This window comes from Lygodium microphyllum, chromosome 10 (assembly GCF_053477565.2).
Source record: "Lygodium microphyllum isolate KBCC chromosome 10, Lygodium_microphyllum_v1.1.10, whole genome shotgun sequence".
In the NCBI taxonomy this organism is placed as follows: domain Eukaryota; kingdom Viridiplantae; phylum Streptophyta; class Polypodiopsida; order Schizaeales; family Lygodiaceae; genus Lygodium; species Lygodium microphyllum.
Genome location: NC_141144.1, coordinates 29,055,272 through 29,127,360, shown reverse-complemented (window position 1 = coordinate 29,127,360; position 72,089 = coordinate 29,055,272). Strand labels below are relative to the sequence as shown.

The 72,089-nt window shown below is 40.4% G+C and overlaps 1 protein-coding gene and 1 pseudogene across 6 annotated transcripts; both read left to right on the top strand.

The window, feature by feature from the left end:
* The first annotated feature begins 13,832 nt into the window (after nucleotides 1-13,832).
* Nucleotides 13,833-62,587, top strand: LOC148029834 (dephospho-CoA kinase-like). 6 transcript variants are annotated; one of them, XM_087686145.1, is made up of 4 exons: nucleotides 13,833-13,981; nucleotides 26,296-26,426; nucleotides 47,712-47,857; nucleotides 60,984-62,576. In XM_087686145.1, the coding sequence occupies exons 2-4, from the start codon at nucleotides 26,319-26,321 to the stop codon at nucleotides 61,417-61,419; spliced, it is 690 nt and encodes a 229-aa protein (XP_087542271.1). In that variant the 5' UTR covers nucleotides 13,833-13,981; nucleotides 26,296-26,318; the 3' UTR covers nucleotides 61,420-62,576. The 6 variants fall into 6 exon arrangements, with proteins under 6 accessions (XP_087542271.1, XP_087542269.1, XP_087542270.1 ...); XM_087686143.1 differs by having other exon boundaries at nucleotides 13,868-14,339; nucleotides 60,984-62,577; XM_087686144.1 differs by lacking the exon at nucleotides 13,833-13,981 and adding an exon at nucleotides 14,400-14,593 and having other exon boundaries at nucleotides 60,984-62,577.
* On the top strand, nucleotides 48,166-56,393 carry LOC148029835 (chloroplast envelope quinone oxidoreductase homolog pseudogene; annotated as a pseudogene).
* Nucleotides 62,588-72,089: the final 9,502 nt, after the last annotated feature.

Genomic DNA, 72,089 nt, shown 5'->3' with positions numbered 1-72,089 from the left:
CCCAATAGATTGCCCTTCTACTGGGTGCTACTACTAAAGCACGAACGATCATCCCACCAAAGCTTGCCGACTTCTACCTTCGCTCCACACCCCCTCGATGTATATGCGTCTTCCACTAGGCACTCCTTGTGCCACCTCTTCTTTTTGGGCCACAGAGATCGTTCTGCATCGGTATTGGAGTATTATGCTCAAGGCAATAAGTCGCAACCAATGTGCACTAAGTCCTTTCAAGCACACGGAGGCTCTAAGACCTTACGAAGTGATAAGCCCTCTTGGAGACCACCCCGCTGGGTGGAGGTTTCTCCCCACCTACTTTCGGGTACAGTGGCTTCCACACCCCACATCTCCTCGACAGTCCACTCTCCTAAGAGCCTGCGACTGTTCCCCATCCTTGGCTCATCTTGAGCCTCCTCATTCCCCACTCTCTTCCACTCAGGTTTGAGAGGCCATTTTTGGGTGTTTTCTTGTTTCTTTTTCCGAGCCCCAGATGCCTTCTTTGGCATGACCGGCAGCCCTTTCTTCGTCATTAGATGCTTCGCAGTCCGTGAGTCATGAGTGGTTGGATTCCCTCTCTCTCTCAGACTGGGATTTAGAGGCGGATTTTCTTACTTCGAGGGGGCTCCTACTTCTACTCCTTCTGATTTAGAGAGGGAGCCTATGTGCCTTCACACACCACCACCTTTTACTTTCAAGGAGTGGCTCTTCTTTGAGCAGTCATTTCCTCTACTCATACCTAGGATCTAGAGGATCCACCTAGATCGGGGCCCTTGGGTCTTCAACAACGACTTGATAGCTAGGCCTTCGTATTCTTTCTAGCATGGAGTCACGAAGCTAGTGGCTTCTCTCTCGAGGTTGCGTTTCGGGTTCTACAGCTCATGTGTCTTGACTATCTTCAAAGGTTTCTTGTTAAGTGGTATTCTCAGATTACAGGGTGGATCTTCTTCGTTCCTTGGTTAGCATGGAGCGAACTCTCAAGATTGAGTACAGGCATATGCTTATGGTTCTTGGTACCACACAAAGTCCAACATTCCTTCTATGCATTGTATGTTTTCATCATCTTTGTACTAGTGCGCTGGGCAAGTGAACAATTTCTCCACGAGGAACATTGTCCAAGTGGCACCTGTTAGATGAGCATTCTTCAGCATGTAGCATTCCATCTCTACCTCACTTTTCTCTTGTTTTTCTTTTTGGACCTGAGAGGGGGTGTTGAGAGATCCTTCACCTGTAGTTTTGTGTTTTGTGTTTTGCGTTTAGGGTTTCATAGTGGATAGCCCCAAATAGGGGTTGGGTGCCCACAATTGAGCGCTACCCTAGATAGTCGGTGCTCTCCCTCTGGGCGCTAATCTAGATAGTGCCTATTTATAGGTTGCCTTTGTCACTCATATTTCACGGCTGATTCATTCAGTCAGTCATCTCTTCTCTCCAGCCTCTCCACTACCCTCACACCCCTTCAGGAGAACATTGCGGTTCGTGGTTCATGGCTGTCCTCATCATCTTCTTTGTGCTACGGCACCCTTGTTCCCTTGTATCACATTTACTTCATGATTTCGATCTTCAACATTCCATTAATCGGTGTTCCTTTTCTTCTCTTCTTAGTGTTTACCGAGTTCACTCCGTGTTTCTCGCCACAAACCCTATTGTCTCGCTGGTACATCGTCTTTTGACATAGATGATTGTGGAGAGGTTGGCGATGGCAGTTGGAGGCCAAACGCAGCCTAGAGGGAGATGCCAGACTGTGGGTGACAGCTGGAAGAAGGCGCCAGGTCACTGCAAGGTTGGAGGGGTTGCCACGTGTGAGTTGACTCATGGTTGCAATCTACAAAAACGAGATGGACTGAATGGAGGGCGGCATACCTATTTAGAGAAAGTTTGGGTCCTCCCAAGTGGGGTTGTGCTTATGGGACACAGACACTCTCTAGGAACACATTTTTGTTTAAAGAAGAAGTTTGATTCATTAATTAAGTACGTTTTGGGACTGTTTAAGTAAAGCTATGCATTTTTAGCTCAACACCCCCTCTTAGGCCCAACAACGGTGCCACGAGAATGAAGGCCAGCCAAGCCTTTTTCTTTATCTTTTACCCCAAGGCGTCCCACCCCAAAGCAGCTAGAGCATCGGACAAAGGACGCACGCCGGGTGTCGAGTGGCCTACTAAGACTATAGAGGTGATGGTTATTTTACCAAGGGAGTCCAAATGATCACCCTAGAGAGTACAGGGTATCGGACAAAGGGGTGCACGTCGGTTGCCCAATGGCCTACCAAGCCCTACAAAGGCGGATGGAATAAACTATGGACTTTTTCTTTTGTTTTTTTTTGTTTTTTTTTTTTTGGGAGGGCTTTGTAGGTGTGAGGACCCCCTCTCAACTTGGATGTAGATGCCGAAGAAGGAAGAGAAGCTGGATCTCGGTCTTCGTGTGATGCAGAGAACCATAAGGAATGGAAGAAGATGATGAAGATGAAGTGGACGAAGCACCACTTTGGAAGAGCAAAGTAGAAGTCACCGCCATGATAGCATTGAGAGAGATGTTGCAGATCTGTCTCAGGAGGGGAAACCTCCATGCTGGCGTAGTGTGGAATGTGGATCCATGGGTAGGGATGGGTTGACTAGGCATGGGTATGGTAGCCATATGAGTAGCCCATGGTGGAGGTGGGATGGGAACATGTGGAGCAGAAGATGGAAATCCCTATGTAAGTGGGATGATGTCCATAAGCCGAGGATGGAATCCCCTGCGTCTAAGTGGTCATGTGAGAGGTGAATCTGGGGGTAGTGGGGGGGATGCCCATCACAACCGTCCTAGGTGCTATCGGTGAGCTCATTTGCAGAAAGGTGAGAGGCATTGTGTTAAAGGGTGGCATTTTCCTTAACAAAGTACCATGGTGCAAAGAGGTAGAGAATGGGGTAGAGAAGGAGAATGTGCTAGGAGCGGAGATTTAAGATCCAACCCTTAAGTGTGTGTGAAGTGGATGTGGGGTGTAATTCGAGATTTTGAAAGGATGAAGAGAGATGATCAAGGGTGGAGGTAGAAGAGGGTGGGATGGGAGGGAAGTGAGAAGCGTATTACATGCTCAAATGAAACAAAAGCTGCAGATGTATTTGAATTCTGTCTGCTTCTTGTGAGCCCCCTCTATTAAAGTTCACATATGCAAAGCCATCCGGATCTTGTACCGCAAAAGAAGAAACATGCGAGGGTTTCGATTCATTCAACTCAAAAGGGTCGTACGAACCTAACATTGGACTTGGCAGAAATGATGAAGATGGATTGCCAGACACTCAAATGCCATATATCCTCCATGATCAGAGGGGTGGCCAGCCTCACCAAGTAGTCTGAATGTGGTAGCAAAGCTTGTAGGAGGGGTGTAAACATTACTGTACTTGTTGCGATAGTACTTCTCAAAGTCCTCCTCTGTCATGTTAGTGAAATCTAGAATAGGAGTAGAAAAAGAAGATGAAGGTGAAAGTGGAGTGTTGTCCACCTCATTGAGTCCATAATGCCGTCTCAGGGCCTCTAGTGATGGAGAAGTTTGATAGGACATCGTAGGAATTGGAGAAGGTGTGTGGGACATTGTGATTCTGTTACGAGTCATATTGTGTGCCTCGCATAAAGACTAGCTCTCTACAATATCTGCAGGATACTTTTTACAAGAGCACTGGCTTTGATTCTATGTGAAGAAAACTGCTAGGGTTTGCATTGAGGAAACACAGAGTGTACGGCCACGATAGAAACACAAAGAGATAGACACAGACATAGAAAGCAAAACTCAAAACTCAAACATAGAAACTCAAACACAAACAAAAGAAGGGAGAGAAGAACACAACTTTGAAGTAAATGAATATTGCAAATGAATGTAAGAGTGTACAGATACTCAAGGGGAGAGCAATGCGTCGGAGAATGACATCCACCAAAGATGGATCCAATGTCTGTGACCACGAGTCGAACTGTGAAGAGAGAGAAATTTGCAAAATACTGATACCAGGAGACAAAGGCTATAGCTGTAGAAGGGTGTGGTGATGTTAGGCGGCTCCTAATGAGTGCAAACGCAAGCAAGAAGATTTCGCCAGATAGAGGAGGAGCAGCTACATTGTCGCCAGGCTGATGGAGGCCCAAACGCAAGCAGTTGGATGGTGTGGAGACTGATGCCTAGCGCATGAAGATCAAACTAAGCACTAGATGACGGCGGAGAGGCTGGTGATGGCAGTTGGAGACCAAATGCAGCCTGGAAGGAGATGCCAGATAGTGGGCGATAGTTGGAAGAAGACACCAGGGCATTGCAAGGCTGGAGGGGCTGCCACGTGTGAGTTGACTGATGACTGTAATCTGCAAAAATGAGATGGACTGAATGAAGGGCAGCATATCTATTTATAGAAAGTTTGGGTCCTCCCAAGTGGGGTTGTGCTTATGGGACATATAACTCTCTAGGAACACATTTCTATTTAAAGAACAAGTTTGATTCATTAATTAAGTACGTTTTGGGGCTGTTTAAGTAAAGTTAATGCATTTTTAGCTCAACAAAAGCCACCTGGACACTCTTTACTAAAAAATCTTTAGGTTGCCTTTGGATAGGCCCTTGATATATTGGTGCTATACTCCTAAGGACAATCTCTCTAAGCTATCATATCTCAAGGAGAAAGGGCTAACATTGCTGATTAATGTAATCCATGACCTAACCCCATCTTTGAAGAAATAATGAAAGCACCTTTGAATTTGATAATAGGCCAAATGATGATGGGCATAGTACTCTGTCTTTGGCTCTAGTTGACAAATCAAGAATGTGTGCACCTTAGGAGGTGTGGATCTATATCTAACAATCTCAATCTATTTTGTGTGAAGAGTCGTGTAGCTAGCCCATAACACATCCTATGAAACAAATGAACATTCGTATATCTCGTGTGAACAATAAAGCCATGATCTGTAGTGTGGAGGAGATGCATTAGATAGAAAGCCATCTCTGTCCCTTACTTGTATACTGGTGTCAACCATGTCTTCCTAGTATCCAACTAAATAAGGTATTATCTCATGATCTTGCTAATCTTTGAGTGGTACAAAATGAGAGATATTGCATCAAAGGAGTACTAAAAGGGTGGCATTCTCTCCATGCGAAAGGCATGTAACTCAAACCAATATAACATCTAAGTACATATGGAGTATCTTGTGCATTCATCAACTACTATGAAGAGTCGAGAGCGATCCATACATATCTATGTTTGGATTGTTGCCACAAGCTATTGATGAAAGATATTGATCTAGTGAGAGTCTCTATCACAATTAACGTAACCCTGACTCAACTACGATGATCTCATGTGGGATCAAAGCCTTGCATCTGATCATTCAAGAATCATGGACACCAAGGGCCTTTCCAACAATCTCCATCCATCATATGTGCAACTAGATTGACTATAGTGCGGAAGTCTAGACCCCCATAACAGTACTCCACGTTAACTTTTCACCAATAGTGATATTTACTAGATGTGAAACGATATCATATGATTGGCCAATAGTGATATTTACCAGATGCAAAAGGATATGATTGTATGAGAGTAGGAATACATTGATATAAAAAATTAGGAGCATTCTAAGTCAAAAAATTAGTTATTTTATGCATGTCCTCATTGCTAAGTTTATCGAGTATACTAGATATGCTCAAAAACCACCTTCCTTTATGCATTGCTTGCTCCTCATTTAGCAACTCCATTGTAGCCTCTAATATAAATTTAACCTTGGCTACTACAAAGGGTGAAAACTCCCTTGGTTTTAAAGCTTGTCTTGTCAATCCATTCTAGACTTTGGAGATACCAAAAATACACATTATCTTTAGATGATCACTTTCATCTTGCATTCCAAGTTTGGCTAAGATCCTATCCACAAATCTCTGGCTAGACATCCATCCTAGAATGTATGTTAGGGTTTCTTTACTTTTACATATACAATTCCCATTTGAGAGAACTCCCCTTTGTAGTAGCTATCTTTGCTCTTAAAATAGCGTTTCCATAATTACTCTTCAAACAAATATCCTTTCCTTAAGGGGCTCGAGCAATTCCTCTTTAAAATTGTAGAAAATAAACACTTCGAAATTTGAATTTCCCAAGCCACAAATCAAGTGCAAGATAGGAGATATCCCTACGTGTTAGAAAAATTTGGACCAAAATTTGCCATCACGAAAAAATTTCAACACACTCAAAATGGCCTAAAAACCATTTCCCAACATTATTTACAAACGTGTCATAGAAAAGTTCACTATGGCTTTATTAGGACATATCACAATAATACCATTTTATTCAATGATTAGGGTTTTGTTGTGGACAATCCCTTTAGCTTGCGGTTGTGACCTGAAGTTTGGATCAAAACCCTTGAGAACTATTTTGGTGCAGCCGAACTAAGTGCATCTAACATGGTAATGATTGCCAAGCTAAAGTTGGTAGGTGTTACCATGTTGTTTCATTGCAACTCTTACTACTCAACATCTTTCTAATCATCCCCGTATTCAACAATACTACAATCTCCTTGCTCTCGAGCTTAAGACTTGGGCAAATATTGAAGTGTAGTCTCTTGAATGTTCTAGATGACTAGCATGGAGAGAATGTTCTGGGTGATTGACGTGGTTAATGGTCTAGTATAAGACTACCTTCCATACTAGTTTGTAGCTTCTAGGTTGATTCTGCCTCTTGCTTGTCTCTACAAATAAGGTTGCACTATTGATGCCTCCAGGGTGTAACTCTACTAACCCGATGCTGAACTATGAATTTTCCTTGTCTACCAAAAACCCAAACTAAAGGTGGTGTTACGAAATGACTGATGTGAAAGCAAACCAGAGAGACAGTAGGGCTTGTAAGGAGGAACATAGTGTGTACGACAAACACTGAGAGAGAAGAGAAACTCAAAAAACACAAAAGAAGAAGAAAATGAAGCACTGAATCATGCTAAGTGAATAAGCTGATATAGCAGAGCCAAAGCTCTAAAGGTAACTGCACTGTCATCTCTGATCAGGCGGCAATACCCAAAGGAACCCTACACTGTAGAGGGAGCGAAATGCAGTCCTTCAGGCAGCAGGGTATGGAATGTAATGCAGAAGACGAAGGACAGATGTCGAGGGAATAAAATGCAGTCCTCTGGGGTTGTCGGAGTGGAGGAAGATGTTCATTAGCTCTAGTTGGTCTCTGCTGAATGCTTGACAAGAGGGCAGCCAGCTGAAGGCTGAAATGCAGCATGAGGAAACCTTGTTGATGCAAAATGCATTCTCCAGTATGTTGAGGAGTGTCAGATGGAACTGACATGAAGTCGGGAAGGTGCTAGTTGCCAAAGGCAAGCAGCAAGATTGACGCCAAGTGAAAGAGGAGTTGCAAGGTTTCAAAATGCAAGCACTAGCTGCTTGTGGTGTTGACGCTAGTAGCAGAAGAGGCTCCAAATTTGTCAAATGCAGATGCCAAGATGACGCCAAATGTGGAAGAGGTGACGCTAGATGCTGGAGATCCTCTTGGAATGCAAATGCAAGTCTGTAGCCGGACACCAGATGGAGAGGAGTTGACACGAGGTAGAGTAGACGACAAAACACCAAGTGGAGATGGTGGATGGTGACCATGAACTGCAATACAGTAGGGTATGGAATGTAATGCAGAAGATGAAGGACAGATGTCGAGGGAGTAAAATGCAGTCCTCTGGGGTTGTTGGAGTGGAGGAAGATGTTCATTAGCTATAGTTGGTCTTTGTTGAATGCTTGACAAGAGGGCGGCCAGCTGAAGGCTGAAATGCAGCATGAGGAAACCCTCTTGATGCAAAATGCATTCTCCAGTATGTTGAGGAGTGTCAGATGGAATTGACATGAAGTCAGGAAGGTGCTAGTTGCCAAAGGCAAGCGGCAAGATTGACGCCAGGTGGAAGAGGAGTTGCAAGGTTGCAAAGTGCAAGCACTAGCTGCTTGTGGTGTTGACGCTAGTAGTAGAAGAGGCTCCAAATTTGTCAAATGCAGATGCCAAGATAACGCCAAATGTGGAAGAGGTGACGCTAGATGCTGGAGATTCTCTTGGAATGCAAATGCAAGTTTGTAGCCGGACACCAGATGGAGAGGAGTTGACACGAGGTAGAGTAGACGACAAAACACCAAGTGGAGATGGTGGATGGTGACCATGAACTGCAATGTCCTCTAGAGGGGTATGAGCAACAATGGGAAGGAGAGAAAAATGTGGGACCTATGATAACGCAATTTATATTTTTACAGGTAAAGCACCCTTTGAGATCATATATGAAAAATCACTTTTATTACCTATTCTTAAAATAAAGAACAAGATATTTCATATTGATGAGTTCGTGTATGATATAGATACAACTTTTGCCCACGATAGATGAGCTATCCAAAAATCTCAACAAAAACAAAAGAAAGCAGCAGATTAGCATCAAAGGTACTTGGTTTTACAAGAAGGAGATTGGGTGTGGTTGAAATTTGACAAAGCTCATCTAAGAAGCTCTAACAAACCTTCGTCCCAAGTCATTAAGCTCACAGTAAGATAATACGCGCCTCGCAACGTGTTGGTGGTGGGCGACTGGTGAATAGAAGGGCCAAGTCTCGGCAGGCACTCTCAGGTCTATCGCTTTCATCTCACAGCAGGCATGGCAGGTCATCATCTTCCCGAATGCCCACCACCACCATGAACGCTCTCGTGAAGTCTCCATGGAATCTGCAGCAGCTGTCTCTCCGCTCCTCAAGTTGGCCTTGCTTCAGCTCACCCATGGCATTCCGCTCAATCATAATCATGAGAGAGAGAGAAAGAGACGTATTGTTGGCCAGAGCTGATGACCCAGGAGTTCGAACTGGATGCGACAGGCCCCGTGTTGATGGAGAATCCATTACTGCTCACTTTCCCCGCAAACAACAGTACACATGCAGCTTCTTGAGCCTCATCTGCAGAGATGAAGCTTAACAATGATGTTCCGAACGGCCATTTCAAGATGGACTGGCAGAACTATATCTGAACATGGTTCAATCAGCCTACTCGCAAGAATAGTGAGCCTCTCTGGCCTGAAGTGCACTCTCAGATTTTGAATTACAACTCGAAGATCAGAACTGACCGTGGATTTACTTTGAAGGAATTTAAATCTACAATCTTCATCCTTGTAGACAATGTTCTTTCGCCTACTGTTACAATTATGTCAGCTATCTATGAGGTATACAAAGATGAGGATGGCTTTCTTTATGTTACATACAGTGGAAAGAACACCTTTGGTATGCTGAAACCGTACATATGAAGAACATACAGTGATGGGGGTGTTCGCAGGACATTGGAGTCATAACATAACAGCATATTCTTGAATTCTTATCATCACCCATAAGTCCAAAACTTAACAAGGGAAAATTGCAAAGGCTAGAACAACATGGAAGATGGACCATTTCAAGTCATTGAAAACATTATTGATGCTTGTTACAAGTTACTACTTCTAGGGCATTGGAGAATTCACAATGCTTTTCATATCTTTTCATATCTATCTTTTAAAGCCTTATGAAGGGCATCTACCATTGGAATTTGTAATATAGGATTCAGTTGAAGTAAATAAATATGAAGAGATATTTGAATCAGAATAAATAGTTTTTCATTTGATTAGGAAACAAGAAAGAGATATTTCTAGAAAGTTCCTTTTGAAATTTAAAAATTACTTCCATTTAGATTCTAAATAGATGTCAGAAGAGTATTTTAAAGACTATCCAGAAATACTTGCAACTTATGGAGAGGTTGTAGAACAAGAATTACTTGAAGCAACGTTTTTAGGATAAGATGGATTTCAAGAGGGAGGGATGTAACCAACCTTTTGTATATCAACTATTACCAAGATGTGTTGGCTCATTGATTCAAATTAATTTGATGCTCATATACATTGAAAGGTGATATGTATATTATTTGAATATTTCAAACAAAAGTTAATGTTTATCTTTTTATACAAGGGTGGCCAATAGCCAAAATGCATTATAATTAGATTTGGGTCAAGAGTGGTTTTAAAAAGTGAAACCAAATTCACTTGGACATGTGTCATTTTGAAGAGATAAGTGTTGCTACACTTGTCATTTTGCTCAATACTTGTCATTTTCAACAAACACTTGTCATTTATAGCCTCTACTTTTTACTTTTGAGTACCCAGGTCGCAAGTGTTGAGCTAAAAATGCATTAGCCTGACTTAAACAGACTGTCAGTTGTTGCGTTATGCATGGTTCTTCGATCAATTCCACAACACATCCTTGATAGAGGGGGGCTCTCGTTGCATCTTCTCAGAAGGGGCGGCTGGGCAAGGGTAAACAAACTTCAAATCAAAATCAAAATCAAAACAAGGCTAATTAGCTCCCTAAACTATGTAAATTATCCAAAGTTTTATTAAATGGTGTGTGGTCCTAGAGAGTCTCTATGTCCCATAAGCCAAAACCTAATTTCTGAGGATCCACTCATCTATAAATAGATAGGTTGCCCACCATTCAAATTTATCCCTTGTCTTGTAGGTTTTAGCCCTCAACTCTCCCTCGAGTGGCTGTCCAGCCCATCGCCATTGTTGCCATGTCATTACCAATCCCTGGCACCCTATCAACTATGGCCACCTTGCTGTCCAGCCACTTCTAGTACATGCTGTAGCTGGCGTTTACAGCAGTGTGGACCCAATTAGCACAATATCTGAAGCTTCTCCCATATTGCTGAAGCTGTCTTGTAGGAGGTGATGGCTGGTAGAACTTCTTTAGAAATACATGGTAAAAGAGCAGAATATGCACATGTATCATTAGAGTCCGATGTAAGTACAACTTCCTCATGGTTGACCTACTTCCAATCATATAGAAGATGAGTGGGAGGTTGAGGATGCTCAATAGCTCTAGAAACCATGTACCATAATCGCTTAGGCAAAAAGCATACTTTCGTAACAGCACTACAAGCTAAGTAATCAAGGTGGTGAAGTTTGTCTTTAGTAGAACAGCAGGGAGGAACCATTTGGAGAGGATAGGAAGAGAAGATAAAGAATAGAGAGAGATTATAGCCAGGACTGCATGGATATTGAGTTCACATGCAGTGTAAACAGAAGCTGATCAGTAAACGATGGCAAATTCTAAGATAATCAAGGTAAAAATAGCCAGAAAACAATATTTGAAGGCTGAAAACATTTTGCAGTCTACACAAGCCTTAAATGCTGAAAATGCAGACAAACAAGCATGAATTACAGGCATCGACATTAAATTAATGCAGAAAATAAAAAAACACTGACTTCAGAGGCAGAAAATCAGGCTGATTTGCAGTAGGAAGAGGGTGCTTGGGCTCAGACAGTAGGAGACTGATCAGCAGCACATAGGTGTGATGGCAGACTGTTCACAGCAGAAAACAACACCTAAAGCCCAAACATAGACATTTGATACCATGTCAGAAGTGGATGTAGCGATGGAAGCGTAGGAGATTTCTATGATAGACTGCACAATACAAGAGAAAAGAGAGAATAGAAGAACAAATAAACCCTGCAAAGAGAGAACTCAAAGATATACTTGAGAAATGGAATCCATATATCAAACATGAGATAACGGTGAATAGTAGTGAGTCATTGGTTGCGTGGGCATTGCCACCGGCTTGCTCTCTCCAATAGGATGTGCATTGGGAATTTGGAAGTGATGAATAACCTAAGGAGGAGGGAGCTCCAAATAAATAGGCATAAAATAATGCCATAAAAAGATTGGTTGGCTAGCATCACGCACGAGTTGGGTAGCAACAAATGGATAAAACTATTAGAAAGATGACAACAAAAATACCCCAAAATATCTACAATACCTAGCCCACAATGGTATATACCGAAACTCACTTATTATTTGACTAAACTGGTAGCAATTGTTTAGTATTTGTTCTCTCTATTTCTTGAAATATGTGTGGATGTTGAGCATGCTATGTTGTTTGGGGTATTTACATGTTAGCTCTATGTGTGGCTTGTTGAGGATATGTGTGGGATGTTGTTTACCCATTTGATAAGCTTTATAGATGTCCTTGGCTAGTTCTAGGTATGGAAAACCTTTAACAATTAGACAACATGACAACTCGTAAAGAGAGATATATCCAAGGTGTCTAAAGTAAAAGTACTAGTAATGGTCATCGTTTGTAGGCTCCCTAGTAATAGCTAGGGTGAAGCCGATGGAATTCAGAGCCCTTAGAAGTCAATTGGAGGGGAAAATGTACCATCATATAGAGACCATTAACATGTGTCTTGCCATGAGTAGTTGCTAAACGAGTCTTGGCATCAAGTACCTCAATTGCGGTTGCTGTAAAAAACTCCAAATGGCAAAGTTGCTAGACGGAAAAGAGATTTACCCCAAGCTAGGGGACATAGTAAACATCATCCAACTAAGCGAGATTAGGGTTGTGACAAGATGCTCTAAATACAAAAACACAATACCAATTGTACGACAAAGCACAAACTGATAACGTAGAACACAGTTAAGGCTCGGGTAACTCAGAGACAATGTACACAAATAATAATGAAATGAACGGGTGCTGAATATAGAATGCTCATGCAACAAGCACATTGTGCAGAGAGTGAATACTGTACCACAAACTCTTATATCTCGAGGATTAGGGTAGGGGCAATGAGCTGGAGAGTGTATTGTACTCCGAACGGATCTTGAAACGCAGCAAGGCAGCCCCTCGATGTCGACCACCAGTAAATGTAGCCAAGGAAGGCTAGATTTGATGCAGATGGTAGTTCAAGAGGGAGAAAGACTAAAAACGGAGGTGAGGAGAGAGAAAGACTACAAACGTGGGTGAGGAGAGAGAAAACAGCAAAACGCAGCTTGTTTAGGTTGGGCGATAGCTTAAGGAGAGAGAAAATTGCCAAAAGCAGCAAGCAAGGGCTGGGCGACAGCCTTTAAGAGAAGGTGATAGTTGAGGAGAGAGAAAACAATGTAGGCAGCAGCACTAGATAGCAAATGCAGGCTGGTTGATAACGTGGCAGGTAGGCGACAATGGGGAAGCTAGCAGCGGCAATTAGTAGGCTGAAATAAGCTCCGAACAGTGTGTGGTAGGCTGGAGACAGGTACTAGTTTGTTGTAGACAGCAATGGCCAGCTTGGACCACGATATCCTCCGCGTCTAGGTGTGGGCAGCAAGTTGAAAGACCTAAAATTTGCAAAAACGAGATCGAGGAAGAGTGGTGGCCTGCATGCCTATTTAGAGAAAGTTTAAGGCACCCAAATTAGGGTTTTGCATGTGGGACGCAATAACTCTTTACGGTCGTGTTTCTTTTTGAAATAAAAGGTTTTTTCATTAATTATGCATGTTTTTGGGTTGTTTAAGTCAAGCTAATGCATTTTTCGCTTATCAAGGGTGTTTGTCAATATCAAACTTGACGTGACCAAGACTTTGGACTTGGTTGAGGAGTTATTCGTGCATTTGACATTCTCGACTGCAAGGGCTCAGAATGGGTCATCAAGTAGGGACACATGATAAGTAGCTCTATTGCCCACAATCCAAGTAGTTGTAGAGTCACAAAGTTGTGTAGGGTAGGCCTCTATGGTTGTATCATCAGTGGGCGAATGTGGATCGAGCTCTCAACCTCTAATATCTCTATGGAGACAAGGTGGACTTGAGGAAAAAAGTTGATTGAAGGTCATGTAGACTAGTTTGACATGCACTCTGGAGTTGAGAATGGAGTAGGTTGTGATGACAAACCAGTGGCAGTGTGATTTTGAGATCTCCATTGTTAGAAGTGGATGCTGTTGGGATATAAATGGGATATAAAGGCCCAGTAACCTCTGTGTATAGTATACGCACATTGTACTTGTTAATGCACCCTTTACGTGCCCTAAGTATAAATACATTTTATTCTTTGTGTACCAACATATTGGTGGTACACTCTTATCGTCTCGTACTTCCACTCTGCTCACACTCTCTCAAATCGTCACACTCACTCATTCACTCCTGCTCGAGTTGCGTCCCTATCGCTTCCAACAACTGATATCAGGGCCAAGACTTTGCACGCTTCCCAAGATTTAGGTGACGATTGCTAGGCTTGTAGTTTTGCTGCAGTTGATTGTTCAACGGGACAACAGGCACAGTCAACAGAGTCGTAGCATGAAACAGGTAGTGCCAGCAGGCACACGATGTAGGTAGTTGCGACGACCTGCAGGGCGCACGCGGGCACGACGGCAGAAGATCACGGGTGCAGGCGAAGCAACCAAGCGTGTTGGTCGTGGGCAAAACGGGCAGTGGCATGTGGAAGGGGCCAGGTAGCAACTGACGCGAGCGGACTGTGACGGCCAATCGTCGAGTCATCGGCAGATAGGCCACACGACCCAGGCCACGCGACCTGCTTGAAGGGTCAACAGATCCCCCCATGCCCCCGCCCCCGCCCGTTAGTTTCTTTGGTTTTAAAAATCAAAATTTTCTCTAATCTTCTCATTACCATTTGCCATTGATGGGAGTTCACACGCCAGAAGCACATATCACAGATTTGTGAGGATTCGAGTTAGAAATTTAGGGCTTTTTCCAGATTTGACATAATTCATGCCTGTCAATGACTTTTGAGTCAGAAATTGCAGACATCGCAAGCGGTGACCGCAATTGAATTGGAGATTTTGCCAATTTTGTTGAACTTTGCATTTTTGGGTAAAATTTCCTGACATTGGATTCTAGAAATTTGGGGCTTTTCATGTATTGGCAAAGCTTTACTCAGCTAGGTCAGATTGACTGACATTCATGTAATTTTGGACTTGAAATTTTGGGGATTTGTGCAGAATTTGGTAAATTTCTGCATCTTTTGCTCGTGCAGTGGTTGGTTAATGTACAAACAGCAGAGATTTACTTCTGGTTGAGAAAGAACAGCAGTGCATTTTGCTTGTTAAGCTTGTGCTTTTGCAGATTAGTGCATTTACTATTGTGTAGTGCATTTACTATTGTGTTCGTGATAAAATGGCTGAAACTTCTTCTAGTTTAGACATCAAGAGTTTGATGGAGATCAAACGGTTTGATGGTCATGTCTTTGACCTTCGGAAAGACCGTATGTAGGGCATTTTGTTCCTAAAGGATTGTGAGGATGATTTGCAGGAAGATAAAACCGCACTAATTTCTGATGCAGATTGGGCCAAAGTGAATAAAAAGGTTGTGGCTTACATAAAGATGGGTGTCACTGATGACATTTTGACAGACATTAAGGGTTTAGACACAGGTTATGCAATATGGGAGAAGCTGAAAACTACTTATGAGATCACCACACCTGTTAATCAGGTGCATTTAATATGCAAGTTGGTGAATATGCGACTGGATGAGTCAAAGCTTACAGTTGAGCAATTGAGTGCATTTACAGGGATTCTAAATCAGCTCAAAGATGCAAACTTGGACTTTGATGATAAGTTGAGGGGGATCTTTTTGATCATGACACTGCCGGACTTATGGGAAACCTTGGTGTTTTCACTCAGCAATAACCCCAATCTCTCATATGATGGGGTGAGGGGTTCTATCTTGCATGAAGAAATTAGACGTATGTCTAGTGGAGAAGGCAGCAACTCAACTTATAATGTAAGAGGCAGGGCTGAAAAGAAAAATGCAACTGCAGGGCAGAGAAATAGGAGCAAGAGCAAAGGAAATGATAAGAGTGACATTACTTGCTATCACTGTGGTGGGAAGGGCCACAAGAAACCTGATTGCAGGTATTATAAGAAGGAACAAGAGAGAAAGAAAAATGTAGGAGATAAAAAGGAGGAAGAAGAAAAGACAGATGCATCGGAGACAACCAAAGGCAAAGTGAAGGACGATGTGGCCTCTAGCGTGGTCATAGAAGAGCTTTCATATACAGAGGCTGATGTATTATGTGCAGTTGATTATGATGCCCTTGTATGTCACATGCAGGATGTGGAGATTACCAAGGTTGATGTGATTGATGCACTCTTGTTAGTCGATGATGGTGTCACTCAGACTTGGATTGTAGACTCTGGTGCCTCTTTCCATGTAACTCCTTGCTTGGAGTGTTTTGCTATGTTCAATGCAGGCAGTTATGGAAAGGTGTACGTTGGAAATAACCATGCTTGCAGCATTGGTGGGATTGGCACCGTACACTTGTCTTTAGACAATGGTCAAGAGCTTGTGTTGAAAGATGTCAAATATGGTCCTGGCAGTAAAAAGAGTTTACTATATGTTGGACAGCTTGACTTGCATGGCTACACCACATTGTTTGGTGGTGGTTTGTGGAAAGTAAAAAAGGGTTCCATGCTGATTGCAAAAGGAACCAAGAAGGGCACATTATATTGTTTACACTGTAAAGCCTTGAATGGCAAGTTTCTTGCAGTTGCTGAAATTTGAAGCCACTTGGAGTTAAAGCATAAGAGATTAGGCCATATGAGCCAAAAAGGACTTGATGTCCTTACCTCTATGAAGAGGGTTGATGGAAAAGGCTCTAAACTTGATTTTTGTAATGACTGTCTGTTTGGAAAGCAAATAATATTCTGGTGTCTCTCGTAAGTCTAATGTCTTGGACTTAGTGCATTCATTCTGATGTATGTAGTATGCTTGTGAAATCATTGGGTGGTGCTGCATATTTTATCTCCTTTATTTTTTGATTGTTCCAAGAAGATTTGGGTGTACTTGCTGAAAAAGAAAAGCGAAGTGTTTGCTGTTTTTAAAACTTTTCAAGCATTTGTGACCACTTAGACAGGTAGAAAGCTGAAATGCTTGAGAATTGATAATGGGGGTGAGTTCACATCGACTGAATTCAAGTCATTTTGTGACTTACATGGTATTAAGAGGGAGCTTACAGCCCCTTACAGCCCTTCTTCAAATGGGTTGGTTGAAAGATATAACAAGACTTTATGTGAAAGTGTGCGGTGCATGCTATCCACTGCTAATCTCCCTCATGCATTTTTGGGAGAGGCACTCAAAACCGCGGTTCACATTTGCAACTGCTCTAGTTGCCAAATGTTCTGCACAAAAGGAAGGATTGACTTCCAAGAGGTCTTCTCAACTGTTGTGAAGATGACCACTTTACGTGTGCTTTTTGCTTATTGCTGTTTTGGATTTAGAGCGGTATCAAATGGATGTAAAAACAGCTTTCTTGCATGGTGACATTGATGAGGAAATCTACATGAAACAACTCGAGGGCTTTGTAGTTCTTGGAAAACAGCACATGGTGTGTAAGCTAAAACGCAGCCTGTATGTACTGAAGCAAGCACCACGGCAGTGGTACAAAAAGTTTGATACTTTTATGCTATCTCATGAGTTTATATGCAGCCATGCAAATCATTGCTTGTACATGAAAAAGGATACAGATGGCAGCCCCATCATACTTGTTTTGTATGTGGATGATATATTACTAGCTGGGAAAAGAAAGACTAGCTTGGATGCTCTCAAAAATCAGCTGAAATGATTTGGGGAATGCAGAGCATATTTTGGGCATGAGGATTCGTAGAGATAGAATGCAAAAATTGTTGTTTTTATCTCAAGAAAAGTAGATTGGAAAGGTACTGAACGAATTTAACATGGCTGAAGCTAAGCCTTTTGGGGTACCCTTACCTCCTTATCTCAAGCTTAGCAAAGCCAACAGCCTGAAAGATGACATGGAAGCAAATGCTATGAAGGGAGTTCCTTATGAATTAGCTTGTGGCTCTCTTATGTATGCTATGGTTGCTACTCGTCCAGACATTGCTCATGCAAATTAAAACACAAGATAACCTTACAGATGTTCTCACTAAAAGTCTAAGCAAAGCTCAACACGAGCATCGCATTCGACTAGTGGGAGTTGGTTAGCTAGAGGTTTATATCGGACCTTTAAGTGGGAGGTTGTTGGGATATAAATGGGATATAAAGGCCCGGTAACCTCCGTGTATAGTACACGCACATTGTACATGTGAACGCACCCTTTATGTGCCCTAAGTATAAATACATTTTATTCTTTGTGTACCAACATATTGTTGGTACACTCTTATCGTCTCATACTTCCACTTTGCTCACACTCTCTCAAGTCGTCACACTCACTCGTTCACTCTTGCTCGCGTTGCGTCCCTATTGCTTCCAACAGATGCAACAATGGAAAGCATAAAAGAATGCTGAAATGAACTCGTGAACACAACATAGAAGAGAAAGGAAAGAGAAAACACAAGAACATTGCAAAGGAGAACTTAAAGATGCTTGTTTGTTTGAGTTTACTCCTTGTGGCATTTGTGTGTGCGGCCTCTTGGGCTCTTGAAGGCTGGGCAATAGGATTTTCATCCTCTATCCATCTTATCTTGGTTGATTCTTTCCGGTTTTTGCAAATTTTGTGATCCATTATTCTCAACATTGCCAGTAAACTTTGTATAATGCAATTTGTGTTGTGCTTTGGCTGTACTCTCTCTCTCCTCTTCTTTTCTTTATTTTCTCTTCCTATCCTCTCCAAATGGTTCCCCCCTATTGTTCTATTGATGACAAAATTCATGCCCTTGATTGCCTAACATGGAGTGCTGTTATGAAAGCATGGTTTGTGTAGAAGCGGTTATGGAATGTTGTTTTTGGAGCTATTAAGCCTCCTAGGTACCCCACTCTTCTTCTAGCTGATTTCGATGAGGCAACCATGAGGAAGTTGTGCTCACATGTGATTTTGACGATGCTTGTACATATTTTACTATTCTTCACTATATCTCTAAAGAGGTTCTTTTGACGGTTACCTCTTGTAGGATTGCTGCAGCGATATGGGTGAAGCTTCAGATATTATACGAGACCCCCTTGACTATGTGTGTAGTAACCCTCTATGGACAACTTCAACAGATGAAGTTCGAATCGAAGGATACTATTCGATCATTTTTGCGTCGTGTTACACAAGGACAGGATTAGCTTTGTCACATGCAGTCTGCCCTTCCAAAGGCTCATCTTGTGGAGATTGTGCTGTATAAGCTTCCTTTGGAGTTTGATGGGCGATACGAGTGAGCTTTACATATATCTCCTCAATGTTGCTTGAGCATGAGGTGTCTTTGTGGTTACAAGGGAGGCTTCTATCTTAGTATGGTGGCTCCAATGAGGCATTTACAACTTCAGAGAGGGGTGATAGGAAGAAGAAGTCGAAGGCCTAATCTTATCAATGTGGTAAGAAGGGACATTTGTGAAAGGATTGCAAAGAGTTAGCACCTCTAGGGAAGGAGAAGGAGAAGAAGAAGAAGAATCAGGATACGGAATCCTTTGCGGAGTCATCCACCTCCTTTGACTCTTACTCATATCCTCCAGCCATGGCCACTTCCAAGGTGCGGAAGGGGTCATCTTCTTTAGATCATAGGAAGGGCTTGGAAAGTGTAAGTGATGCAATCATCTCTCATGACTCTCCAGTGCTAGAGAGGGAGAGTGAGAGGATGGTGAGGTGGGGTAGGTGAGCCTCATCTATACAGGCATACAAGTGCACATGTTCCAAAGAGAGACTTCCTTGACTAATTGACCAAAGTTTGGCAAGTTTTGAAATCTTGGAGTTGGGTTTGATTTCCAAGTTCATGAGGGGCTATTACTTGAAAGAGAGCGGGTGTGGCTCCTAGTTTGAGCTCACATGAGGGGACACTCTGGCGGTCTTGGCCAAAGGTAGAAAATCAATGTTTGTGTATGCTTAAAAGCATTTTTGATAGGGTGATCATGTATGCTACTGTGAGGCATTGTTGACAGACACAGAGAGTTGTTATGGTTCTTCTCTATTTTTCAGGAGATGCTATGATCGGCATCGACAGTTAGGTTCTCTTTGCGGCACCTTGGTGGTGGCTTGATTACCCATCGCCTTGGTATCCATGGTCCTATTCTGGTAGTCTTTGTTGTATGGATTATGTTGACTCAATTTCTTTGTATCATTGTATTGTATCAGATCACCCATGATTTGAGAGAGGGTGTTAGCTCTTGAGTGAGTTTGGAATGTGCCTTTGTGGGATAGACATTACTATGTTATTTAGGCATATTTTATTTGTCATTATGGTGATCATTTGAGGATATATTGCTGACTAACTAGCATTAAACGTTGGCTGACTTGATCATTTTATTTGCATTATTTTGTCCTATATATTCGGGCTCTCCTCCATAGTTCATTCATTCATCACTTGTAGATTATTGTGCAAATCCTATTGGAGAGAGGGAGTTGGTGCCAATGCCTGCACAACCAGTGACTCACTATTGTACATGATTGTCTTGTGCTTGGTATACAAATTTCATTTCTTGAGCATGAAATAAATTGCTGAACACAACACAGAAGAGAAAGGAAAGAGAAAACACAAGAACATTGCAAATGAGAACTCAGAGATGTGCTCGCAAACCCTACCTCCATTGTGGGTTTTTATTGTGTGATCGTGGGGCAGGGGCCTATGGGCATGTTCTTTCTAGCTTGTGCGCCTTTAGCCTTTGAATGAGACTCATTATGAAAGTGGACAACCTTTTGATAGTGTTTGCAATGTGTCTTTGTCTTGGGCACATTCTATCATCCCGGTTTGAGTAAAGACCCGGTGTTTCCTTATGACTCACTATGGGTATTTGAATTTGAGTTTTGACCATTCTTGCCTTTGCCTTTCTTTCCCTTCTGATAAGTGGAAACAAGTCTCTCCTCTTGGGTGAGAGAGAGTGTGTGTTTTTTGAAAGAGATCAAACAGTCAAGTATAACATAGTAGCTAACATTCAAACTCATAACATGTAGGCATGGTAGTCTATGAGATGACCTAGTTAACAAAGTTAAAATTTTTATGTGGAAGCTTGTTCACTAACAATGTGACCTAGTCATTAAGAGACTTAGCAAGCCCTATAGTGACAAACTTAGCAAGAGTAATTGCCAATATTCTACTAACTTGACCTTAAGATAATCGTGTTTAGTAATTTTGAACTCTTGGAGCTCATAGTCGAAGCATTGGCACTGCTTAGATGCAAGGTCAAAGTGCTGTAATTATGAGTGGAATTCTCCTATAGTTGAAGCATTTTAGGCTTTCCAAGAGTAGACAAAGTTTGGAGGAGCTTTGGTTGGGGTTCCAACCCCTACACCATGTCCCACAAGTTTTGTGAATCAAGGACATGCCTCATCAATTTGGACCAAGTAGTGTAGTTAGACCCGTTGAAACGAGTCTATGAGTGAATGCATTCTTGGCAAATACGGAGTGAGAACTTTGAAGTGTCCTATAAGAGAGTAAGGAGTGTGAGATGGGTAGGTAGAGATAGGCATGGGTTTTCCTTAAGGTGCCGAAGGAGAAGGCATTGGAACTTGATATCCTTGCTCAATTGTTGGCTGAGGCGCTAGAATATAACCAGAAGGTCCACTAGGTATAGCCATGCTGGCAAATTGTGTATTTCTTTAACTTGTTTTGCTCAAATCTGTAGTACATTGAGATGTAGACTGATCTCTCTACAAATTTGGAGTCCTCAGACCCTAGCAAATGACCAATAGCATTAGGATTGAAACCTCCCCCCTTAACTTTGCATAATTCTGGCACAAATTGTGTGATAGGTGCAAACAAAAATCATCCAATAAGTATGCGCGAAAGATGTAATTTGTCTCCAATGGTGAGGAAAATCAGCATGAATATGCCCAAAAAGAAAATCTTCGATGCCCAACAAGCAAAGAAGAAGATTTGAGGAAAAAGCCCCAAGTTTTGGCAGCCAAAAGGTGAAGAAGCGCGAAGACAATGTGAGGAGGGGCCATTTGGATACTGAGAAAATGAAATTGGGCAAAAGCCCTAATTATTTGAGCTAATTGAAGATGAAATTGCAGAAATTATGGGGACCTTTTATGCGAATGTCGGCCAATTGCACACCAGATGTTGAATCAAGCCTTGAATGAGATGGATTCGAGCAAGATCTGCAATGCCCCTAAGTTTTGCCAACAAATTGCAAAGAAATTGAAAGAATTTTTGTAGAAACTTTAGCGGTATGATGCTCAATATTGCCCTTAATGCTAGTTGGACCTAAATTTAGATGAATCTGGCCAAAACCATCAAAAGCCCCAAATTTGCCAAGGAATTGGAACCAAATTTGGTGGGCACATGCAATTTAGTGAAAGAATTTCTAGTAATTAATGCAAAACCCCAAGCTTTTCTTCAAATTGGAGCCAAATGGGTGGTTTTGATGAGAACTCCCAATTTGCACTAAATTTGTGCTCAAGGGTGGACGTGAGACCAGGGGCTTTTTGAGTTTAAGAAGTCAAAGGTGTGAAGAAAATTGCTAGGGTTTGCACTGAGGAAACACAAAGTGTACGACCATGACAGAAACACGAAGAGACATACACAGACATAGAAAGAAAAACTCAAACCGTGAATGCAAAACTCAAAACTCAAACCCTAAACACCAAAACTCAAAACTCAAACACATAAACTTAAACACAAACAGAAGAAGGGAAATAAGAACACAACTCTAAAGTGAATGGATACTGCAAATGAATATAAGAGTGTACAGATACTCAAGGGCAAAGTAGTGTGTTGGAGAGTGACGTCCACCGAGACGAATCCCAAGTCTGTGATCACTAGTCGGAGTGTGTAGTCTACAAAATGATGATGCCAGAAGGGCCTGGAGCACCAAACATAAGTAGGAGAAGTTGTGGAGATGGAAGGAGGCCCCCAGATGAGTGTAAACGCAAACTGTGGATGTTGCCTGGATGAGGAGCACTAGCACATGTCGCCTAGAGAAGAGACTCCAAACGCAAGCAACTGGATTTGATGAAGATGCTAGTGATGGCTAGAAGATGCCAAACGTAGCTTAGAGGAGGGGGCCAAACAGTGGTGGGCGACAATCTGGAGGAAGGCGCCAGGGCACTGTAAGGGCTGATGGAGAGGTGGCAGTAATTTCGAAGGCTAGACAGCCACGTAGAGGCAGACTGATGGCTGAAATTTGCACTGAAGGGTGTGAAACCTGCACAGATGGCAATAAGGCTGAATGGGGGCAGCCTGTCTATTTCTAGATGTTAAAGGGTGCCCCAAAGAATTAGGGTTTTTGGGGGACCACTGAAACTCTCTCGAACCGCTCCCCTTTTTAGGGTTTTTCATTAATTAAGTGTGTTTTGGGGCTGTTTAAGAATGCTAATCAGCTGAAAAGCGTGTTTTAGCTCAACAAAAGGTAGGTCGCTAGGTTTGTGAAGGACCAAGGTGGCAAGACGTCGCTTGACATGGTAGGTCAAGGTGGTCAAGGATGCCATGGCAGCCGTGTAGACAATGCAACAAACGTGAGGGTGGAGACCAAGGCAGCTAGCTAGATGAAATGGTGATCAAACAAGTGGATAGCTCAAGTGTGCAAGGTGGTGACGCAAGTCCAAAAGAGCACAGCTGGTTGAGGCGGCAGCAATGTGGCAATTCGGGATGTGACAGCTCGAGAGGAGATCAACAACCAGTTGGTGATGTGGCAACATTTGTAAAGCACCATCTCCCTTATTGAGTGATGAGGTGGCATAGAGGAAACGTGGCAACCAATTGGTGATGCGGTGACATTTGGAAAGCCGTGTCTCGCTTTTTGAGTGATGATATGGCATAGAGGAAATGCAGCAACTGGTCAGGCAGCTAAGAGGATGGTTCTAGGATAGGCATGACAGTTTCGGTGTCAACCTAGATGTTGGATGGTTGTCAACAGTAGAGATGATGGCACTCTTGAAAGCCGCTGTTCGAGGATGGGCGTTAGCCAACTGACTGCTGCTGATGGAGTTTTCAGCCATTTATGTGCAGCCTAACAGCAAGCAACCTGGCGCCCAAGCAGCAGGCAACAGCCCCCACAGGGTAAAGGACAGCAAGTGACCTGAAAGCAAGCAAGTGCAGATTTCAGCCTCTGTTGACAAGCAACGGCAGATGGGCTGATTCTCAGCTCCAAAACTGACAAATTTCTCTCCTCTACTAGTCTTTTCTCTCCTTTAACAAATTCTCAGTGATTCACAGCAGAATTGAAGAGGACAGCAGAGCATTTACTGTCACAAACAATAATTTCTGCAGAATTTAGGGTTTCTTAGCCATCTCAAGAGAAGCGCTCCCATAAATTGGAAGCCATGTTATCAAAATAGCCACAGAATTGAAGAAATTACAACAGATCTAAAGGGGATTGCACATTCACATTGAGATTGGCCTGCATGTCCACTCTTTTTAGGGAATTTCCAGCTTTCAATTACTAACTTTAGAATCTCATTGCTTGTTGTCAACATTGGGTAATATTATATTCATTTGAATTTATAATTTCAGCATGCTTTTTCTTTCTCTTTCCTTCAAACAGCGAGAGAAAAGTTATTGCTTCTATCTTATATGACTTCAATAAGTGGCCAGCCAGTTAGTGTCTCAATGGTCAGGCACTAGTCTCTCTCAAGGGTTTATATTCTCTCTCTCTATTTATTTCAGGCGTATTATCTTGCTGAATTCCTTCAATGGCCAACGATAATAATGATTTATTGAGCATGCTTTGGCATGGATGACAAACATGATGGCACCAATTATCTTGTGTGGGCTTACATGATGTGACATGTACTTGTTGGAAAGAATCTATGGAATACTATAATTATCTTCCTTTAACAATAGAGATACAAGCTGGTCAAAGGTATAGGTAGCTTGGTTTCCCATAGTTACTAACCTTAAGGGAGTTGCAAAACCTTGATAAGATTCAAGTAGACCATTAAGAGGAATAGGAACAAGCTAATTAGTTCGCCCATACCATAGAGTTGGTCATTTAAGATAGATACTTTCCCTACTCATCTAGGACACATGTCACTAGGGTTAGGGTTCCTCATAACGACGAAGCCATTTTAGGGCTAGGTTTATCTATAAAGAGGCATTTTTTTGACTCCGAGCACATTAAGTGTGGCATTATTCATTGTGGTCTTTAAAGCATTGTACTTTCATTCATTTATTAGTATATTGGCTTTCATTTGTGATTGAGTAACATTTTGCGTCAATTCTCTATTTTTTTTGCAATGTTTAAATTCTCTCTCTCTCTTTCTCTCGTCTCGGCCCCTGTAGGAGGCACATGTCGAGGATACAAGGGATACAGTGCTGCCATCGGAGGGCCCTGCACTGTCGGTTCAGCCTCTCGATGTTAGATAGACCCACGCAGGACATTTTAGGATGACCAACCTCCATGAGCAGTTCCACACCATACTTGGAACACATATGAATTGTACCTAGCCTATATACCATTTTGTACCTACTCAATTAGTTTGTCATAGCATTAGATGGTAGCTTTACTAGGACCTGGAAAGTTTCCCAGACATTGTTGGCCTTTCGTAGACGCTAATATAACTTTCTTTCTTTCTTTCTCTCTCTCTCTCTCTCTCTCTCTCTCCCTCCCCCCGCGCCCCCCCCCTCCCCCCCCCCCCCCCTCTTTGTCACACACACACATAGACACACACATCTATTGCCCACTACTACACACTTGGGTCAATAGAGACTCTGGCACCTCCTGGCATTTGGATTCACGCATTATAGTGCACTTGTGACATGGCAGGATTTTCTTTGACAAAACAAACACTTTTTGGCAATAGAAAGAGTCAGAACCTTGTTAGAAATGTTCTTAGACTGTTGGGTACATGATTGACCAAAGTTTTGGACATTTATGATGGCCCTAGATGGTCATTTTAATGGTCAAAAAGTGGGTTTTAATGTTTTGGTCAACTTTATAATCATTTTTAAAGTTTGCGCTACATTTTGTAATTTATTTGAAGATTTTTGGGCTATTTAAAGCCACTCTTGGTTTTCAATTTGTCAATCATATTGGGCATTGTGGTGATCATCCTGGTGGTGTTCAGCTGTCACATCTTCTTCTTCTTCTTCTTCTTCTTCTTCTTGTGCTGAATTGTGAGGAGCAGCAAGTAAGTCTACCTGCAAACTGCAGTGGGTGCGAGCTTAAGGCGAGCAGGAGTGTTTGTTTCTTGATTGAAGTGAAGATTGGTCGAGGCGGATTGAGACAAAGTGAAGAGCTATCCTAGATAGGACAGTTAGGCGACTTCATGGAATCAAAGTGCTAGACAGAGCTCGGGCTTGTGGAGCTGATAATTGCCCATATCTCTATTTTACTGCTGTAATAAATATTTGAGGATCTCTTCCACCTTTCTTGGGTTCTTTTTTCTTCTCGAGTCGTGCATTAGGATTGTGAGTCTCACATATCTAATTTGGGATCACAAATATCCAGATTTTTAGCCTTAGACTTTAAAAAAAAATTTCGAGTTACTCACAGGAGACTTTGTGTTTTCCACTTTTCATCATACAGTGCTGGAATTGTATTTTAAGTTGGTCTGGTTGACTGAGGTATCTACTGATAAAATTCTCTTTGCTTGAAAAAAAAGTGTGCTGGATTATAATTAGTATTGTGTTCTCACAAGATCATTTGTAAAGCGATTGAGATTGTTGGACCTCTAAACAACTGGTTTTCATATATTTGATCAGCATTCTAGTATTGGTTGAAGAATATGCGGATTGTGGGGTTGACTGGAGGAATTGCATCTGGGAAAAGTACAGTTTCGACAGAATTTCAAGAATTGGGTGTACCTGTCATTGATGCAGATAAAGTTGCTCGTGTAAGTGACTTCACAGTCTGGTTTCTAAAATTACTGGAAAGATGGATCGTGTCATCGTTGCAATCTGCCGCTTACTGGTCTGATGTTTTTTCCCTCTTCCTGTTTACAACCACCACTTGTTTGTAGTTTTAGAGTGGTCAGCTGGGGAGATGGTCTACTCCTTGTGTTCATATACATTTGTTATTTGTACCCTGTTTTCAAGCTTCATGATCTCATTTGCTGATGGGACTTTACGAGGATTTTCTTCTCTTGCTGAAAAATCAAAATATGTGCATAGTGAGTGATAATAAGTGGCTATTTTAAGCGAACAAATTCTGCTGTAAATGAAAGGGGATCTGCAGGAAAAGTCTTTCATAATATCCATCATTAATCAAGAGCAGTAAAGCTAGGTGGAAGTACACTAAAAAAAAAAGGACTTGAAGCTTGTTACCACCAGTTGGCAGGGATAATGAACAGAGAGCATCTAATGGCTTCAGTGCAGTTTTTTGAGCTGTTTTAAAAGGTCGTCAAGACATTCCCATCTGGAAATTTATGCATTTACGCAGTATTAAAGTCTCACAAGCTATGTAGGTGCTAGAATGTAAAGTTGGGGAGCTGATCAGGTCAAGCAGAACTGGTATCTTAAATTACAATTTTTGGTTTGTCACATGACATTGCTGCTTTGTCATTTTCGATGTCAGCACCTGCCAATTTGCAACTTCAGAGAAGTGGTGTTGCAATCTCTTATTTGTAGTGCAAGTAAAGGATGCGCTTTAGTGTATATTATGTCTTGAGTAGTATGGTTTGCTGTATGTATGAGATGTCATACTAAGAAGTTTTTGTGGGGTTGATGTTGGTGACTGATGTAATCTTATGTTAGGAGTCAGGATAGTGTGTGATGTGTCTCTAGTGAATTAGATTGGTATGAAGGAACATGTGCCATGTTGTGGGTTATTAATAGTTGGAACTAATGGTAGGTGTGCCATTAGTCAGCTCGTGTGTGAGCTACAATATGATGTGTTCTTGAAGGTTTACCATACCAGCAAACAAAGATGATCACGAGTATGGCAAACCACTATGCTTGTGGATACACGGAATGCGATTGCACTTAAGGTGACTGTCAATTGAAGAGATACATTTATTTGTCTATGGTGGGTGTGAAGATATGTGTGACGAGTCATAAAATACCTACGTTCTTCTTGAAATGTGAGCTAACTCTTAATTAACTTATGTAAGTGGGTTAAAAGTTCCTAGCAACCTTAGTTTTAGATCCTACCCAATAATACTCATGTTCAAAGTAAGCAATGAGTGCTTGATTACAACTAGAAACTTTTTACTCATTCTTTTACTCCCTGAAATACTTTCATGGCTTGAGTGCTGTCAATTGTGTTGTTTCCTGAATGCTCAAAAGACCATAGGAGCCAATAGTTCTCTCTTGCCTATGAGGGAGTGACCCTTCCCAACTTAGTGCCTTGTTCTTGTGTCTCTACTGCCCCAATCTTTTCCTTTTAGTTTGTATCTATGATCAAATATGAAGTATTTGTCTTGCTATGGTTCAATGTATAACTTTCTTGCAAGTCTTATCAATCAAAGCAAAAATGACATGTGCATGGCCTTATAAGATCCCTGACAGCCCTACATTGGTATAGGCGATAACATATGCTACAAAGAATGAAGTTCCTTTAAACAGGTATTGATGATGATGATGAACCCAAGGATAAGAATGGCAAAATGCCCCAGGAATGTTCATACACAGCAAAAAACTGTCTCACAAAATCACTGAGCATAGAGAGCAGCAACCTGTCCAGCATGAAGGCACTCAAAGACCTTTTGGTAGAATCCATACACTTGTATGAAAGATCCTGACAGCAAGGCTGGGCTGGGCAACAGTTCCGTGCTGTTATGAGAGTAGTATCAAGTGGGATTTATGATATAGTGCAACATGAAGAACAGGAAAAAAAGAAGGTAGAAGCAGCAGTATAGAGTTTCCTGATAATACTGATGGTAGCAGATGATCTTGTCTAGGCAAGGAGAAGCCCTCACTGGCTTTGCCTGTTCAGTTGAAGGCTAGGAAGGCTGAAAAAGGTGACATCCCTGCTGGAAAATGGATTGTGGCTGCCTTGTATTTGTTTTTGCTGCAAGGTGAGGAATAGGAAAACAAGAAGGTAGAAGCAGCGGTAGAGTTAACTGATGATACTGATGGTAGCAGATGATCTTGTCTAGGCAAGGAGAAGTCCTCAACGACTTTTCCCTGATAAGTTGAACGTTAGGAAGTTTGAAAACATTGATGTCCCTCCTGCGAAATGTGTTACACTTATCACATTCCTCTAAGTTCTGGTGTGAATGCTCCCTTAGGGTTTCTTTTCTCATGTGAACACCAATCAGTGGGTGTGGTACTTAGTATGTTCATATTATTCTCACATAGTGGATGTGACATTCCAGCACTCTTCTCTCTTGCTGTTCACTTGTACACTATGAGTGAGTGTGTGTGTACGTGTTGCTGAATCCTAACCTAACAGAATGGATTGTGGCTGCCTTGTATTTGTAACATCTTTTGAGAAAGGTTCTAGAACTTTTGTTTTCCTTTTTGTTTACATTTCAGTCTTTGAGTTAGAGTTTAAGTTTTGGGGTGTCTTTCAGCTTTGATGCTAATGTCTTCAACTTGATGTTAAGGTTTTTGGCTTTTCACAACTGTTTTTTAACGCATCAGCATTTTTGAAAAGGCATGCTCGGATGAGGCTGGAGGTTTCAGCTGTGTGCATCAACTTCTTTCGACACTTTGTTTCATTTTGGACATTGTACTCTTATCTCTATGCTGTGTCCAAACTGTTGCTATGAGAAAATATGTGAAGCTTCCTTTACCCACATTTTTGGCGCAGTTCTGGTCTAGTGGGACCATCCTCACATTGTGCATACCGCATATTGTGGGTTTTGGCTCTTCAAAGATTTCAGATACAGCCTCTTTGTCTTGGTCACACCCCACGTTTTGGTCCTGCATCGTGTGTGCTCTTATTCTTGGTATAGGGACTATGTTCATGCGTTGCATACAACATGTGGACATATATGATTGCCAAAATGATTTCATCATAATCAAAACTAAGATTCTAATAAGAAATGCCTTGCAACATCGACAAATCAACACCATATTTGCAATCCATGTTAATGAGAAATTCTTGATTAGAAATTTTGCCTAATCATCCAATATAAAAATATAGGCATTCACAATACCTCAAAACACCACACAACTTATAGTGGTTAAGAACTTAAGAATGAACCTAATCTTTTAAATCATCACTCTCCCCTCAAACTAAAACTATAATTCACATATGAATCGGGTATCATTAACCAAACCACAAACCCAATACCTTAGCTGCAACTTAGGAAAATAAATCAACCACTAGTCAAGATCAAACTCCAACTACACTTTTGGACGAAGGGATCATCTTTTGTGGGGGAGATTCGCCCCATGTATGCCACTTTCTCAATGGGAGATTGATTTGCTTTTCAAGAGCTATTGCATGAGACAAAAAGGTAGAGACTACAGGGTCATAGAAGCACTCAAGTTATGGTAGAGAAAGTGATAAAGGGAGTCCTTCTCGAGTGGAGAACAATTATAGCCAATTCTCAAACCTATATAAGTTTCTTTCCTAGAGGGGACATCTTTCTTGAGTTCATTGTGACCAAGATAAGGTCCTCACTTTCATGGTGGAGGGTGATGGCCGGGTTCAAAGAGAGGACTTGGATTAGGTAGAGTTCATAGGCTGCTCTAAACAAAGGATCAAAGTTGTGGCACACTTTGATGATACGGTACTTTGAATTGGATTCAATTGCGTGATTAATGGATGAAGACACCGGGCCTATCAGAGAAGGTCCCTATAGAGATTGGGATCCAAGAGAGTGGGTTTGGAGAGGCTCATTCCTTGACACGCCCTGTGATTCAACCTTCTTTAGCTACACCATTAAGGTGGGGAGGAGGATACAAATGAGTAGGATTAGAGTAGAGTTAACCATTCACTTTTGGGGGAGGTTGAACAACTTCAAGCATCGGAGAATTTGTCTTCCTATGAGTAGTAGTTTATAGGAGTTTTGACAATTGGTACATTGCTTAGTTATGGTAGAGCTGTAGTGGCATGTGCGAGATGTTGAAAGTTAGAGGAGACTCAGAGGCATTGCCTATGAGATTGTCCTAGAGATGAGGTGTTGAGGAGAGCCCTTAGGATGTTTAGGATTCATAGGGGAGCCACTCTTATCTTGGCATCTTGACCTTGAGGGTGTTTCCATTGTATAGACTTTTTCTAGGATTTCGATAGAGGTAATACATACTCTTTGCAAGAAATTAGAGATGTTTTAGGATTAGAAGTAGGGATGCTTTCATGTAGAGATGCGATTCTAGCACGTTCTTTCAAGTAGCCCCTTGTACGGTGTGGAACTAGATCCTTTTAGAAGTGCAAAACAAGTACTGGAATAAAGAATGATGCAAGTTCAATTAAAAAGATGATGCACTAGATGTAAATAGGAATGAGAATCCATTATGATAATCAAGAGTACAATGGTTGAGCACTAGATCACACACTCCACAAGCTCCCTCTCTCCCAACCAAACATCCTTAAAAATCACTTGAATGAATGACTATGGCCACATTGCCTTCTTTTATGGAGATAAAGAAAGGAGTTGTCCTACTACAAAATAGGTTGGCCAATAATCAAATAAACAATAAAGAGATGGCCCATAAATTAGGTTATGGGCATCCATGAACATGTGGTATGACTAATTCTAACACCTTCTCTTAGAGCACAAGTGAACTAGCAAAGAACAAGAATACCTAGGATGTGTGAAGATATGCTATGGTTTGTGTTGAGAAAACATAGAACATATGAACATGACTGAAACACACTAACTCAGACAAACACAAGATAGACACAGGAAAGTCTAATGAAACCGAATGAATAGTGAAAGTAAATGAGTGATACAATGCTCAAAGGAGGGCTGTCCAACTGCCTATTGCTCTAGTGGGAGTAGGCTGAGAGGTGTCGGAATGTGATGTCTACTGGAGACAGATACCAAGTGCTGCAACCCTCAGTTGGAGCTGAGAGAAGTGGGTAGGCATAATAAATGCAGCTTATAGGAGTGTGTTGGAGCAGCATGATCTCCAGGAGCTGTACATCAGCAGGGTGGCTAATCAAACTGAAAACTGAACTGCCCACGAAGGCTATGCTAAACTTAAAAAGGTGCATTAACGTTGTTACCTTCATTACCTCATTTTAAACAGCCCCAAAACTCAAAATGGTACAAAGTTTCTATGTCCCATTAGAAAGTCCACAAACTTTGGTTGGTTCCGCATCTATAAATAGATGGGCTGCATAGTCATTTGTTATGCTGATTAGTCTACTTTCATCCATCAGCTGGCGCCTACATCCGAGTGCTGTCCATAACCCTACTGAAAGAACTCTCAGTTTGTGGAGTGATGTCCAGCCATCTCCTACCGAGGCACCTTGTTGACAATTATTGCCCACCTTCTTGACTGTGTTTTGGAGCTGCTGATCACCATTTACATCTGCGTTTCACCGTGCAGCTGCTGCCCAGCCTGTCTGGAGTAGACAAGTGCCTATCCATGACAGCAAACTGCTGTGTTTTCAGCCTGCAGCTTGCGCCCAGTATCTGTACACCTTCCAGGAGCTGTTTCATAGTCAGCCAGGCCACTACTACTTGCATATTCGGAGTTGCTGCCCTGCATTCTGACAGCTCAGCAGGCCGCACCACTGCCGCCTTCAGTGATCAGCCTGGCCTGGACAGATTTTCCACTCTGATCTGCGCTTACAACTGCTGATCACATTAAGAGACTGCCTGGTATGTTTTGGGAGCCATTCCAGGTACGACACAATCACGAAGCGGTCAAAGAATCCTCTTCTAGCTCATCTCCTTCCCGGTCCATGCAAGACACGAAGGTTTTATTTCTGCTCCCTCTACAATTGTCCTTCATCATTCAGCATTTACCTTTGATACCCTATTGCCTGGAGGATTGTGTTTCCCTCCCTTCACTATGCAGACTCCCTATAGATACTATTGCCTGATCAGCTAGGACAACGCAGTCATCGTTGAGCTTTTGCTCCATTGTATCAGCTTGATTTATTCATCATGATTCAGTGTTCATCATTCATCATCTTCTTCTATTGAGTTTTCTTCTTTCAGTGTTTGCCATACACTGTGTGTTTTTCCCCGCAGACCCTACTCTCTCTCTCTCTCTCTCTCTCTCTCTCTCTCTCTTTTTGATATGGTATGAGTGCATACTGTCCTATTACTTTTCTCGACATGGTATGAGAGCGGTGGTGCTTAGAGAGCTAAAAGATCCTTTGCATCGGAGAATGGAAACATGGGTTGAGGTTCGGCATCACCTCTAGATTTCCCTATTTCTCTTGCATCATTAGGAGATACCCCTATCTTTTTCTTCCTCCCACCCTTCCTTCACATGTTTGCCACATTAGTGCTATGGCCTCTCCACAGATAGATAGAGTGACTACTAGGTGCACCTCTTGCAGCAAGAACGGTCAAACCACCGAAGCTTGTCAACATTGATCTTTGCTCCCTACCCCACCGGAGTATGTGCATCTTCCCCCCTTCACTCCACGTACCACCTCACCCTTTGGGTCACAAAGATCATTTTGTATTGGCTATCAGTTTTTTATGTTGAAGACAATAAGATGCACACGATGTGCACTAAGTCTTTGCGAGCAGAAGAAGGTTCTAAGACCCCACAAGGCGATAAGTCCTCTTGGAGACCATTGCAATGCGCTACAAAGGTTCCCCCCACCCATTTTTGGGTGCAATGGCTTTCATGGCCTACGGTTTTGCTGTTTGCTCCATCAAGAGATAGTTGCTTCTGGGTATTTTCTCCTCGTGAGTTTTCTCCTTCGAGAGATGGTGACTGTTTGACTCCTACTCCTTCGGCTCCCTAGTCTGCTCAACTGGGAGAGACTGAGGTTGTTGCACACATATGGTTTCCAAGGAGCTATCTATTTCCTTACCGTCCTTTCATGGTTGCACAAACATTGACTATGATGTGGGCATTGAGGAGTTTTTGTGTGATACTCCTCTCTCCACTTACTCTTCTATCAAGGTTCGAGGGGCCACCTCTAGGAGTTGTCTATCTTTTGTACCATTGGAGCCCTAGATATCTTCTTCGGCACCATTGGTGGCATTCCCTTTGTCATCCAACACTTTGGAGGCCGTGATCTATGAGTTTCTTAATTGCCTTTCTCTCACTGACAGGGATTCAGAGGGGGACTCATCTTTCTTCTCCTTTAGAGGGGGATCCCATCTTTAGCTTGAGGGGTTCCTACTCATGCTGTGGTTCTTCACATACCCTTTACCTTCTTGGGGTGGTTGATATCTCCGTGCTATCTCTCTTGCGGATTCCCATTGACACCTAGGGTCTATAGGTTCTTCCTAGGTGGAGTTCCCATTGATTCCCATTGATACCTAGTATCTACGGGTTCTTTATACTCCAGGGTGTTGGATGTTTCAGCCATGACTTGGTGGCTAGGCCTTTGTATTCTTTCCAGTATGGAGTCACAGAGCTTGTGGCTTCTCTCCCAAGGTTGAGTTTTGGGTTCTATTAGCTCATCATGTCTATTGTTTTTCACAATAGGTTACCTTACAGGTGGAATATGGGGATTAAAGGATGGATCTTCTCTCTTTCTCTCTCTCTCTCTCACACACACACACACACCCACCCCCCTCTTGTGGCTTCTTTTTGAGCTTGAGAGGGGGTGTTGAGAAACCCATTCATTAATTGCGTTTCTCTTCATTAATTCATTCCGATTTTTCACTTATAGCCCTAAGAAGGGCTAGGCGCCCACATTTTGGGGTGCCACACGAGATTTCTTGTGCCTATAAATAGGGCATTGACTCCCTCCATTTACACACAATGTGAGACATTCTCTGCCACACTTTTAGTCATTGTCTCTCCATCAAATCGACTCTTCCCTCTCCATCTGTTTGGTTCCTGATGGATGCTCTTGTGGGAGTGGTTCAAGTGTTGCAATCTAGAGCTGTTTGGCTGTTGCCCACGGTTCTTGGAGCTGTCACCACCATTAGTTGGCTATCACTCTGTCTGCCAGATTGATTGGGACTGCTCCATTTGCATTTTTCGTCTTTTGGTGCAACCTACTTTTTTGTTTGCTGTTTGAACAGGCCACCCCACTCTTGGAGCTGCCATTTTCCACACCATCTGCGTTTTTCTGCTCAGCCCTTTTTGGGATCCATCTCAACTCCAATAGGCAGTTTGCTGCCCCTCCATACTGCGTTTTGCGGCTGAGTGGCCCTCTATTGCTGTGTTTTGTCTTGAGGCAGGCCATATCACTGATTTGGAGCTCAATGGTTGTTGTTGATCATCTTTCTCCTCTTTGATGGCATTCGAGGACTGCATTCTGCTCCTTCTATAGCTGTCCTTCATCATTTAGCATTTACCTTTGAAACCCTATTGCTTAGAGAACAATGTTTTGTTGCCTTCTTTGTGTAGATTCCCCATAGATATTGCTACCCGATCAACGAGGACAGTGCAGTCATCTTCAAGCTTTTGCTCCATTGTATCAACTTGATGTATACAACATGATTCAATGTTCATCATTCATCATCATCATCTTCTTCTTCTCTTAGTGTTTGCCGCACACTTTGTGTTTCTCCCCTCAAATCCTACTGTTTCTTTGATATGGTACCAGTGTATATTGTCCCATTGCTTTTCTTGATAGTATGTTAACCCTAAAGGAGATGTTATAAGAAAGAGTCAAGTAAATCTTTTTCACATCACAGATTTTTCAGTCAATTTGCTTTTTGGTGCTTTATCGTCACAACCACAAAATCTAACTTCACACTTTCAATTTTTACGAATTCCACTTTTTAACAAAATCTTTCCAGTGCATACACGTGACTTCCATCTACAATTCACATTCGAATCTCACCCATTCTTCCATTACACCTGCATTAATGCATCCACCCTTAGCACCATTTCAACACATCAAGGGTATTGAGCTAAAAAATGCATTATAGACTGATCAGCTCTTTATTACAGCCCCGATACTCAAATGACCAAACTTCATTGAAAAAGAAATGTGTTACTAGAGAGATTGTGTGTCCCATAAGAGAAAACCTAATTTGGGAGGATCTACTCATCTATAAATAGGCAAGCTGGCCATCACTCAGTGCGTCATTGTTTTGTAGATTGTTGGCGCTTGTCCTCCGCTATCTATACCACTTTCTGGCGGATATCTCAATCCAAGTGGAGCTTGCCAGCTGATGGTTGCATATCAGTAAACACAGGTCTGCAGGGTAGAAAACAGCTATTAGCTGATACATAAGGGTTGGCGGCATGGGTTTTCAGCCTGATGTCAATGCACTGAAGGATAGGATCAATTGTGTTGGTTGTCATGCTTAAGTCTCTATACTCTGCTCGCATCTCTTCCTCTCTTTGTTTGAACTCTTATCTTTTTGCTTGAATTGCTAAACTCTTAGTGTTAGGCTGCTCATCAAAAGTGCCTCTCTCACATTCCGTTTACTTTATCTTCTTTGTAACTTATTGAAAATGGCTTCTGGATGTTGCTATACTGATGACAAGCTTAAAAGACCTAACTATCTAACTTGAAGTGCTGTTGTGAAAGCTTGGTTTGTGCAGAAGTGAGTCTAGTACATCATTTCAGGACCTGCCTTAGATCGTCAAAAACCCTCTCTTCTTCCATCAGATTGTGACAAAGAGAGCTATGAGGATGCAGTCTTCAATTGGGATAATGCAGATGCTAGGGTACACTTAGCTCTCCTTCCGTGCAACTTGAAGGAAGTCCTTTTGGTGGTTACCTCTTGCAAGACATATCTAGTGGTGTGGGAGAATGTCACAAGGACGTGTATTTTTAGTGCTCAGCTTTGACATTATTAAGTTGTGCACATGTGAGGTATATATGTGAAGTGCAAGTTAGTTAAATCATGGTGACAACTCAAGTAACACAAGTAAATAGTGGGTGACATTGGCAAAAGTTGTATAAAGTTATGGTGGGCAGGCACTTGTGGGTACTTGGTGTTAATTTGGGATCTAGGCCATTCATTGGGCCGTTAAATATTCAGTGGTGACATTGTGAGACTAGGCATTAATTGATAAATTAATGCTAGTCCAAGGCCTATTAATGTTGGGACCATTAAATATCCCACGTTAACACATTAATTGTGAATGGACACTAGCTAATTCTTGGGCAGGGCCAAATAGATAATTAATTAATTTTCAAAATTTAGAGCCCAAAAATTAATGAATTAAAGCTGGAAATTACAACTAGAAGGTTGGCAAGTGGCAAAAGAGGTTGTCACTTGTCAAAATTACCCATGCAAGTTGAGAGAAGGTTGTTTGGGGGTTGAAAGAGGATCATGCCAACATTTAGAGGCAAAGGGAGGAACGGGCCACTGTTAGATAAGCTTTGAGGGAGGCGACAGCTGATTGCATAGTGTGACATGACAAGGGCAGCAGGTTTCCTTCTCTGCTTGAGTGAGAGGCAATGATAGAAGAGGAAGGCTCGCAAGCTGCATTGAAGTTGCATCGTGATTTACCCCCCTTTTAGAGCTATTGGATCCATCATAATTGCCATCATAGCGGCTGTTCAAAAGATACTTCTTTTAGTTGATCTTCTCTCTTATCCTTTCTTAGCATATTCCAGCCATTGGTGAAGAGCAATTGAAGAAATTGTTGCTAAAACCCTAATTTGTAGCAACTATTAGGGTTTCCAAAGCCCACTTCAGACCCATCCCCAATTATTGAAGACCGAGATAATAGGTGTAGCAGTTGAAGGCATTAATTTGTAGCTGATCCGAGGGGTAGCCTATTCCCAAAATATTGTAGCTTGCATGTGAGAGATTGAAGATCCAAATTGAGCTCGGATTGTTGTAGAATCATGGGGCAAATTGTTCCCATGTAGTGTTGGTCATTTATGACAGCCATTTGCATTGAAGATTGAAGAGGATCAGCCTATATATCAGCGTGCTTCAACCCTATAGCAATATAAGATAAATAAATACCACAAGGGGTGCTAGTTGTTGGGGCCAATCAGGTGTCGGCTGTCCAAGATTTAGTGGTAAAGTGTGTACTTCCAAATTTTTGTTTTTAATGCTTGTTGTAATTTGAGTCAAATTAGCTTTTTGCCACCCTCGCCAAGAAGAAAGGTTGGTTTTATAGTTTCATTGCGGGAACACATTAAGTCCTTTTGAGTAGATGGGCTTGAGGCACTTGTGGGCAAGTTAGAGAAATTGCATTATTGCTGAAATTGTGATTAGTTGAGTGCATTACAGCCAACGTATCTTCATATAGTGAGATGAGATCAAGCAGTGATGATGCCTCTTAGCTTGCAAATGCACATAGTGAAGGGGGAAATGCAACATGTGATCTTGGACAAGGCACATAGCTTGGGCAACAACCTGAAAATGTGGATGTTAAGCAAGAAACAGGTCCCTACAGGCCATTAATATGCTAATGACTAGCAAGGAGATGAGGAATATGATGGCTAGTTCAAGTCTCAGTTGGGGGCAGCAATAGATATCTTTGCCTAGTATGCTAAGGATCCACAATTCATAAGATTTTTGAACTTTGTGAAAAAGGACAACAACAACAAGAAGAGGATGTCATCCTCTAAAGCTTTGGAAAAACAAGAAGTTCCCAAAGAACGACCACCACAATCTTAAGACGCACCAAAAGTTGGTGATGAGCAAAAGCAACTAGTGTCAATGGGGCAAGACACACAAATGCAAGGCCATCTTGGTAGTGCCAATCTGATGAATTTTGGATAGCAAGGCATGCATGCAAATATAGGCACCCAGGGTAATTTGGTGGTGGTATGATATTCTATGCTATGGATAGTCAAGAACCGTGCTCATGGGGATGTATGGTACAAATTCTTATTGTATGCAGCAACAAACGCATGAAGTGCAAGGCCCAAGGTATCAAGATATGGCTAGTGGTATGCAAAATCCCATGTATGGTAACATTGGCATGATGCTTGGGACACAAAAGACATGTATGATAATGCATTTGCACCCCTTGGTGTGTATGGGGCTCAAGGAGTGAATGTTGGTCATTGAAATGCTTGATACGGTGTTGGTTATAATGCAAACACAGGTGATAGCAAGCACACCCTTTTTGCAGCCGCCAGGTTATGATAATTTGGCTCCAAAGGGCTAGTAAAGGACTATGACAAGGGTAGTAAAGCGGTGAAGTTTGAGGCCTTTAGTGGCTGCAAGGCAGATTGAAAGCATTGACTTTCATTCAACAATTTGGTGTGGCCTATTTGGGAGGCAACTTCATCAAATCTTCTAAGATTCGAAAGACAACGGAGTTTAACATTTTTTGAGTTTTGCGTATTTGTATTGTTTTCACTTCAATGCATACCCAACCCAAGAAGCACGACAAATATGATCTATCTTCAATCCACAATAATGTCACAAGGTTTGTTTAGACCTGAAAAGTTTGAGTTTTGAGTTTTGCCTTTTTCTGTTTGCATTTTTAATTGCTTTGTGAGTTTTATTGTGTTTTCAAGTTTGAGTTTTGTGTTTTTATCTAACTTAATAAGTCCAATCTTTCCAATCTCAATGTAACAAATTGGTTCCTCCTAATTTTGCATTCTTGAAGTAGTTGCATGTGTTTTGGAGTATACAAGTCGTAACCTTTTTGAAGGAAAAAGCATTGCAATAGTGGTCCGCACTTCTAATGTAAGTCAAAGCACCATCAACATGGATACAATTTAATCAAATGTTTACTTCTAATTAGTTGATGAGCACCTTTGAAGTGGATGTTATGATTGCTTGGAATAAGTTGGATGTATCATAGTGCAAAATTCAGAGTAATATTATAAGAAGTTTTGGGATGCATTGTTGCATGTTACTTCTTATCGTGCCATTCCCCTTCATGAGTAAATTGAGAAGTATTTTTGTGGGCTGCCTAAAGAAATTAGGAATTTTTGCATAAAGGCCACTATGACTAGCATGTCACAACTCATAGAGATGGTGAGTATAGCTGATGCTTTGCCACGTGGAAAGGATTTAGGCTTCCAAGATGATGATGAGAAGCCATTCAAAAGATTTTCCAAGGTTGAGAAAAAGGGTAGATGTGAAAAAAGAGCCGAGAAGAGGCAAAACCAGCAAGGGAAGACTTGGAAATTGGTTGCACAATGTAGAGAATTGATGTATGCAAATAAATGCTTTTTATGTGAATAGGAAGGGGTCATGGCAAAGGACTATCCCGATAGGTAGAAAGTTGCAAAGGTTGAAAATAAGGGAGATTCCAAGTGAAAAAAGGCCAAAACATTGGTTGGTTTGGTATCTAGTGTAGTTAGTGATCAGCTTAATGATGATACTATTGAGCTTTGTAGAGCTTGGGGAAAGATTAGGGACCAACGTGTATTGATATTCTTTCACAATGGAGCAAGAGTCCATATTATCTCCATAAATATGGTGGCTTGTCTAGACATTAGAGAGGATGAGATGGGACATATGGGAGAAATTGGTATAGCATGCAATGGCGATGGAAATCATGTCACACCTTTAATTGAAAAGCTTCGTTTGCATATCTACGATTATGTGGACAACAAAGAGTTCTTCATTGCATTACTTGAGGGTTCTGATGTATTGCTTGGTATGCCTTGGTGCCACTGTGTGTATGCAATGATTGACTCTCGTGACAGTCATTACTATTCAGCATAAGAGCAAGGCCCATACCTTGGATGTAAAATTGAAAGGGGAATCTATCCCTATCGTATTAACTTCCCTTATTTCAAAAGCACTGAAAGATCATCTTTCAAAGTATTTAGTTTTTATCAAGGATAAGGTTGATAATGAAAATGTTGGGACTGTGTGTAAGTTGGATAAGAATTGCATTTCATTTTTGAAAATGTATACCGATTCCTTTCTTAGTCACTTCTAGGGTAGCTACCATTTGAAAGGTTGGAAGATAATGTGATAGCCCTTCTAATAAACTAGCATAGAGGCTCAGTGTACCCCCATAGGAGAAGATTATGAACCAAGTTAATGAGCTGTTGGAAAAATGGGTTGATTCAACCAAATTCATCTCCTCACTGTTTGCTAATTCTTTTGTTACAAAAGAAATGTAGCTTAAGCGTATGTGCATTGACTACAGTGTTTTGAACAAGATCACAATCAAGAATTGGTTTTCAATTCATAGAATCGATAATGTCATGGATAGATTGTAGGGGCTAGTCATTTTCAGTTTTATTGATTTGAAAAGTAGGCATCATCTGATTTGTATAAGGCCAACAAATATATCAAAGATATCGTTAAGGATATCTTTTGGGCTTTATGAGTTTTCTTGTCATGACGCTTTGGCTTACGAATGCTCTTGCCATGTCCAAGTGGATGATAAACAGTAGAGCCATTATGGGTATATTCTTTGATGACATGATAATGCATTCAAAGAGTGAGGAGGAGAATAGAAAGCACTTGGACATAGCGTTTAATGAGCTATGTAAGTATCCGTTAGTAATATAATGACAAGAAAAGTGAGTTTTTTTGCATGAAATCCACTTTCTTAGGCGTAGTTCATTGCCTAATGAGGTAGCGGCGAAGATTGAAATAGGCATGGATCCGGCGAAGGTTGCAATGCACATGAATTTCGTAGCTTTTTGGGGTTATGTTCTTACTACTGAAAGCACGCTTGACACTTTGTTGAAATTGCTTCTCCATTGCATGCTTTGTAAAAGAAGGGTGTTCCATTTAGGTGGATAGTGGTGAAGATTTCAACATTTGAAAAGCTAAAAGAAAAGTAACTTTGGATCTAGTGCTTATATTTCCAGATCTCGGGAAGTCTTTTGTGATGCATGTGGTAACAACATTGGGGCTATTTTAATGCAAGATGGTTTACTAATGGCCTATGAGAGCCATGTTTCCATGTGGACCTATGAGAGTCGTACTCTCCATGGTGTAGAGAAGAATTTGTAGGTAAACAATATCTTTTAGGAACTAATTTCATTATACAAGCAAATGATTACACATTGTGTTACTTTTTAACCCAAACAAAGTTATTTGAGAAGTATAAGAGATGGGCTAATTTCCTCCCAATGTTTCATATTTAGATTATGCATATTGATGGCAAAAAGAATGTGGTGGCTAATGCACTGTCAACGATGCCTCATATTTCAATAATTCAATGGTATATCACACCGAGTTGGATACCATGAAAGATTAGTATGTTGTTGATTCGGACTTTTCTAATGTTTATGATTAGCTTCGCAATGGCTAGAGGCATGAGCATTATATGCTTAGAGATGGCTTTTTGATGATGCGTGGGTGGTTATGTGTCACAAGGTAGTTGAGGCCAAAAGTGATGATAGAAAGTCTTGCTCCTCCTTATGCAAGGTATAGAGACATTGATGCTACAGTGAAGGAAGTGGAGCACTTTTTTCTATTTGGCCAGCTTTGAGACACGATGTAGATAAGTTTGTACATACATGCATTGTTTGTCAGAAGGTCAAGTATGATAGGCAAAAGATGCCAGGCTTATTGCATCTCTTACCTATATCTAAAAGGCCTTGGCAAGGCATTACTATGGACTTTTATCTTTGATCTTTCTAGGACACCTACAAGGAATGATGGGATATGGACTATCATATGCAAATTCAGTAAAAGCAAGCCCATTTTATCCGGGTGAGGAAGAAGATAAGGACTGATCATATGACATTATTACTTTGGTAAGATGTTTAGTATCATGGCATACTAGAGTCGATTACTAGTGATTGAGGTTTGTGGATGACTAGTTTGTTTTGGAAGGGATTGTTTGAGAACATGGGTTTCATGTTGAAATTTTCTTCATCTTTACATCCACAAATAGATGGTTAGTCCGAAGAGGCAAACTCCATAGTTTTAGATCTCTTGAAGTGCTACGTGCAAAGTATAAGCTATAGTGGGAGTAGTACTTGCCTTTGGTAGAATTTGCATATAGTAATATAGTGCATAGTTCCACTCGTAAGACTCCATTTGAAATTGTGGAGGGTGGCAAGAAAGTGCTCTCTATTTCACACACTAAGGATACGATATTTTAGGCCGATCTTTATGTGGAGAACATGGGTGCAGCCTATGAGAAGGTTAAGTATGCACTTTAAAGTTTAGAGAAAAAGCAAAAGAGGATAGCTGATTTCCATAGACGTGCTTTGTTTTTTGCAAAGGGTGATTAAGTATTGCTTTGTTTTGAAAAGGCAAGGTTGAAAAAGGTGAAAGGTAGAGAGAGTTTGTGTCCAAAGCTAAGTATGACTTATTATGGGTCCCTCTAGGTGTCAAAGAAGATCAAGGATATTGCTTATATGTTGAAATTGCCTCCACACTAGTTGATACTTGATGCCTTTCATATTAGTTTGTTGAGGCCTTTTCATGGTGATGTGGTAGAGGATGTATTTGCTGAAATTCAACTAGAGGTTGAGGAGCTGGATGAGATGTTGGTACTCAAGCAAATTTTGGCACATAGAGAGAGAAAGATGAGATGTAAAGTTTCTAGGAGATAGTGAAGTTCGGAATTACTCACCAATGGATGCTAAATGGATGGAAGGGAGTGACTTGGTAGACCACTCTCAATTGTCAGAGCCAACTTTGGATCAGGCTTAGTTAAGTTTAGTAGAGCAAGGGTCCAAAGCGTTGCTTGATGCTTAGGGGGGAAGTAGCAGTTCCACTCTTCTAGCTAGTGATGGACAGCTCTAGTGTATAGTAGTGGATCTTCGATATATTCAACATGCCTCTAAGGTACTATTTGCTAACAATATATTTGCTAAGAGGTCACTACACAAGTGTACTAGTCACTGCAGTTGATATGCGGATGGATATAGTTTTTACTATGGCTTTGAAACTATACATTTGCATCAGATTATGATCATCAGTTGTTGCTAGTTTTCAGTGGGTATCATTAGTAATCAGTGGTATTCAACTGATTTTTATGGACAATTCAGGGTTATTGGATGCCATTGATAGTTTAGCCATGGCTTATGTTGAGTTTATGCTTTAATATGGTTGCCTGGTCAGAACACTTTGTTAGAATTTGCCAATTTTAGACAGTGCCCATGTAACTCGTGTGGTATGGACACTTATCAAAGTGTCAATGTAGTGTGTATACACTTAGTGTCTTTAGACTTTAAAGTAGTGACACTAGGGTCTAGTGTAAGTTAACCTAACTCTAGTTAGTTGATGGAAGATTAGTTAGGTCAACCTATGACCTAAACTAGAGTTGTACTTTTATTCTATCTTTTAGTTCAATAAAAACATTCTACTCTCTTGCTTTAGCTCACTCATTGTCACTATCTCTCGTTTCTCTCTCCTCCATAGCTTGTGCATTTCTCACATTTAGTATCAAAGCAGCTTTTGCGTGGGTTTCATTCGGCCACCGCCAACCATTGCTGCCCTGCTTGAGGTCTTGTTGCCACTAGCTTTCATTCTTGTGAGGAGAAGTTGCACACTAAATAGTGCCACCCACTTGCTAACACCACTGTTGCTGCCTCGCCTCTCTATCGTGCAACGCCTGGACCACATGTAGCATAGCTTTGCCACCTAGATAGTGCTTGCATCTCCCTTGCTGTCTAGTTACAGTGCCCAGAAGTGCCACCTACACTCAAATTTGCTAGTGCGTCGCCTAGTCACTAGGCCGTTGCCTGGTAGTGCGGTTGCTCCTTGTTTGCACCTGTCACCTTGGCCGCTAGCGTGCATTGCTTCCACCTGGACCACCTGCATCATTATTGTTGCCTTTGCCTATGCTTCCAGCAATTGCAACGTTGCCTACATCTCTTGTAGTTGTGCGTGCAACTGCACCTCCTACTCTGCTAGTGCAACTTTCACATGCTGCGAGGGCTATGCTTTCATTGCGGTCTGTGTTGTGCCCACAGCGCTGCCAACTTGCAGCTCCTCCTCCTGGACAATGCTTCCCACTGCTCAACTCCACCCACCAAAGGTCTCAAGCTGTGCGTGCACATCTCAAGGTGCCCAAAATTTGGGGCTTTTGCTTGAATCAGCTTCATACGCTTTTTGGTTTAGAGGCTAAGGCACACATCACGAGGCGGATTACAACTATTGATTCTTGTCGGCATGTGTTAAGGCAACATTTTGTTAGAAATTTGGATTCTAAGATACACATTTCTTCAGTTTCTTTAAAATTTTGGGAAGAAATTTGGGGCTTTTGCCCAACATGCATTCCAAGGCAGGGAACATGTGTTAGAATAGCATTATCTTGTTGCATTAGTCAGATTTGGTAGTGAATTTTGGGGATTTTCAATAAAATTGGAGAGATTCAACATAAAATTGCTGTAAATTGTCTTTTTGAGCATGTGTTTCGAGGCGAGTGTGATACAAAAGTGTAATGTTGTAAATTGCAAACTGAGTGCTCATTTGTGCAAGCTTGGGCACATTTGTCAAGAATTATGACAGTTTGGTACTTGCATTTTAATTTCATGTGGGAATTTTTGGTACTCAAGAGAGTACATTCTATACTTCAATGTGAAGTATTTGGTTGTTGTGCATCATTGGTAACATGGCATGTTAGGGGCATAATGATCAAAGTAGCGTCCTTGGTGTACTCATTCAGGATGACAAGTTTGCTCGATGGCACCAACTACCCTTTGTGGAGGTTCATGGTGCATAACCTTGTTGTGGCGAAGGATTTGTGGGACTATGTCATAGGTAATTTGTAGCGACCAGGAGGTCTTGCACTTTAGACACCTTAGCATCATGCGAGAGGATAGATTGTTGGTGCAGCACCCCCTCCCCCTCCTATTGAGTAGTAGTGGAGTTGGGACTTGAAGGATGCACAGGTCCTATCTTTGATTGCCTTGTCAGTGAAAAGGGCTTTAATTTTGCACATTCGGTCTTGTAGGACCTCAAAAGCAGCTTGGAATGTGCCAGAGCATATGCTTGCAACATGTAATGATGTGAGGATATCTTATCTCTGCAAAGAGCTAGCTAAGGTAAATATGGATGAGGATGACAGTATGACATCTCACCGCACACACATATAGGATTTGCGTGAGTAGCTACTTAATGTTGATGAGGTCATTCGGGATGGAGAATTGGTAAACATCACATTGAACTCACATGTTGAGACGTATCTTGGATTCCATACCTCGTTGATGTTATCTTACAATCCCTTACATTTGTGGAATTGGAAAGCCTCTTATTGGAAGAGGAGGCACAAACTCAGAAGAATGTTGCATTACGTTAAAGTGATGTGGTTATGCTCTCAAAGTATAAAAGCAAAGGGAAAGTCAAGTAGAATGTGAAAATTCAGCAAAAGGCTGATGTGGGAAGCCATCAAATAAGGCTGCCCAAGACACAAAAAAAGTCCAAGAAAAAGGGGAAATGTCATTATTGTAAAAAGATTGGTTATTATACATATGAATGCAAGAAACGATTACTCTGGTTTGGCTATCTAGGAGACATCAGCCAATAGATCTTTTGATGGTGATGCTTCAGCCAACTTTGTGGAGGAGAACTATGCAATTCTTACATGCAGTTTCGATTCTTTAGTGGCTGATTCAGCATTTAATGCTGTTGAAACGCAGCATACATGGTATTCTGACAATGGCGCATCCAAACATATCACTTCTAGAAAGTCTCTTTACATCTTTGCATTTAGCTCTTGCAGAAAAGCATGTTACATGTGCGAACAACAACAATTATGATGTATGTGGCATCGGTTTAGTCATATCTACTGCTCTGCAGATGGTTCTGATTTCATGTTTTTGAATGTTTCTTTTGGGTGTGGCATCACAAAGAATCTGTTGTCTATATTTGCTTTCAATAAGCATGACTTTTAGGTCATCTTTAAAGATGACAAATGCATTGTTAGAGACAAAGGGATGGATTATGTACTCAAGGTATTTGGCATCTTGTATAAGGTTCTCTTTTTGTTGGATATGTATGATAGATGGTTTCATGATGCTTTGGAAGTTGGTAATATTTCACTTGCAATGTAGAATGCGGTGCTATGGCATGCCCGCTATGGACATATGAGCTTTGGTACTGTGATGATCCTTTTGCGGTGCTAGATGGTAGATGCATTGCGTCCAGTGGACCCCACCTCCCCATGTATGTGAGAGATGTATTTTGGGAGAAATGTACAGGTTTGCTTTCAAAAAGGATGGTGCAGTATGTGCTGTTTGGAAAATGCAGCTTATACACTCAGATGTTTGGGTTCCCATGAGGATACATGTACTTGGTGGTCATCTTTATTTGTTACCTTTATTGATGACTACTCTTAGTATACATAGGTGTACGGTTTGAAAGTAAAATCTGATGTGTTTATGCATTTTAAACCTCTTGTTGCAAAGCTTGAGGCTGAAATTGGCTTGAAGGTGCAGACAATTTGCATGGATAGAATTTCTACAATTACTTTTGTCCACAATCCATGCTGGTTTCTTTCTTATTATCCATGATTCATGAGAGTGCATTTCATTTTGTTGTCAGACTATCCACATTACAGATGAATGTAATCATGCCTCTTGTAGTCCATATGATATATAACTACATCTCTTCATGATCATTTTCTTCATTGTTCTCTAGCTTAGGAAATCAATGGCCAAGGTTGTGATATACCATTTTGGAGGATGAGTCCCAAAGATAGTTATTTATGAAATTGATGACGTTATATTTTCTGTTTTATAGTGACAAATGGCTCATTTTCTGTGTATCTCACTTAGCTACAATCGTAAAACTTTGGATAAATTTGAAGGAATCCTCATCCATATCATTGTGATGAAAGCTCAAGTGAGGATGCTAATTGTTCACAGAATATCCTTGGATTGGCTATTATAATAGTTGGCTTGAGCTTTAGAGTTTGAAGTCAATACAATTGAATGCTCTCGTTTGTAATGTTAACTTACAGTGAATGGGCGGAGCTGCCTTTGCATCAAGCCCATCTGCTCTGGTTCTCACTCTGCTATTTTTGGCCATATTTAATGGTTCAAACCACTTGTTTCAAATAATGTGCATATCATAATCTGAACTTTTGGAGGAAGATTGCCAATTGCACAGCTGCATACCTGATTTGACCTAATTAGTATATCTGTTCTGCTCAGTTTAGGAGTTTTAGAGTAGATCTTATGTAGAGAAGGAAAAGCTCTGTTGCACAGCTGCATACCTGATTTGACCTAATTAATATATCTGTTCTGCTCAGTTTAGGAATTTTTAGAGTAGATCTTATGTAGAGAAGGAAAAGCTCTGTTGTTACAATATGAGCTGATTAAGTTGTTTTTTGGTCTTTGCTATTTGCATTTGAGAATTTGATCAAAGCAATAAATTTTCCAGGCAGCATTGAAGAAAGGTACCCTTGCTTGGAGGCGAGTTGTAGCAGCTTTTGGTACATGTATACTGCTAGAAAATGGGGAAGTTGATCGTGTGAAGCTAGGAGATATTATTTTCTCTGACCCTGCAAAACGCCAAGTGTTAAATTCGTAAGTATTTTTCTTTTTTCTTTCTAAAAGTCTTCAAGAAAAATAGTATATCATCATGTTGTAGATTGGTAAAGAAACTGAATAGATGAAGTAGGGTAAAGACCCTTAATGTTAGATTGAGATTTAGAGAGGTGATGTTAGCACATATGTAAAGTTTGCTTCAACTAGTAAAGAGCTTTCCACAAACAAAATACCGTATCTTTATGGTTTACAAGAGAAAATCTGGGAGGTTGCTTCACATAGACTTCCTCCTACAAGTAATCATCTAGAAAGACAGTTTTGACGTCTATATGATAGAGCAGCCAACCATGTCGGCGGCTAGTGCAAGTAACAGGTGGAATGATGTCAACTACAATGTGGGTGTAAAGGTTTCTTCATAGTCAATGCCTTGTTTTTGTCGAAAATCTTGTAGTTCAAAGTCCCATCATCTTTCAATTTGGTCCTAAAGTTTCATTTAGTCCCAATGACCTTATTGTGGCTTGGGCGATCTACCACTCTGGATACCATAGAGTCTCTTGTCAACTCTTCAACCGTGAGTACACGTTGTTTCTATACGATGACCCATTTGATTTTGCACTTAATGCACCCAAGCTAAGATGTAGATGAAGATAAGTGTAATGCACCATTAATGGCGGTAGTCTATGTTGGCTCACAAAGACTAACATGAATCAATCTAAGGGGCTTTTTAGCTCTATGTGTGGTTTGCTAAGAGGGAATAGTGTGTGATGCTATTTTCCTTGCTTTTTAGGCAGAGAAGGCCCTCAACCATCTGATGGTGTGATAACTCATAAAGTGAGTTATATCCAAGGTATCCAAAGTGGCAATGCCAAAGATGCTCATCATTTGTAGGTTTCCGTGTAGTGGCTAAAGCTTAAAAGCACTAGAATTTAGAGCCCTTGACGGGTCACTGTCGGCTTGGATATGAAATGAGTCATCATATAGAGGCCACTAGGTTGTGTCTCATTGCAAGCAATCACTAAACTATTTTGAGAGTCTATGATCTTGATTGTGGTCGTAGTAAAGAAAATTGCTTGTTCCAATGTAGGGGTTCTAGTCATGGATTTCAACAAGGTTATGTAGTATTTTGTATACACTTGTTCCGTATCATGAGTGACCTATGTCTAGGGTATCTAGCATTGCTAATCTAGGATATAGAGGGAGTAAAGTACTCGTTGACGATTCAAAAAGTGATAGTGGTGATAGTTCCATCTTTGAGTGTAGAATAGTCGTGGACTATGACTCGTCTATTGAAGTATGCTATTGAAGATTTTTTTTAAAGCTAGTTGGTAGCAAGTGCCACCTGCAGTTGCTCAGATGAGCTGAATTGGACCTTAAAACATCACTTCCGGAGGGGTACTACTCAAGTAACATTGCCTCAAGTGCCAGTAAGAGCTACCTAAATGGAGTCCTTGAGGGTATGCATGGGGTGGTGATCTCCACAAGGAATTTGCAAGCTAGAGACGATACGTTATGGCTATTTGAAATCAGCTTTTGGAAGCCTGAAGGGTAGTAAACGATATTTTAGCAAACACTTAATTTAACTTAATAATAAATTCAACAAAAAAACTCCATACATAATTGAAGCTAGAGTGCTCTTGACCATGCATTTATACTTGTTGGCTCCAAAGGTTGGCACCCCTTTCAGTATATCTTTAGATTATTGAAATATACTTGAAATTGGTTACAAATGGCTGTACTTTAGTGATTTCTTGTGACATAACTGATCCACGGGTGCACATTGGCCTTGACACATTCACTGCTGGTCTCCAATCAGTTGTAGAGTGTTCGAAACGTGGAATGAAAACTTTAGCCTACCAAACCCAAAAAATGACAATAATGATCTGAATCTAATTTTTTAGAGTATTTGTTGAGATAACTTTCTTGTATAGTCTCCATGTAGTCCCACCCTATTTCTCTCACAAATGAGGGGATTTCTCGTGATGAAATTGTGAGAATGTCGCTATCTTCGTGATAAAATTGCTTAAAAAGTGCACTAGGCTTGAGATTTCAAAGAAGAAGAAAGGATCTTAGCCCATAGTGCTTCCATAACTCATTTTCTTGATATTTAGCTTAAAACCAATAGCATATCTTGTTGTATATGGAGTTATGAGGCTATCCAATGGAATCCCCATGCCTAGAGGAGAAAAATTAGTGGTTGTTCACATTCCATCTATGTTGTAAGCTCATTCCATGGTTGAAATATGTAATATTTTGGAGGAATAAAGATAAGAGTGGTTGTCTTCAAGCTTGGGTTGCCCCAAATGAGAGAGAAGAATTCCCAAATAGCCAAGATAAGCTTTCCAAATGAGTAACCAGTTGCTCCTTAATTTTGATTAAGATCTAATTAATCACTTAGTCATCAATGATAATTGAGTTACACATTGGGCAAAACTTTAGCTAAGGGTCTACTTAATAGCTTAAGTGCCCTAAGTGAGCTGGTTACTAGGTGAAACTTTCAGAGTAACTCAGTTCTAAGATGCAAACTTTCAATTTAATGAAAGTTTTACGTTGCATCTTGCTCATTTACCCTTGGCTCTATACCACATGGTTTCCATAGTTTCGCAATGCATGCCTCAGTGTCAAATCTTTCACTGCCGGTGCAATGGTCACTATGCTTGCATTGTGTTGTTGTAAGTGTATTGCACAAGAGGTAGAAACTATTTTCATTTCGTTTTATGCTTAGACACATAGCATTTTAAAAGATCTAGAACAGAAGCATTTGCTTCTTTAGACTCCTCATTTGTTTGTGGATGAAAAGAAGATGAGAACTTCAGGGTGGTAACCATATTCTAAAAAATCTCTCTCTAAAAGAGACTCATCATACGAGGATCCCTATCACTCACAATAGACTGTGGCTAGTCATGATATTTAAAGATGCTTTGTGTCAATAATCTTGCCATGTGATCCGCAATTATCTTTTTTATCATTAGAATTAAATGAGCTTGTTTGCTAAACTTGCAAATAATGGTCCATATGGATTTTTTCTTGTAGGTGTCCTAGGAAGATCAAACATAAAATCCATGGCTATGTAGTTCCATGGTCTATCAAAAATAGGCAAGGGCTGCAACAAACCCCAAACTCGACCTTTTGACATACAATGCATGTGCACACAAAGTGATCCAGATTACGTCTCAAAGCTGGCCAATAAAAGAAAGTCTCAACTGCTTTTATTGCAGCATCAATGGCACGATGCCTTGCATATGGAGGTGCATGACTTTCAACCATAACCTTGGCCCTTAATTGCTTTGTAACACATAATCGATCATGCATGATAAAAAAGTCCTCTCTAAGAGTAAAGTGCTCATGGTGCTGACCATTTGATAATAGATCATAGACTTTAGCGAAGTCCTTATCCTCTAGATACTGTGTCTTCATCTCATCTAACTCATGAAATGCTATAAACATTGTTGAAACTGGTGGTTTTCTACACAAAGCATAGGCCTCAACATTCTTTTACTATAATTGGTCTATGACTTACAGAAGGCGGTAGTCCCTTCAATTGATACCTGGTCTTTTAACATATAGACACAAACAGAGACCGCATTTTCTCACTCAACACCAGATTGGCCCCGAAGACCGGCGCCCCTTTCAGTATTTCTTTATCAATTAAAAGATGGAAGGTTACGAAAAAAAAAGTTCCAAAGTATAAAACCTGTGAACAGTTGGCTTTCATCTTTTTCGAGTAAATCTCAGCTGCATAAGGACACTAAAGCATATCCAGCACAATATTCCTTTCTGAGTAAATTTTAGCTTCATAAGGACAATACGACATATCCAGAACAACATCCTAAGTAGAAAAACACTTTCTGTGACCATAACTCAATAATTCAAGTGTAGAATTATAATTTGCAGTGATCTATTCCATACCAATTGGACTACAAATCCTTTGACCCTGGCATCATTCCGACAGTAAAACAGTCCCAGAAACAACACTAAATCAGATCTGAAAACCCTATTCTTGTTTGGCATGGTAATCACTTTCTTTAGTTCTTGCATTGGGGAAGCAATCAGCTACTCCTGAACCTGGACAGTGAGGCTCTTGCCTCAATAGAAGAGCAAAGAAAACTCAGAGCTGTACATTCGATGCAATCAGCCCATCATGCAAAGCATTTCCTTTGAGAATAGAGAGAGAGTTGACCAGAGAGAGCAAGCTCTACCTCCGTACATGAGTCAGAGAAGAAGAAGTACTCTCTATAGTTGATGTACTTGTAGCAATCTGCCCTCAACCTGTGAAAACTTCACGTTCAAATTTGCCTCCCCTGCCTATTACGTTTTTAAAAAAAATGCTCTCTCTTTCTTTTAGGAATTTGTGCCCAAATTGTGACACATGACATACACGCAACAAATTTTCCGTTAAAACCTTCCGGTCTAAAATTCTCCATGATCAGTGCAAAATTTGACCTTTGTATAGACTAGAGAATTAATACTCGTGTAAAAACGAAGATAATGACGCGAACAGATCCTAGGGTCCAAAAATAGTAACTTCCTAAATTTTAGGGATGGTGACCCCTGCATTCCTCAAGTTGTTATGAGCAACTTTTAGCATTGCAACCACATCAAAAAGTGTAATGTGGCTCAGTTACGGTGACTTTTTTTTTCCATGGGCATTCTTGTTAAGAAACACGGATCTAGAGCTATGCTAGGTATAAATATAAAACATGATTGAGATAAAGAATTATAACTCAAGTGAATTAGGTTTCAAGATAGATTAACTTGGACTCGTAAACACAATCTTGAGTGACACAGAATTATTGTACTATTTCATTGAAATGAGTGTCAACAAGTACATGCCTTTATAGCTTTTGGATAGTACTACTCCTCACTGCGCTTATGGGATTTTAGACTTCTCTTCCTAAAGCATACATCATTGTCTCTCCCTCATACAAATCCACTTATGGGCAAGCCTCTTTTGGGCATTCATGTTAAGCATCATTTGCTATTCTCAACACCCCCCTTCAAATGATGAGTCTCTATCCTTGCTGGCTTTTGCCCCCCCTGCATGTAAACATGGACCAAGAGACTAGCTCTTTGGCTGCCTAGTCAAGTTAAGGCTTGAAACTTTGCATCTTGGTAGGGTTTTACGTCCACTATGGGAAACACGATCCACTAAGAGAGATCCTTTGTTGTCAACAACGAAAAGTGCTTTATCTTCTTTATGCTTCTTTGGCATTCTTTGCTTTTCTCGATTTTTTGGGCCTTTTTTGTTGTCTTTGTCTTCATGCTCTTTTTCTTTGTTGTGTTCTTTATCCCTTTTGTTGATGCGTGGTGCTTCTCTTTTTTCTTCAGTCTTTTTCAAATGTTACAGCCACCTTGCCAGTCGCATGTCCTCCTATACTCCTTGCCCATGCCTCTTCAGCTCTTGATAGACGGTGCTTACATTTACTGCTGGTGATAAAGTTGTTAGCTGGCTCAATCCCCGTGGTTTTGCGGAGTTCACTGCGGCTTCTCTGAAGTACACGGCCAAGAGGCCAGCAGAATGTTCTGCTGTAGATGGATCCTGCTTGCCTCTTGCAGGGCTTACAGACCTGCAATCAATACATGATGTTGCTGGTGTAAAACTTGATGGAAGCAGTACAGCCAAAAACCTTCTTATCACAGCTGCATTAGGCGGTGTTGGATTGTATGCTGTTCAGATTGCAAAGCTTGGCGGTACCCATGTGATAACAACTTGTGGAGCTCGTAACATAAATCTTGTAAAAAAGTTAGGTGCTGATGAAGTTTTAGATTACAAAACTCCTGAAGGAGAGGCACTTAAGAGTCCATCTAGTCGTACATATGGTGCAATCATTCACTATACAATTGGGATTCTGTGGTGCAATTTTAGCCCAAATCTTAAGCATATAGCCAAAGTGATAGATCTCACTCCAAATGCCAAATCTTTGGCAACCACTGCTCTTAAGAAATTGACCCTATCAAAGCAAAAGCTGGTTTCATTTATGATGTCGGCAAATGCGAAGTATCTGGAACTGCTTGTAAATCTTGTGAAGGATGGTAATTTGAAGATAGTGGTTGGCCGCAAAATCCCTCTTTGTATTTTCCAATCTACATGATTCACGCTTGTAGCTTCAAGCTTTACTAGAATCTCATCCTTCTTGGGTGTCGGAACCGGTACCTCTACGTGCTTGAGAGCAGAGGGGCCGCCGCTGTAAGACGAGTACTGCACTGCACTCATGAGATTGTGAGCCATGACGATGGAAGTCGGCAACAACTTTGGAAGATACACGCAAGACGAAGATAGGCTTCTAAGGATGGATCGATGGTGCTGAGATGACAGGTTGGGAATGATGGTGGGGAGGATGAAGAGCATCATCTCTCCCTTCTCTCTTTTTAGTCTTTGAGAGACAAAAGTAGACCCTTGGACCAAGCTGTTCCCCTTGCTTAGCTCCTCCAATGCGAACCTCAAACCATGCAAAGAAGAATAAATCACACTACTAGCTTAGCTCAGCCATGGCTCTGATACGATGTTAAGAAACATGGATCTAGAGCTATGCTAGGTATGGTGGACGGAGGTTATAAATATAAAACATGATTGAGATAAAGAATTATAACTCAAGTGAATTAGGTTCCAAGATAGATTAACTTGGACTCATAAACACAATCTTGAGTGACACAGAGTTATTGTACTATTTCATTGAAATGAGTGTCAATAAGTATATGCCTTTATAGCTTTTGGATAGTACTACTCTTCTCATTGTGGTTATGGGATTTTAGACATCTCTTCCTAGAGCATACATCATTGTCTCTCTCTCATATAAATCCACTTATGGACAAGACTCTTTTGGGTATTCATGTTAAGCATCATTTGCTATTCTCAACAATTTTTACATGTGCATCATCTGTCTTGGCCAGGCTCATTGTCCTACACCATCTCCATTCGTTAAGCACATAGTCTCAAACTGGCATTCTATTTTTCATTGCCCATTCAATCTAGTCCCAAGGCTCTAGTCCAATTTGTACCAATGGCTGCCTCTTTTGGCCATGCAAAGATCCTGGCTTAATCCAAGAGAATTCTGGGGGTAAAAAGCAACAGGAACTAAAGAAAAGAAAACTAAAATGTTTTTATAAGTAAATAAGGAAAGCAACTACAAAAAGCATCACCACTTGGTGACATACTCTCCTCTTGAAAGAAGCAAGCAACCTCGATTGCATGCCACACATGCTAACGGATGACACAGGACGATAACAAGATTCCCCATGTTATTAGTGCCATCGCATGTAGCACTTACTAATAGATGACACAAGGCGATGGTAGGAGTTTTTCCACTACCATTTGTGCCTTTGCAAGTTCAAGTTCACATAGGTGGAGGATCACATCCTGTATCCAACTATGGTTACTAGGAGCCTTTCTTATATACATGTTTCCGGATGCAACACAGGGTGATAGCATGTATCCCCGAACTATGTGTCACAACATGTATAATCATTCAACTGAAGTGTAACAAATACAACTTCAAAGCACTGAGATTTCATTCAATGATACACATGTTAATGCTAAGTGTAAACCATACATTGTGTATTATTTAATGAGATGCAATATTCAACTGTACAATAGAGAATGTACATTGCTTCAAAAAGCATTCTAAGTCACTGTAGGTTCCAACAAGAAAGCTTCTCGGTAAAGTTGCAATAACTGAGGCGAATTTGCCAAGTTAGCCTCTTCCATCCATTTGGCATCGATTGGTGAATAGTTCTTGAACTTCACAAAAAATCTTGTTGTAACTCTACCTTTCACTTTGCTATCCTTATGTGTCAGGATCTGCTCAGGAACTAGAATCTCATCTAATTCCTCTACTTCAGGCTCTTCCTCTTGAACCATATGTTCTGGCACTTCACTTACCATGTGCTTTCACTTAACTTTTTTCCTTATAGGAATGAAATGCGCGTGTTTGCTTAATCTGCAAGATAGTCCAGATTCCATCATTCCCTGAAGAAGTTCTTGGAAGATAAAAAATGAAATCCATGGCAATACTTTCCCATGTCTTTCTGAAATAGGCAGTGGTTGCAATAACCTTGGTGCCTTCTATCTATCAAATTTGACCTTTTGGCATTCAAGGCAAGATCTGACATATGCATCAACATTAGATCTCAAGGCTGGCCAATAGAAGAAAGTCTCTACTGCTTTGATTGTGGCATCTATACCACGATGTCGTGCATACGGTGGAGCATGACTTGACTTTTTGGCCTTAACTATTTTGTAACGCATAGTCTTCCATGCATCATGATAAAGCCTTCTTTGAACACATAATGATCATGATGCTGGCCATTGATCATCTGTTCATAGATTTCAGAGAAATATTTGTTATGAGCATACTGCTCTTTCATATCATTGAATTCATGGTGATAAGAAATTGAAACAATTGACACCTATGGTTTGCGAGATAAAGCATCTGCAACTACATTCTTCTTGCCTTTCACATGCACTATCTAAAAATGAAACATAGATAGGACCCAACGAATGTGTTTCTCTCACAATATAGCATGTGTGAGAAAGTATCTAAGTGTTTGATGGTCCATTTGCACTACAAAATCAGTACCAAGCAAATAGTGCTTCCAACTAGAAAGTGTATGGATCACAACCAATGACTCTTTTCTCATAAATTTGGTAAGTCCTTTCAACGACAGAGAGTACTATACTCTCGTATGCCACAACTCGGCCATTCTGCATTGTGTTGGGTGTAAGGCCCTTTACGCGCTCTCTCGTGTATATATTACTTCACATATGTGAACCCACCCTAACGGGTGTAAGTGTACCGTACCCTAAGTATAAATATATTATTTCATTCTTTGTGTGTACCACACTGGTACACACCTATTCGACGACTCACTCTCACTCTATCATTGTCAAACACTCTTTAGCTCTAAGTCCTTAAACTCCTCGATTACTGTGCTTGCTCTCAATTCTCTTTCTCGATTTGCTTCCGCTTTGACTCAGCAAACTGGTATCAGAACCAATGGCTCACGCAAGCAGACTATCGGTTTATCAGGCTATTGAGGAGTAGGCGACACGTGGCGAGTAGACAGATAGGTAACAGTCGACGGCAGACTGATGACAAGTCAGACGGACTATGTGATAGGTGACAGGCGACCATAGTCTGTGTGACAGGTGACAGACGACCATAGTCTAGCCTAGGCGACTTGCAGGTTTCGGGACTAGTACGCAGTCAGGACAACACGACAGGATCTGCATGCGGCCAGACGGACGAGACCTTAATGCCACGTCAGACGGGTTGCACGACGATCGACGGGCTGCACGACGACGACCTATATGTGACGGGCATCCCGTCACACGAACGGGGCAAAAGGTCAACGGCCCTTTTGTTTTAATTTTTCTTCACCTTATTTTTCCCCTTCTACCAAGTGTTCACACCTATAAGCACAGAGTTCAAATCTGTGCAAATCTTTGTCTTAAAATTTGGGGCTTTTTCCAAATATGGTACCTAACACATATTGCAGTGATCTCTGGACCATAATTTGCAGACATTGAGTGCACAGGCCTCAGAAATGTTTTGGGGGTTCTCAAATGTAAGTGAAATTTTTGCTTGGATGAGCCAATTTCTTGGAAATTGTGCACTGTGGGACCCCGAAATTTTGGGCTTTTACAGAAATTGTGAAATTTCTGCAACATTAGCTCGCATTTGATGCTTGGGATGATGTATTTATGCAATTGGAGCACATTCACTGCAGAAATTTTGGGGCTTTTCACATTGGTGATGTATTGTTGAGTCGTGTTGAGAGTGGACAATGAAATTTGCAGCAGATTCACTATTGAGTGGCAGTCTTTATAGTTTTGGATGCTTCAAATGTTGAAAAAGGGCAGTTTCTCTTGGTACATGCATTGCTGAATACTCATTATGTAGTGAAACAGTGGTAAATACAGCAATTGGGTCATTGCATTTGGGAATTTTGGTGATGTACTATTGAAGTGGGAGCTATCCACAATGCAAATGTATCAGATTTGATTCCTGCACATGCTGTAATCAGTACTTGAGATTGAAATTTGCAGCTACATTTGCTTCTTGGACACTTTGGAAGTACAAGAGTGTGTACTTGCTGTTACAATTCAGAAACCTCGCTATTAGTTGAAAGCATTCAGTCCATTATTGCAGATGTGTATTCCTGAAAATGGCTGGTAGTGCATCTACATCTAACACAAAGAATCTCTTTGAGATTCGTAAATTTGACGGGAATGATTTTGATCTTTGGAAAGATCGTATGCAGGGTATACTCTTTCTAAAGGATTGTGATGATGCTTTAGAAGAACATAAGCCTGTTGCTTTGTCAGATGAGGATTGGACTAAGATGAATAAAACAACCATTACTTACATTAAAATGGCTGTCACAGATGACATCTTGGTTGATATAAAGGGACTTGATACTGCCTATGTAGTCTGGGAAAAGCTTAAGGCTTCTTATGAGAATACAACTCCTGTCAATCAAGTACATCTCATGCGGAAGTTGGTCAACTTGAAGCTTGATGAGTCCAAACCTGCTTCAGAGCATTTGAATGCTTTCACTGGTATTTTGAGTCAGTTACAGGATGTAGGTTTGCCAGCTTTTGATCCTAAATTGAGGGCTATCTTCTTGCTCATGACCTTGCCCGATTCATGGGAAGCATTGGTTGTGTCATTGAGCAATAACCCCAACTTGACATTTGATGGTGTGCCTGGTTCTATTCTGAATGAAGAGATTAGACGCAAGGCAAGTGGGGAAAATAGTGGATCAGCCTACAATGTAAGAGGAAGAGCTGAAAAAATGTATAAAGCTGCAAATAAAAACAAAAATCGCAGCAAAAGCAAGGAAAAACAGCAAGATGTAACTTGTTATCAATGTGGTCGCAAAGGGCATAAAAAGCCCGATTGCAGGTACTTTAAAAAGGAACAAGAACGTAAGAAGCAGGCTAATGCAAAAGCCAAAAAGAATGACAAGGATGACAGCTCTAACCCCAAAGAGATAGAGAAAGCAAATGTGGTACCTATTGTTGTTATTGAGGAGATAGAAGATGATAAAGATGCTGATTTGCTGGTTGCATTTTCAGATCCGCTTGCTATGACAGTGGAGGACATGTTTATCACTAAAACAGATATGATAGATGCTTTGTTGTCAGCTCATGATGGTTTGTCACAATCGTGGATTATTGACAACGGTGCTTCTTTTCATGTAGCCCCATCTTTGGAGTGTTTTTCTACTTATGCAGAAGGTAATCTTGGAAAAGTCTACCTTGGCAACAATCATGCATGTGATATTGAAGGAATGCGCACCATACACCTGGCTCTAGAAAATGATTAGAAATTGATTCTTCATGATGTTAGGTATGTTCCTGGCATCAAGAAGAGCTTGCTCTCTGTTGGGCAGCTTGACAGCAAAGGTTACTTCACTACTTTTGGTGATGGCATGTGGAAAATACAAAAAGGATCTATGCTAGTCACTAGAGGTGGTAAAAAGGGGACTCTGTATTATTTGTTCTGCAAGGCACTTCCTGGAAAGTTTATTGCAGTTGCTAGAATACAGTCACACATGGAGTTATGGCACAAGCGTCTTGGACATATGAGCCAAAAGGGTTTGCAGGCACTCTCTTCACTTGGAAGAGTTGATGTGAAAAGTTGAAAGCTTGACTTTTGTGATGATTGTATTTTTGGTAAACATGTAAAGAGTCCCTACTCTCATGGAGCCTCTAGGAAGGCATGTATCTTGGATCTAGTCCATTCTGATGTTTGCATCATGCCAATAAAAACTCATAGTGGTTTCCGTTATTTTGTGTCTTTTATTGATGACCATTCTAGGAAGCTATGGGTCTACTTACTTAAGCAGAAAAGTGAAGCATTGGATGCTTTTAAAAGGTTTTATGCATTGGTTAATACTCACAAAGGCCTAAAGTTAAAATGCATAGGAACAGATAATGGGGGAGAGTATGTATCTAAAGAATTCAATAAGTTTTGTGGTGACAATGGGATTAAACGAGAGCTTACTGCTCCTTACAATCCATCTTCTAATGGTGTGGCTGAGCGAATGAATCACACGTTATGTGAGAAGATTCGGTGCATGCTGTCCACAGCTAATCTCTCGCAATCGTTTTGGAGAGAGGCACTTAAAACCGCGGTGCATATTTGCAACCGATCTCCACATCGTGCACTTGACAGTGGCATTCTTGAAGAGGCTTTGTCTGGCAAATCTGCTTCATATGACCACTTAAGAGTCTTTGGCTGCAAATGCTATGTACATGTACCTATTGATAGCAGAACCAAACTTGATATGAAATCTCATAGAGGCATCTTCATGGGTTATGGAGATGAAGGGGAAATGGGCTATCGAGTTTGGGTTCCAAGCATAAAAAAGGTGCTATGCAGCCGGGATGTGATATTCAATGAGTCAAAGCTGTTGAAAAATGTCACATCTAATGACTCAGACAAAAAGAAAGTTAAATTTCAGCATGATCAATTACTAGAGCAGCCATCAGCCACTGAAAATTCCACTCCTTTTGATGCTGATTATGACAATCAGCGTATCATCATTGAGCCAGATGAAAATGGGCAGCAAGTGGAGGCTTCACATCAAGCTTGAGCACCAAAATCAGCATGCTGAAAATGAATTACAGCAGCTTGAAATTGTATTACAGCAACCTGAACATGCAGTTCAGTAGCCAAACAATGAGGTCATTGACATTCCCTTGGATGTGGATCCACTACCTGATAACACAGATCGTTGGGTAAGAAGGTCTACACGTGTTAGAAGACCTATAGAAAGAATGAGGAACAGAACCGAGTTGAATGGTTGCTGATTACACACTGTGATGATTATCTGATTGCTGCAAAATAGAGGAGAATTAAGTGTAGCTAGAAAAAAGAAAGAAAACAATTCTGACTAAACTGCATGAAGTTGATGAAAATTTCATTGATTTGAGAGGTTTGAAAGTCTTCTTATATCAAGAATCCCACCCTCAACCAGTTATTGACAGGTGACACAAGTATCATTTCAGAAATACAATTACATAAACTACTTGCAGCATCCATAATACTGAGAACAATGATCTCCAATAATCGTTATTTCTTTATAGTACATCGAATTGTAGAGTCATCTTCAGGTTATGTTGTCACCTTTTCCTGACGCTTTGGATTCTATGGAATTGCAGGGCAATGTCACTGTCTATAGCATGTGGTCTTTACTGGGAGGTTTTAAAGCATTGGATTGCTGGGACATCTGTGGTCATTATGGATGTACCACTTCTATTTGAGTCGAAGAAGCTGATCAGGCTGTGCAAGCCGATTATTGTGGTATGGGTAGATCTGACAACTCAAGAAGAAAGGTTGATGCGAAGGGATGGCATTGCCAAAGATCAGGCAGTTAAGAAGATTAACTCTCAGCTTCCATTAGACTGGAAACGAGATCAAGGTGATCTGGTAATTGATAATTCTGGAACGTTAGATGCAACAAAAGCTCAAGTCAGGGAGGTTTACAAGAAGATTACTGCTCCTCTGACTTGCAAAGAGCTCATCTGCTCAAGGTGGACTGCAGTAACGCTGGTCATAACAGGGCTGTCAGTTTTTCTTTTTAAAACCCTCACTTGAGAAAGATAGTTTCCATCCAATCAACTATGCTGATGTTGTATAGAAAAGATCTATTACTCTCAGACTTCTGGAGCATGTCATTTTGACACATTTGCGATGTAGATATACATTATTTTTCTGCATGTGCACGTGAACAAAAAAGCTCTTATTAGACAAGGCCGGAAAAGGTGATATGTTTGCTATTCCATGGCTGAAAGAAAGATGGTTCGGCTGCATACTCGGGCAGTTCCATCACCATCTGTGCCCTTCTATCCCCTCTTTTGCTCTCCACCCCTGGACCTCCCCTCTTTTACTCCCCACCCCTAGGCATCATCACTTGTTTGCACCGGCTACCTTTCCCACAATGTTAAGAAACTCTCATAGTTAAGAAACTGTCGTAGGAAGCTAGCAACATTTGTAGGAAGTTCTCATAGTTATGACCATAGTTTTTTCATACGTAACATGGCAATCATACGTCATAGTTTTTTCATATGGCAATCAAATACCCAAATCTAGTATTTTAAGCTAAATTGAGTAACAAGCCAATGAGTTGAGTATAAGCCAGGCATGCAATGATTAAGACACAACATTGATTTGTGAAAAAAAATTCAGATTTTCATTTTGAATCATTTCAGTCCAAACACAATTAAAGCAGGGCCAAAAAACATAGCCATTAAAGACAGGTTTTACGTAACATCAAAGTTTAGAGTCTAAACTGTAATATAAGGTTGAAGCAAATTATATGGAAAAAAAAATACAAATATTAATCATGGATAAGATGTATCCTCCTCATCCTTTTGTGCAAGCCGCAAATGTCTCTCACCACATCATCCCTTGGTGTATCATTGCTACGCCCTTTGTAATAGTGTGTGTATATCTACCTACCTCATTCTTATATATGAGCAACTTATCACATAAAAGACACTGCTTTGTAATGTTGTAGAGAGTATATCTCTCAAGCATATTCATCCAGTTTTCATGGACTTCACTATTGCCACTTGGAATCTTTGCTTTCCATATTGAATGCAAAATATAAACAGGTACATATAAAGGAGAGCACAATGTATATCATCTATCAACACATAAGTTCATAACCTACTATTATTTGCTAGTATCCACATGTTCAATGCCCTCTTTGTTCTAAATCATAGAATTTGTGAGCTTATCAATAAGCTCCATTGTTGTATCTTTCTTATCTGTAAGGCGAAGGATCTTTAAAATAGTCTTTCTTGTAAAAAAGTAATTCCCAAAATTATACTCGCTACTTGCATTGCTTTATCAATATGACACTCTTCTCTTGTTCCAATTTTCACTTATAACCATGAGTAGCAAGTTAAGTCGGTGTGTATAATAAACATGTAAATAAAGCGTTTTTGAGTTGGCTTTATGAGCTCCTTTTAATCGAATTTGTGATACAATGCTAAAATTGTATGCTTGAGAGTTGTGAATGTGAATCTTTGTAGCATTAATCAATATAGAAGTAACCCAAGATAATTAGCCCCAATAGTCTCAAGTAGGAGATCATATAATTTGCTACATTATCCATGCACAAATGCATCACATTTTGTAACCCAACATTCAAAACTACATCTTTTAAAATCTCAGATATAGTCCTTCATGAAGACAAAACCATCTAGAAAAGACACCATGACATTAATGATGGGCCTATGATGAGGATCAAATTATTCATTACATAAATGCTACATCTATATTTCTTTCACTTATCTTTACTATCATGCAACTTCCTATGACAAAATGTAACATCTATATTTCTTTCACTTCTCTAACATCATGCAAATTTTTATTACTAAATGATGTATTCATATTTCTTTCACTTATCTTTAATATCAAGCAACTCTCTATCAATGTATTTGACTTTATCATTACGCTCATTTGTGCAAAGTATATAATAAAATGGGGGCTTATAGCTTGGCCAACTTTCCCAATCGCTTTGATCATGTTCAACAAGTGTGGACTTATCACTTTTCAATGAGGAATGTCATTAGTATGAAAGAGCATGTGAAGGGCAACATTGGCATTATCTCTTGCGTGCATGCTTACATAATTCTCTAAATGTCATTGTGATGTGTTCAGTTTTTTTTCTTTGAGTTTGGTGGATAAATACTACATGGAGTGGAAGTACTTGCACATGTAGCTCTGTCATTAGGGGTATTTATATAGTCACTTGCAATGCTTCCCTTACCATGTGAACTCTCTCCCAAGCCGGCCATAGACTTATCAATAATTGCACAAGGATCTACAAATCCTACAAACACCACTTTCACAAGTAATGTAAAGAACTTTTAAAAATTTCATAAATTTTAAACTTTAATCAAAGGTTTCATAAATTTGAAACTTCTAATCTAGAAATTGAGAGTTTAGTAGTAATAGAAAATATCAAAGATTTTAGAAAGGTTGAACGAAACTATTATAAATTGTAAAGAGGTGCTGTTAAAAGCCATTATAGATAAAGACCTTTGAGTTAGAGCACATGTATTCCATCACCTCCACCTATAATAAAGCCATGTCCATCCCAACCAGAGTTTCCAAGGTATCATAACAAGGATACTGTCAATTAGGATTCAAATGCCCTCTTTCTTGAATGTGTAATTGAGTCCTTAACGAAGGAAAATAAAGTCCTGGAAAATCCCAATAAAAAACTCAATCGCATAGAGATGCACAACATTATCAACTATGATAATGTACTAATGCAAGTCATCACAAAGAGTTTCAAAGAATAAGAGAAAATCAATCTCATGGCCTTGGCAATACTTTTAAAAATGCGCTGCAAAAGTTCCTCAATGAGATGGTGATCATCATAGATATATTTTACTCTTCCCATATCATGCCCCTATTATGATGATCTTTTCTTTTTCTTAATAGTACTTCAATATCAACTTGCTCAAGGATGAGTGTAAGAATGAGCAAAGCGTCTTCAAGTTATTTGAGGCATGGTATGATAGTTTTATCCTACTTTTGGGACATTTTTTCTACCATCTCCATAAGTGACCATTTGATCAACTTGTGTTTTAGACTTGGAGGAGGCTTGGGTTGTGAGCTTTGATATTGGAACAATTGATTGAGTTCACTAACTGATTATATGTTTTCAGTGTTGTGGGATTATTAGAGGCTAGTCTCTTAGCGGAGAAGAGGGAGGTATTAGGGGCTTATCTAGTTGTTATTGGTTTTGACAATAGTTGAGGCTGACTACTGTGGTGGATACTTGCCTACATTGGAGATATAGTAGATTCTATCTTAGCTTTCTTGGGAAAGCTATAAGGTGCATAACTCTTCTTTAGTAGAATGGATGGTATCCTTTTGGAATCTAGTTCATGAGATTGAGCAGTTGTGTAGGGGTTGATGTTGCTTTGTATCTTGTTTTTGGATTGGTGCTTTGTTGACTAATACCTTCTTTGTTTGATTAGCATGGTTTGTGGATGAGTGTGTGTGAGAAGAGAGCTTTTTTTGGCAACCTCCAATTTTATTCCACATAGTCCACTTGGTCCTCTTTTTCTTTTGGGCATATATTAAGCACCATTATTGCTTCTCCACCACCACCACCACCACCACCACCACCACCACTATCAACACTAGCACGTGTCACAATTACATCCTAGTGTATTAGTACTTCAATTGTGCACACATGAGCGAAATTGGATATACATATACTTATACTTACATATTCCTCTCTCTCTCTCTCTCTCTCTCTCTCTCTCTCTCTCTCTCTAAGGGAACTTGTGATTTTTTTTTTGTCAGATAGGGGTTTGCCAGCAACTTCTTGGCAAAAAAATTCATAAGTTGCCTTCTTCATCTCTCTAAGGGGACTTAATGATTCTTTAAAAATTGGGAACGGGTGCCAATAACCTCCTATTCGGCAATTTTTTTTTCAAAGGGGACTTGTGAATTTTTTTCATCGAGAAGAGATTGCCATCAACACCTTGTTCAACGATTTTTTTTTTCACAAGTCCCCTCAAAGAAATGGAGGACACATGATTTTCTTTTTCAACGGAAAAAAATTCAAAGCAAGTCACATAATCTCTCTTTCTCTGTGTGTGTGTGTGTGTGTGTGGTTCATCTCACTTTCTCCTTCACTTTCATTTGTCTGTATATTTCTTTCTCCCTCTCTGTTTATATTTTTATTTAGTAACTAACATAAAAATGATTAGCAACAGTTACTAACTAAGCAATAAATTAAGTAGTGTATGTGTGTATGCGTCTTTCTGTGTGTGTATATATGTGTGTGTGTGTGTGTGTTTGTGCATGGCCCTTATCTTCATTTCTCACTATGTGTATCTCTAACAACACACACATACACACACACACACACACACACACACACACTCTCTCTCTCTCTCTCTCTCTCTCTCCGGTGTCATTTAGGACTCAATATAGTCAAGAGAGAACACACACACACACAAATAAATAAATAAATATATTAATTTTTAATGAGAGAGAAGAGGATAAAAAAATTTAAAATAATATTTTATGAGAGAGAAGAGATGAAAAATATTTACTAGCTAAGAATATCATATTATATGTGTATTTATGATATATTTTAATGTGAGACATAGTAGATAGAGACTTTGTGAATGAACTATATTGAAATGTTTAGACCTTATGAACAAAAAGTAGCCCTCTTTTTTGGGATTTTTTTTTTCTAACATAGAAAACTAATAACTAACATAATATATAATGGCTATTTTCTTACCATTGTGTATTTGGAAAAATAAATACCTTATCAAAGAGTTTTATACTATTAAAGTAATAATCAAAATGTGACTTTTTAGTCTAATTCTACTCAGGCCAAAAACTTTTAAATAGAGCAATTTGATCACGAGAGAGAGAGAGAGAGAGAGAGAGAGAGAGAGAGAGAGAGAGAGAGAGAGAGAGAGAGAGAGAGAGAGAGTGTGTGTGTGTGTGTGTGTGTGTATTTTGATGAAGGTCCAAAGCTATTAATGTAGGAGAAGCCTAAAGGTAGTATTGTAGCATTATAGGAGAGAGTTGCTAGAACTATTTTAAGCCATAGAGAGAGAGAGAGAGAGAGAGAGAGAGAGAGAGAGAGAGAGAGAGAGAGAGAGAGAGAGAGAGAGAGAGAGAGAGAGAGAGAGAGTGTGTGTGTGTGTGTGTGTGTGTGTGTGTGTGAGTGAGTGAGTGAGTGAGTGAGTGAGTGAGTGAGTGAGTATGTGTTGTCTGTATGGATAAAGATCCAAGGTTATTAATGTGGGAGAGAGTCTAAGATAGTATTATAGGATAGAGTGCTAGAAATTTTAAAGCCAAAGAAGCGCCCCCTTCTTTTGCTTTCAAAATTTATAGCACTCTCTCTTCTACATTAATTTGAACAATATACCTCTCTATCCAAAATACTTTTTACATTTATTTCTCTTTTCTCTTATTAATGATTTTTAGAAATACACCTCTCTCATATCTCTCTTCAATAATTATTTTTATCTCCTCGCTCTCTATTTCTAATCCAAAAGTTATTTTTATCTCTCTCCTCCCTCTCTTCTCCATTGAGTCCTATTACCTTTCTAATTGAAATTCCTTACATTTAAAGTGTCTAGAGTATATTTTTGATTTTAAAGACTAGGCAACCCATTGATGAACTACTTAGTTAAGGTGGATTTAGAGTTTTTATGAGCAATAATCTTTAAAGCTATGCCTTAAGTTCTTTAATATACACTAGACAAACCTAGCTTGATTGTTCTCTTTGTATGTGTGTATGCATGCACACGTGTTTGTGTCTCATTAAGAACTTAAATATCTCTTGCTCTTATTCAAAAACTATTGTCACTAAAAATCTCTCTTTCTCACCTTGTCTCTCACACATATATGTGTGTGTGTGTGTGTGTGTGTGCATATAGTTGTGTGTGTATATTGAAAGTCCTAACATGCTCACACACACATGCACACACATATGATTAGTTGAAGTATAACGATATTTTATAGCCTATGAATGTTAATATTACAACAACATGATGTCAAGTTGGCAAAGATATGCACAATGAGAGATCAAGATAACCGTCTCTCTCTCTCTCTCTCTCTCTCTCTCTCTCTCTCTTAAATTAAGCATATCCCTTCTTGCCGCTACAATAAATAATCCACAATGTGTAAGCTCTAATAATGAGTTTTTATTTTTTAACCAATGTTTAATGAGGTTGCTAGAGCCATGTATAAAGAAAAATGTTTAGTGAGTGTCTAGAATGGATACAAATGTAAACATATTTATGCAACAAACCATGCTTAACGATGAGAACTTGTATCTCATATTTGAAAGGTAAAGAACTTTCCCAACGTCGCCCATAGTGTGACTAATAAAACAAAGTCTATGCTAATTCTTAGCGCAAATGCATTTTAATTTGTTGAGAAAATACAAACATAGCTCAGTTGGTTATCTATGATCAAATTCATGATAATCTTTTACTATCATTGCCTCTCTTAGTTTGTGGAACAATAGTATACTTGTTAGAGGACAATGTAATACAAATCTAGATCTAAAATCTAGATCTAGATTGCTTACATAAATTAGTTTGTATTGAGAGAGAGAGAGAGAGAGAGAGAGAGAGAGAGAGAGAGAGAGAGTGTGTGTGTGTGTGTGTGTGTGTTGTGATAGGAGAGAAAGTGAGAGATGAAGAGAATGAGCTAGTTATGGGGGGGAGAGAGAGTGAAGGTGATGGTGAAGGTAGTGGTGCTGGTGCTGGTGCTGGTGGAGAAAGTGAAAGTGGAGGTGGATACATCTAAGAGTGGAATAAGTATACTATGTGGAACAAGAATAGAGGGGTTTCCAAAACCAGCTCACTCAAAAAACTTGCTTTTTGCCCTTCCCTTGGATACTTGTGTATCTTGACTCAACTTTGTTCTTTCTATATAATCATAGTATTTTAAGTTGTTGGTTTCTTGGGATTGGCCTATTAAGGCTTCATTTTAAGTTCCATAGTATTCTTTGCCAATGGTGTGGTCTTGGGTTCATATTTAGCTTTTTGGCTATTAATATCAGATACAACTTTTGCTAAATACGGAAGTGTAATTGGTGCAAATACTAGGGGTTAGCTAAATCCATCTATATCCAACGTAGTAGTTGTGAGCATACAATAGGGTATTGGGAACCTATGATGATATTAAGTTTACATCCCACAAGATAGGTACCCACAGCTAGCATTGTCTTTCTCTAAATAATTAGCAACAATATAATCTAGATATTTTTGGTGTGCTCAAATGAGAAGATGGATCCATGGTGCTCTAAGTTGTAGGGCTCCCATTATGAGGAGAAGCCATGTGTGAGCATGACCATTGGGTGGGTCATGAGACTTGTATGTCAGATGAGCTTTGTGTGATTGGATGGCAAAAAGGTGGTCTTTGTGGATCTAGCCTTTGGGTTAGATATAGAAGTTATGCTGGTAGCAACTCGAGGCACAATGCATCGAGTTGTGGGTGGTATGGGAGTTATTAGGGGCCTCTATTTTAGGGTCCGAGGGGTGCGAAGAGCGGCCCTTGGAGACCCCCTGATAGGGGTCTAGGGGCAGCACCCTTGGCTCGATGGTAAAGGAAATATTCCTTGGTCGACTAGGGAAGGTTCATAATATGGTCAGATATGCCAACCATACCACCATCCTCATGCTATAAAAGGAAGACACCCTCTAAAGCTATCATCAATCTATCTTTCATTGAGTCAAAGTTCTTCCAGCTACCCTAAGCTCTTTTCTTATCATTTGTCTGGATCACCATCTAAGCTTCACAGTTGGAAAGTGAATGGGTAGACAGAGCCATCTTTGTATTAGTTCATTTGAAATTAAAACAGTTTGTGCTAATCTCATATTTGCTGTGTGTTCTATACTCCTTGCTCAGATTTTGTTCATTTTGTGATGTGTAATTTCTACATGATATCAGAGTCCAAGGGGCTTTGAGGAGTGACGAGTATGCAAGAGGCAAGTCCTTCAACAACAATGAGGAAAAATGTCATCAGCTACATCAATTAGCGATGCTGGCACATTAGGTGGTGGTGGTGCTACCGAAAATTTAGACACTTAGGATTCATCCACCAACCTTTAGCAGAGGCAAGTTAGATGGTACAAACTATACTTTGTGAAAGTTTAAAATCACAACTATCCTTGATTCTTATGAGCTTTTGGATATGATGCTAGGGATTAACCCCGAACCACAACCCACCCTTGATCCATCAAATTCGAGTGTTGTGATTTCTCTAAATGTAGATCTTCTATGAGCTTGAAAATGAAAAAATGCAGATGCACTGTGCGCCTTAGTTATAAGTTGTTTTGATAGTGCTTTGACCTTGATTCATCGTACAACCAAGGCATTAGAGACTTGAAACATACTGAGAAGTCAGTACGAAATGTGAAATTAGACAAGGATTTAAAACTTGGAGAATAATCTAAGAGTAGAGAAGTTTGCTAAAGGAGAGACAACTGAAGCATTTATCACTCGGATTAAGAATTTGTGCGATCATATGGCTCGCATTGGGTTACAAAAGGCTCATGAGGAGCTAGCTCAGAGGTGTCTTCGGATTTGTCCATCAACGTTTGATGGATTGGTAATTGCCCTATACACTTAGGTGAGACCTCAAGCTTTGATATTTGAGGGATTTTGTGCACTAGTAATGGAGGAGAAGTTGAGGCTTGAAGCTCAAGAAGCTAGTAGCAGTGGAGATGTTGCATTCTCTACCAATGTTAAAGGCAAAGATGGTTTCTCTACCAACGATGACAAAAAGAAGAAGAGTGGTAAGAAAAAATTTCAAGGAGAGTGCTTCTACTACAAGAAGAAAGCACATGCAATTACATATTATCGTGTTAAGAAGGCGAATGAAAAGAATGGCGCTGTAAAGACTAAAGGAAAGGAGACAGTCAATACGGTTGAAGCAAAGTTGGAGTTATTCATGGCAACCATTGTTTGAGAAAGTGTGTTCCTTTTGTGCAAGAAATATCTAGCATTGATTTGTGGGTATTGAATAGTGGTACCTCCTGCTAGCAAGAAATGTCTATATAGTTTTATAAAGCCTCTACAAGAATCCATCATTGTGACGTTTGGGAATGATGTAAAATGCCTTGCTGAGGGAACAAAAACTATTTCCTTTGTTATTGCAAATGGTGAAATCAAGAATCTTTCAAATATTTTGTATGTTCCAGTGATTAAGAAAAATCCGATATTATTTGCTTCTATAACCGATCGCCATGAGGTGAGGTTCACTAGGATAGGTGCAAAAATTATCGACCGTGTTGGTAAAGTTGTCAGCAAAAGGAGAAAGAAGGAACAACCTGTATGAGCTAAGTGCTCTTATGGCCACTATTGGTGTGGGCACAAGTAAAGTTTGACATGAAAGATTTGGTCACATTATTTTTGCAGTGCTAGAGGAGATGCATAAGCAAGGTATGGTTACTCATCTACGTGTAATAATTGAAATGAAGGAACCATGTTAAGCTTGTATTATGGGAAAGAAACATAGAAAGGCGTTTCTACAAGAAAGCAAGAATAGAGCGAAGGATCCTCTAGAGTTAGTGCATACTGACTTATGCAATAAAATACCTACAAAATCCTTGGGAGGATCTTCTTATTTTATGTTGATCGTTGATGACTACAATAAGATGTGGGTATACCTTCTTTGTGATAAGGCTCAAGATTTTGGTAAGTTTAAAGAATGGCTAAAACTTGTTGAGAATGAAAGAGGGAAAAGTGTGAAGAAGTTTAGAACATATGGTAGTGGTGAGTTTAACTCAAAGGACTTTGAAGAATTTTGCAAGGGCAAAGGGATTAAGTATCAATTGATGATGCCTCATATAGCTCAGCAGAATGGTGTTGTTGAATGCTGAAATCAAACCATTGTGGAAATGGTAACATGTATGCTTAAGGGCAAGGGATTGCATAACTAGTTTTGGGCAGAAGCTATTAATGCTACACTCTTCATTCTCAATCTGAGTTATACAAAGGCTTTGAAGGGAAAAACTCCCCATGAGGCCTATTTTGGTAAGAAACCATCTATCTTACATTTTTGAACTTTTGGATGTGAATGTTATACATATGTTCCAAAGGATAAGATAAATAAGTTAAATCCAAAAAACACAAAATGTATCTTCTTGGGTTATAGTGATGAGTAAAAGGCTTATAAATTTTATGTTCAAGAGGAAAAGAAGATCATAGCGACCAGTGATGTGGTGTTTAAGGAGCAACCACATACATTGGAGGAGGAGAATATAAGCTCTTCCACTTTATCATCTAGTGAAGTAGTCCACAATGAGCCTATCCCAAGAGCTGTCCCTACTCTCAAGGAGGAGCAAACATCGTCTTTAGATGATAAGGACAGAGTTCACCAACTTGCAATCATGGCCCTAGAAAAGCCATTGCCGCGATGGGTGAAGCATCTCTAGGATTGCATTAATCCTATGCCTACTACAGTTGAAGATAAGGAAGATGGACCAAGGAGGTCTTTAATAATAGAGGAGCAAAGAAAGGCTTCTGCTCACATAGTCAATATGACCTTGATGGTTGAGATTGTAAGAGAAGTAAAGGAGCCCACAAACTTAGAAGAAGCACTTACCGATCCAGCATGGAGAGCAACTATGCAAGCTGAGTATGGCAACATAATGAAGAATGATACTTGGGAGCTAGTGGATCAGCCAAAGAAGAGGAAGATTATTGGCACCAAGTGGGTCTAGAAGGTAAAGTACAAGGCTGACGGTAGCTTA

Bases quoted from the DNA above. Each gene is read 5' to 3' on its own strand.
- LOC148029834 (XM_087686143.1), top strand. From the start codon at position 26,319: ATGCGGATTGTGGGGTTGACTGGAGGAATTGCATCTGGGAAAAGTACA. The intron at 26,427-47,711 runs GTAAGTGACTTC...TAAATTTTCCAG, and splicing joins ATGCAGATAAAGTTGCTCGT to GCAGCATTGAAGAAAGGTAC. The intron at 47,858-60,983 runs GTAAGTATTTTT...ATGGAATTGCAG, and splicing joins AAACGCCAAGTGTTAAATTC to GGCAATGTCACTGTCTATAG.